This window comes from Larus michahellis, chromosome 2 (genome assembly GCF_964199755.1).
Source record: "Larus michahellis chromosome 2, bLarMic1.1, whole genome shotgun sequence".
NCBI lineage: Eukaryota > Metazoa > Chordata > Aves > Charadriiformes > Laridae > Larus > Larus michahellis.
This window is the reverse complement of record NC_133897.1, coordinates 138,413,765-138,475,373: the sequence shown is the minus strand read 5'-3', so window position 1 is coordinate 138,475,373 and position 61,609 is coordinate 138,413,765. Positions and strand designations below refer to the sequence as shown.

At 41.3% G+C, this 61,609-nt stretch overlaps 3 protein-coding genes across 5 annotated transcripts; 2 read left to right on the top strand and 1 right to left on the bottom strand.

Annotated features, from left to right (window-relative positions):
* Positions 1-7,030: 7,030 nt before the first annotated feature.
* CHMP4C (charged multivesicular body protein 4C) lies at positions 7,031-26,322 on the bottom strand. Its single transcript, XM_074577348.1, has 5 exons — positions 25,888-26,322; positions 18,496-18,673; positions 17,417-17,531; positions 12,470-12,578; positions 7,031-10,363 (listed from the first exon to the last, which is right to left on the bottom strand). Exons 1-5 carry the CDS (start codon positions 26,081-26,083, stop codon positions 10,299-10,301), a joined length of 663 nt encoding a protein of 220 aa, XP_074433449.1. The 5' UTR covers positions 26,084-26,322; the 3' UTR covers positions 7,031-10,298.
* A 731-nt stretch (positions 26,323-27,053) lies between these two features.
* On the top strand, positions 27,054-46,483 carry ZFAND1 (zinc finger AN1-type containing 1). 3 transcript variants are annotated; one of them, XM_074577346.1, is made up of 10 exons: positions 27,054-27,199; positions 28,349-28,391; positions 30,346-30,385; positions 30,708-30,835; positions 30,921-31,012; positions 31,833-31,957; positions 40,404-40,559; positions 40,711-40,807; positions 41,648-41,727; positions 45,665-46,483. In XM_074577346.1, exons 1-9 carry the CDS (start codon positions 27,145-27,147, stop codon positions 41,704-41,706), a joined length of 795 nt encoding a protein of 264 aa, XP_074433447.1. In that variant the 5' UTR covers positions 27,054-27,144; the 3' UTR covers positions 41,707-41,727; positions 45,665-46,483. The 3 variants fall into 3 exon arrangements, with proteins under 3 accessions (XP_074433447.1, XP_074433446.1, XP_074433448.1); XM_074577347.1 differs by lacking the exons at positions 41,648-41,727; positions 45,665-46,483 and adding an exon at positions 28,149-28,258 and having other exon boundaries at positions 27,148-27,199; positions 40,711-41,202; XM_074577345.1 differs by lacking the exons at positions 41,648-41,727; positions 45,665-46,483 and having other exon boundaries at positions 40,711-41,202.
* Positions 46,484-47,299: 816 nt separating this feature from the next.
* On the top strand, positions 47,300-58,499 carry IMPA1 (inositol monophosphatase 1). The gene is made up of 9 exons (XM_074577344.1): positions 47,300-47,408; positions 49,151-49,232; positions 50,398-50,531; positions 52,145-52,249; positions 53,535-53,580; positions 53,721-53,829; positions 54,546-54,654; positions 55,908-56,059; positions 56,488-58,499. Exons 2-9 carry the CDS (start codon positions 49,170-49,172, stop codon positions 56,604-56,606), a joined length of 837 nt encoding a protein of 278 aa, XP_074433445.1. The 5' UTR covers positions 47,300-47,408; positions 49,151-49,169; the 3' UTR covers positions 56,607-58,499.
* The last annotated feature ends 3,110 nt before the right edge of the window (positions 58,500-61,609 follow it).

Here is a 61,609-nt window from a genome sequence, read left to right as displayed (position 1 = left end):
TTCAGAGGTAAGAGGAAGGCTGAAGGAACTATGCAATTGGCCAAAGTTACCGAGTCCTCAAATGTAGGACTGTAGCTGGATAGCTGGACTGTGTAGCTGGATAAATCAGAAAGCCGGATATATATGCGCCATTCTTACATAATAGATAATGAGAAATTTTAGCATTAATTCCTTCTGCAGTGGAGCAGCACCTGACGCTGAAATTACAGTTCAGGAAAAGCTAATGATGTTCTAGCTGAACTGGCAAAGCTTCTCTTTTTATACCTTTAAACCTCACCTTGACAGGCAGAAAAGTGGTCTGCAACTCATTTGTCTCACGCGCAACCCAGATCCTTACCCTCTGCCTGTCCCTGTCGGCGTGACTTGTGCCTTTTGTGTCTCACCGACGATGTGGCAGGGGACCAGCCCAGGCTGAAGTTCTGGTATGGCCTGTAAAGATCCCAAACTGCAAGCAGGGCAGCCTGGCTCTGGAGAAAAAGGGGACTTGGAAGTGGGAGTGGTAAACTTGAGTAGCAATTTCAGTCCTCAGAGGGGCCATCACTGCTAGCCAGAGCTGAGCCCTTCAGGAGACAGGAACATGTCTCATCAGAGAAGAGATCCACCCACAGTGCGGAAACCACCAGCGCGGGTCTCGCCTGCCGGTGGGTGTTGTGGCTCAGCTCATTAAAGCACTGACCTAATAAAGGGGGTTCCGGGCTCAACTCCCAGCGCTGGCTGAGTCTCATCTGTCTTAAGGGAAGTTGGCAAGTCCTGCACAAGCCTTTGTTAAGCCTTCAGGAGCAGTACTCTGGCCTGTTCTCATGGGTTTCAACACAATCTTCATAGAATCATAGAATCAATCATAGAATCTTCATAGTTGGAAGGGACCTTTGAGATCATCGAGTCCAACCATACACACACACACACACAAAACAGAAACAAAACCAACCAAACAAAAAACAGATCCCTACAATCTCTGCCACTAGAGCATGCCCTGAAGTGCCACATCTAGACGTTTCTTAAACACCTCTAGGGATGGTGACTCAGCCACCTCCCTGGGCAGGCTGTTCCAGTGCCTGACCACTCCTTCAGTAAAGTAATTCTTCCTAATATCTAATCTAAACCTCCCCTGCTGCCCCTTTTTACTGCTTTTAAGATCTTCATGGAGATCTTAAATACTTGCCATTCCCTACTCAGCACGCCCGTGACTCGAGGATCATCAAGATGGTCTCCAAATAATGAATTTGTCCCCACTTTGTACCTGAGAGACAGGAATTGTATTTCCCTCTGCTTTGCAAATAGGGAAAAGGAGGAAGAAAGCAATTACGTGATTCACCCTAATTGCACAGTAAGTCAGCTGGTGTAGTCCTAGGGTTACTGCTGATCCCATAGACTTGTCAGCAGGTTAAAATTAGATAATTTGCTGATACGGAGAGCCTCCTGTCTGTATAATATAGGGACTGTGTCTTGGGATATCTCGACTGGGTTTCAAGTAGGTCTAAACATCCTTGCTCAAAAATGATTAGCTGCTTCTAGATTTCATAATATTCCTTTCTGTTACCTGTTCAAACTGAAAGTGCCAAGATGCTTGCATTACTGTGGTGGAGAAACAAGCCTCTGCTCTCTGAACCCCCTGTGGATGAATGCTTTTCATCCAGGAGAAACCACAGCTGTTTTATGGAAATGTTGAGGATGACTATGAAGTGCTGCTCGTAAGTTTGTTTGGCAATTAATGTGGGTTCGTCAGGCATTGCTCATCTGGCAAATGCCTATGGGAGAAGGCTGTGCATTGGCCTTTCGAGATCTCATTGCTGCTTTGCGTGTTCGAAAAATAGATAGATAGATAGATAGATAGACAGACAGACAGACAGACAGATAAGATGGATGGATGGACGGACGGATGGACGTAGTTTAGGAAGCAGTTGCAACACGTGACAAACCTCCTACAGGATCTCTCCTCCCAAATTTCCTGTGGGTCTTTCCTAGGTGTCCTCAGCATCTCCAATAACTGGGTGACAGGGTGGATAGCTTGTGATGTGATGGGGCCTCTGTTTCCCCCTCATTCTGTAGTATAAATGTGCCTGTTACAGGGATAAGCAGAGGCATTGGGTGAGAGACCTACCCTACTACGGCAGCTGCTTTGTACATTTAGGAAAAGTCTTGTCCTGAGAAATTTATTTCTTTCTATGTTGATGTACAGTGTCTTAATTTAGAAAACTTAGTAGGATGATGTAAACCTAATACGCGATTCCTCTTAGATTTGAGTTGGGCAAGGGGATAATGACTTACATGGGAAGAGGCAGACGGGAAAACTGTCTCGTTCTATGGGATCTTTTGAAAACCTTTAAAATCCACCATACAGCAAGATGGTGACGTGCCCATCGAGGTGGTGTTTCTGCTGACGTGTGCAAGAAGAGCCCCGATAAGCCGGCTTCTTGTACAGATCACTGCTCTTTCATCTCACAAACCAGTCAGAGCTGACTCAGTCGTCTCTACTTAAACAGGCAATTAAAAACTAGGTTGAGAGCGTTGCAAAATGAATGTGCAAACTAATGTGTTATGAAGGAGTATCAAACAATGAAAAATTAAGCTCAACCTGGCTGTGAGTTAACCTGAGAAACAGAACATGTGCAAATAATTACTTTTATCTATCTTTGCCATCAGCATGCTGTAGGCAACTGCTGGTGTCCTCTGCCGGGTACGCGTTTCAGTTCTGATGCCAGAAAACCACAGAAAGGCCAACATCTTTCACTTCTCAAATGACGTGAGTTGCACAAGCTCGTGATCGTCCAAAGGTCAGAGCACGAGGTGTCTTCTCTCCACAAAGGGGATGCTCTGTTCCGCCCCGGTGAAGCAGCTGTTGGCTCGGCTTTCAGTTTATTCAGACACAGTATGCGCTCTAGACAGATTCTCAGCCTGCATAAATTAATGTCTCGACTACTTACCATTTTCCTGCATCATTTTTTTTTTCTCCTATTGTCTTCTTTGTGAAATAAAACCCTTTGTGTTCAACCACAAGTGTCTGATACAATACACAGATAAGATTTGTCATCGGGTTAATGCTATTACAAACCTTTTCCAGAATTTCTTGGTCCATGCAGGAGGATTATTTTTTCCCTAGCTCAGGAAACTAAATTAATTAGACGCATTTTGCTGACAGAGCTTGCAAAGCATCGGGAGCTGAAGGTTTTAAGCTGAAAAGCATGAGGTGGTCTCTGCTGTCCCTGTTCAGCTAGTAACTTCTGACACCTTGCATTACAGCCGTAGGAAGGTCAGTAGTAACATAATCCATTTTATTTGTGCGTCCATACACGGTTTCACTGTGTTTGCTTTTGGTTTAGCAGAAATTACCTGAGCGAAAGGCAGCTTTTTTTTTTCTTTTTCCCCCAGAGCACTCTAACTCTTCGTCCTGGTGATACCGCTGAAGAAAGCTGACTGTGGGGCTAAAGCAAGCGGGGGGGCGGTTCAGAGGAGCCCCGGGCTACCTGCTCGTGCCGCCAAATTCAGTATATTTGCCACTGCCACCATTTCTAGCTTAGCCAAGACACTCTTACCAGCCTCTCGGTGCAGATCTGAAGGGCTTTTTCCTCATGCTCTTGTTTGTGCAGCGTAAAAAGTATGTTTGCAAGGCACGGTGAAAGAATCAAAGCATTATCTATATAATATATTCTCCTGTTAGGTTTTCTCCTTCCAGCCTATTATCATCCTTCAGGAGGAATATTTTGTAGTGCCTCACTGCAGACACTCTTACAGTACCTGAAGAGGGACACGTGAGGTGCTGCTCCAGGGTATAGCGATACTTCAAGTGTGGCAAAGCTTTTTCTGGAGAGTTCAGTAAACGACCCCGCTGACACATAGACACTGCACTGCAGCAGCTAACGGGGCTGCAGAGTTTGTTCCTTCGTGGTCAAAGGGCCCAAAACCCAGTTCAGCTCTACTGCGTAGCCACTCCTGAAAATGGGGCCAATATCTGCTGAATGTGTCAGTTCAGAACTGGATTTCCTTTGACAAATAAGACCCCTACTTCTTGGTAAAATTACCTGCAAGATCCAAGTCTTCAATAAATCAAAGGGATTAATGCTACACTTGAACATCCTCAACAGCCTCAAAACCAACACCTGCCATTCCTATAGGCATCTCCCACGTGTTCCCACCTAACCCAATGTAGCACTGACACTACCACGCAACTACAGAAGTGCTCTGAACCCTAGCAGGGGCTGAGGCACGGACTTGACCGAGAAATGCCTCTTGGCAGTTCAGTGTCCTCAATGTGTTGCAATGACATCCAGCTGAACCAGTGTTAAAGAGGTTAAGTCCCCTCATCAGGCTGGGCTGAACTTCTCTTCGAAAATGGCTGCTTTTAACGGATTTAATCTTTATCTTCGCTCGTTTCTCATGGTGTGGGGACTGGTAAACTTCTGCATGAAGGTCTGCTTCTGAGGTCCTGCTGTCCCACAAGTTTGCAAATCCAGAGCAGGGAACCGGGCTGGTGCCAAGGTGGCCATGGGCGAGGAAAGGTAAGAGAAGACACAAAGGCCAAAAAAGCAGGCAAGAAGGTGGGTTAGTATTTAAAGGCTTTGAAAAAGTGGGAATTTGGGGGGAAGGGTTCCCCACCACTTTTTGAGCAGCACTTCCAAGCAGGCCCTTTTCCTTCCAGTATGAGCAATAAGACAGACTGAACCTGGGTCCTGTGTGAAAATCGCAGCCTCCCAAGCGGGTCGGTGTTTGTTGCTGTACACTGAATCCAGAGCTCCTCCTGCAGGTCTGCAGAGTCCTGCTGCTGATGGAGCTCATCGCTGCTGCTTGACACCAACAGCGAGTGCACCAGGCACTTCAACAACCCTATATACATATAGGGTATATACAATAGGTACTTATAAGGTAAGTTGAATCCAATCACAAAAGTAAATATAATACATCTGAATCACAGAATTGTTCGGCTTGGAAGGGACCTTAAAGATCATGTAGTTCCCACCCCCCTGCCATGGGCAGGGACACCTCCCACTAGACCAGGCTGCTCAAAGCCCCATCCAGCCTGGCCTTGGACACTTCCAGGGATGGGGCATCCGTAACCTCCCTGGGCAACCTGTTCCAGTGCCTCACCACCCTCACAGTAAAGAATTTCTTCCTAATACCCGATCTAAATCTACCCTCCTTCAGTTTGAAACTGTTACCCCTTGTCCTATCATTACACTCCCTGATAGAGTCCCTCCCCATCTTTCCCATAGGCCCCCTTTAGGTACTGGAAGGCTGCTATAAGGTCTCCCCGGAGCCTTCTCCAGGCTGAACAGCCCCAACTCTCTCAGCCTGTCATATATTTACATATTATCTATATTTACATATTAATATAAATATATATTTACATACTAAATATATCCAAAGACTTTCAGATAAAAGTGCACCTTTTATTTTTTTGAGGAAAGGGTGCTATGGCTGGGGTGGAAGGAGGTCCATGTAAACCCTGATTGAACCCACAAAACACTCCTTAAACTAAGCTAGTACATCTTTGAAAGCTGATGTCATACCAACGAGAGATATCGAGACTCAGCACGGGATAACACCGCTAGCTCAGACCAATTAGCCTCCCATCTATTTGATTAAATTTAGCTCACTTACGAACTGCAGGATCCTCAATTTAGACACATCCTGCCGTTTAAGTCTGGGAGAACCAGCTGCCTGCTCTTGGAGAAAGCCAGCCGAGTGGGCACCGACACAGCCCTGCTGCCTTAAAAACAGCCCGGGTAACAGCGGAGGGTGAGACAGCACAGGGAGGGTACTGGGGCGCCCAAACTGCCTGAGCGGGTGTTTGCCCAAAGCTCACCTTGGCAAAGACAACAATGATCAACTGTATTGAACAGCAACCGGGGAGTTACCACGAGACTTTTAGTTGAGGGGTGGGTGGGGGTAGGAGTCAGCTAAGCAGACATACAAGCAAAACGTGAAAACGTGAGGCTGTGCAGTGCGCAGGAGAGGAGGGGAGCAGGGCAGCAGAGGGGCCGGCGTGACCCTGCCTGACACAGCCATCCCAGTTATACAAGGATACAAGACATTTCTAGGCACATATTAACATCTCACTTTATCTGCTGCACTGCAGATATTGATCCCAAGTGTATAGTTCAGCGATGGCCAGTTAATTATGTGTTGATAACAAAACAATAAACCACTTAAACCGTGATAGCGTGATCAGTCACATGAACGGAGCAGGTTTTCCTTACAGTACACATCTGACCCACCTGTGCTCTGCTGGTGGGTCTTGCAGGTGTCTCTGCAATGGGGACAGATGTGAGAAAACACGGCAGCTACGTAAGATTAGACTGATGATAGCTGGCATTTCTTAAGATGGTCAAGCTCGTCCCTGCTGTTAAGTAATTTTTGAGAGTAAAGCTTCTGCCTTATGTTTCTAAAAAATGACGTCATTAAAATAATGCAGGGTCTACATCATGTAAAACTGTGATATTTCCTCATTGGAAAACCGATACCAATCCTCTACTTCCACCCACCTTCCCCAACAGCTGTATACACAGCAGGCGTGTCTGTACCCAAACAGTTCCTTGACGCTTTGTGATGAAGCCTTTAGGCTTTACAAAGAGGCAAAGACGAGCTGCCCAAGCAACTGGACCCTTTCCAGACCAGGTAACGAATGATGGTCTTAAATCACTGCTCCAACACTTTAAATATATGTTTAAATATACGCGTGTATGTACATAAAGTGTGAGCTACTGTACACACACTTAACTTTAAGGGGTTTCTAATAAGATACATGAAAAAATGCATTATTTTATTTGTTTTAATTCATCCTTTCCTATAGTAATTTTTCTTTACCATGTTTAAAAGACCTGACCATTCCTCCTTTCAACTAAGGCCTGGAAAGTGAAATACACACATTTCTGAAACAATGAAGAAATCTTCGGGAGGTGGGGTGGGGTCAAAAAGTAGGTATTTTTGACACATTAAAATAAAAGAATCTCTTGCAACACAACTGTTAAGTGCAAAGAAACGCAGCCCAAACACCACAGCATACACTGCTTTTATCTTTTTTTTTTTTAAACCAATGTAACATTGAAGAATTCTTGATGTTGAAAGACTAATATATCAAAAAATGTTTCAAAATATCCTCATATCCTCTAAATAGCACTGTATCCTAATGACAGTGTAAGGAGAGTACTTACAGTTTTGCCTGGCAGGAAAATAAATTTAATACAATCATATAGCACAAATATGACACCAAAATATTTATTTACAGTACATACATACATATTCATTCTTTTCACTTTATATTAATAGCTTTTCCCCCCTTTTAAAGCTATTCAGATTGAAAACGTCCAAGTCTGTCAAGAGAAGAGAACATTCTCAAAATAAATAAGAAACAAAAAAGGAAGTCAGCTGTAGTACACCATCTGCTTCCACAGCCCTCTTGTAAAATATGTTCCAGTTAGAGAGTACATTTACAATAACACGTTGACACTACTCACTCTTGTCTGCTTACATACTAAACAAATACCATCTTGGCATGAAGAGAGACATATGTTCAAAAAAAGGAAGAAACATTTGTCCCAGTGACATCTGAATTTACACAGGAAAAAGCCACCTCCTCAGGTCCCTAGAACACCTTTGCTTTTGAAGAAAACCTGTCATCTACTGTCTTCCAAACAACTATGGCAACAAGCATTCCAGTTCTGGAGGTCCATACTGTATTTTAGCCTATAGTACTTCTGCATATAGCTTCACCAACCACACACGTCCTACCCTGTGAGCTGCTACGTGACTGTCCTCCAGAATCACCAGCCACTACACACAAGCTTTTAGAGAAGCTCACCCAAACGACTACAGCTTTTCTTCACCCTTCAGAAATTTAGTTCCTAAAGTACCTGGCCTGAAATCAATAAGCTGAAGACACCTGAAGATTCCCAGGATCAACACTTGGACAAAATATTGCTGGAGGTCAGCAGTCAGGCACCAGCTTGCAAAGGAGAAGGCCTTCCCTAGGATTTCTTCCCTGCAGAGTGTTCACATGGAAAGTTCTTGCACAAAAACAGACTGAAAATCACTATAGTTTCAAACTGGAGGCTGAGAGACCTATTTCGGTTTGGTTGTAGACCACTTTTTAAATTTGCTAAGTGCTACATAAGTGCCAAGTATTGGAAAACTACTAATTCGACCAAGAACAGATGCTAGAAGGCAGCTGTTCCAAGCTAAGCATGGGACTATGTTGGCACAGCCTTGCATTTAGAAACACCAGATGTGTCCACAAGCACATGGCCAGCCTCACACAGTGATGCAATCAGCGCACACCAGTACTTTTTCTACCCAGTTCAGAGACTTGCATAGACTGCACACGTTGAAAACAGGATTCCAGCCAAAAGGATTAGCAAATGGATTCTAAATAACTCAGAGTATTTGTTATTTTATTAAATATGCCTGCTTTCAGCTGGCATCTCATCCTGAATTTCAGCAGGCATTAAAACTGAGTAACATATTTTTAGTGTTTGTTTTTCCTACTGAGAGTTCAAAATGTATTTTCAAATTGTAAGGCAGTTCTTTTTTATTGTTTGTTTTTAAGATGCAAATTGAATAGTTCTATGTTTTCTCTACTTTCAACAGAAAGGGACAATTTTCCTGGTACCTCCAAACTTTGGGACAGAATTAACAAACTTAATTTTTTCCAGTAGGAAATTTATCCCAAGTAAAGTGGCAAGGCTTGATTCTCCTTTCATATGGATGCAAACCAAAAGCAATTCCACAACAGAGAATGAAAAAGTCCTGAAAAACTGAATCTCTCCACAGGGTTTGTAAATTTTGGGTTTCATCCATGGAACTCATCTTGAAATGTTTTGAGCACACCACCACGCCATGTCCAAAAAACACACATTAGCTTATGCTTAATCTAAAATCCAATAAGCCGAAGCCTGTTGTAACCTGTTGAAGCGAAACACCCAGCACATCACAGACTAAAGCCCACAGGAGAAGGGATCAGTCTTCTGTTGCTATAGATCTTCAGAAACGAAGTCTCCCACTATTCCCCAAGTGGTTCAATCACCAGTAAATTTAAACTAATTTGAAAACAAGAAACCTTTATTGATGTGACTCTGCTTCCCACATCCCTAGGAACTCCACAGTGTTTTACTGTTTCTTTGTGATTGACAGTGGGCTACTAGCACAGAGCTTAAATCTTATTAATAACATTTCTTAGTACAAAGCAGCCTATTTAATTTTTGTTTTGTACTTGAACAGTGATTTCTCTATATGTGTAGTAGTTTAGCACTCAGAGTGGCATTTGTTCCTTAAGCTAAAAAGCTGTCAGTAGGAAAATAACATGTCAGACTTTACAAGCAATTCAGGATCAGCTTTTAACCAGGCTTAGCAAGGCATTTCAAATGCAACATGCTCATATTTTTTCCATTCAGAAACCAAATAAGAGAAAAGAACCAAATGCTCAGAAATTAAAATTATTTTGAAATGGTATAATTAAAACATTGTGTTACCAATTCCTTTGAGGATGGGTATTATCATACAAAGTAAAGACTCACCCTAGAAAGACACAATGGAGGAGAAGAACACAGGAAAGTCAACTCTCTTCTGGGTTTTTGACAGGGTTAGCGGAAATCAGTTTTGTTTGGCAGGGATCTATAACATCTTGGACATTTCATTTCCCCAGTCATTGTAAAACTGTTCTCTAAGTGAGTAGGAAATAGTTCAAAATACAATTCAAGTCGACCTATAGATGTGCAAGGGTATTCTGGCCAAAGTTTAAAGCCAACCAAAAAACCTATCCCACTTCAAAAAATCTACAGAAGAGTCTCCTCTTAATATCTAGGACACCAGAAGTTGCTCCAGACAGACTGTCTAAATCTCCATGCCCAAATGAATGGCTGTTAGCTCTTAGACTCAAAGGAATTTGCAAATCAGGACATGGAAAAAGCTGTTTTGCTAATATTCAAATAGTCTGAACCAAATAACCCCCTAGGACAGAGCTTTGATAACTTATTGAACTTTTTCCAGCTGTGTGCATAAGTGAGGCACAAGGGTTTTATCAACCAGCAAGACATAGTAAGACATTACCTAATAAAAACTGATACTAATAGCAACAATCTCTAGCCTACGCTGAAAAAACAACTTTGATGCCTGGAGGTTTTGGCAACTATTGTATTTTTTTGTTTGTTTTTAAACTAGTTTTGTAATATGGCAGTAACAGTACTCTTACCAAGATTGGCCATAAAAATAAAAAAAATAGCCTGTATGAGATGCAACCACACTAAATCAGTACAGTTATAAAACAGCATTACAGCTCTAAAGTTCAGTGTTATAAAAAGATCACGTTCTTATGAAGCCCAGGCAGCCAGCTGCTTCATTTCGTCTTCATCCTCCACTCTCTTCCTGGTCGATGCTGCAGAGAAAGAGAGATTAACAATAACCATCAACTAATGTAACAGTCAGAACCATTTTGTTTGTTAGCAGGAGGACTTGCACAGTGCTTTTCAGTCTGAAGATCTCAGATCAATTTACTGAGTAGCAAGCTAAACATAGGTAATGCAGTAATGAAGCTGATGAGGGATGCAACTATTGTGCCCCACCACAATGTGCTGTGAGAGAGAGCAGGCGTGCACCAGAATGCTGCAAGTTCTCTCACTGCTACTTGAGCAGGCACAAATGACCTACCCCTGGCCGGCTGTGCATCCTGCTGCCTTTCCAAATGGTGCTGAAGGGTTCTGCGTGTGCAGGAGTCTCCAAACGCACTCACTCCATTTTAACGAGAGGTGTCATTTATTAAAAGGGAGAAAGAAACTCCTGAACTTATCTTTCCTCAGGTGACATCAATTAACTGCTGTGGTCACAGCAACAGCAATTCCCAGCTCTGTATGAAGTCCCACACACACTTTCCTTCTTTTACCCAGATCTCCTCTTGCACATTTTTCACATTCCCTGAGCTAAAAACTCACCTGAATAGTCTTCCTTCACCGTCCTACAATCTGCATGCCCTACAGTCCAGGTTCAACTCCGGCCCATAGGCTGTGCGTGCCAGGATTTGTCCTCCAAACCCCAGTGGAATGCTGTTACTGGGTGCAATACCCTCGTGTATGTTTACAACAGCCAGTTGGCTCCCACCTGTGGCAGCCACACTGCTGGGAGCCACCACCTTGAGAGGGGCTGCAGCTACCACCTCCGGGGACATGGGAGACCAGAGGTCCAGTCCCTACTCTAGAGGCCACTGCCACTGGCTAAGTGCGCGACTGGGGAAGGTCACTATGCCTTGCTCCATCTCAGTTTCCTCATCTCTAAACTCAAGAGGCGTAACATGCATCTCCAATTAGAAGCATTATAGAACCATTTTGCTCTTATTTTGCTATTTCTGTGTAACAGTAAGCATGGAGTTTCACGAAGGATAAGCCAGTTTTGCAGGCCTTAAACTGTATTAAAGTAACCAGCTACTTTTGCCTGAAGCAGTCATACAGACCGATGGAGTAGCAAATTAAGATAGTGAGAAGCACATGGAGATGGCCTGGGTTTAATAAAAACGTGAACTGGCACCGCTGAATCTGGAAGATGATGTACAAACAAGCCATAAATGCCTAGACTGCAATCTGCACTGGGTTTTCCTAAATCCATTTTTTTTACTAGCTGTTCTGCAATTAACTTAAGTAGATGAGGCCACAATCACAGTTTGAACATTTTAAACTGCTTCTCAGGGTTTTAAGTGCCAACTGCCAAAACACACATTAAGAGTCTCTGAGCTGAGATGGTGTAACTAACCTGTTCTGCAGCAGAATGCACCATAAACAACCTGTAGCAAGTGTGCATGCTCTTGCCACCAAATATGTATACTCTTTTGCTAGCATTAGTACACAACGAGTCTTTCAGCTGACAGAGGACAACAGGGACATGGTAAAAGGTACAGGTAAAAGTTGACTGTCTCTGGCTTAGCTCAAAATTAACAGCATAGAACTACGGAAAAATAAGACCACTGCTTAATGCCAGGAATAAGTCTGTTCTGTAGAAAGAAAGCAAAGGAATGACAGTATTTCTTTAAACGTGTACTTCCTGCTGCCTCCTTCATTTCTAATTAAAATACCAGTGGCAAATATCAAACCACTACCTTACAAAGCTAGATCTTTGTGACGCAAATATTTTGAATCTAGGTCAGACTCTAATTAAAAAAGACTAAGGATCTAATTGCCAAAAAGAGAAAAAAGGTCTTCCCATTCCTCAGTGATCTCACTACACTTCAGTAGGAGATGCATTCTTATACGTGGAAGGTCAAATTCCCCGAGTTTGCCTCCCCAAATCTACACAGAATTTGATCCTAAATGCTTTCATACAGAAAACCAGGATTCCACCCTGCTTTTTCTGATAAATAGATACTAAAATAGAAGAGGAACCTATAACACTTTAAAAGTTAAAACACAGTTAAATACATGTCTGGAGCTCTCTCTTCCTTTCCTCCTACTCACAGCATGCCTTAATCATGAGAAGCGTAAAATGGCAAGCAGTTTACCAGGGCGAGAAGGCAGCGATGTGGACGGAACACTGGGCAGCCTGACATCTCTCATTTTCTTGTTCAATTCTTCTTGCTCCAGTTCTTCTAATTCTGCCATCAACTCATCCTAAATTCAAGCAAAACACCATTTACAAATTCATTGTCCTGACAGTGATCTTGGGCAAGGGCACATTTAACAACCATGAAGCAAAGCACTACTGAAAAAACAGTTTAGACCTGGAAACAAATATATTAAAAAAAAAAAGCATATCACAAGTATAATTTTTACTAAGTGTGGGCAATAACAACAAACCTTAATTGAAAGTTGAGAGGACAATGGAAGTTAGAAACAGACAAGGTATAAAATTAGAAAGAAAATAGTCAAAACTCGTCAAAAAGGCAAAGAGAAAAGTAGGCAAAAAAAAGGTCCCTCTGCTTTCCTCAGGTTTGTTCCAAGTCTAGAACCTGTACCCTTTAACAGTCTCTAATTTTAATGTGCAATTTCTAGCATTTTAAAAAGAAAACAGGTTATAAGGTAACCTGTCATTAAAACATTATGCTTCAACCCTATCGCACAAGTCCAGGATTATATATGATTTCAAAGCAGCACTGGAATCAGAGATGTTCTCCTGGGTCCTGTTATTCACTTTTGAAGCACATAACACTCTTGGGCTTTTAGCTGCAGAATTTGATTTGGACAGATGATCTAACCCACTTGTATAATACTAAAAATAAAGAGGCTACAACATTTTTTAAAGAGACAAAGACTTATTCCTTGGCTGGAGCTTCCCAAAGAAAGGAAGCTAAATATTAGCTTAAATATTATTCTCTCTTTGTAGAGAAATGGACTTTTGCCATGTTGATAAAACGGTTTAAAAAGAAACAATGGGAAAAAGTGGGTGGGGAAGAAGTGGCTGTAGCAAACTGAGATCTACTAGTATTCAAAGTATTGAAATGGGCTTTGCCTACCCACTTATACCTTATCCCCAATGTGAAAATTAAAATGATAATTACATAGAATCATAGAATCATAGAATTGTTGAGGTTGGAAGGGACCTTTAAGATCATCGAGTCCAACCTTTTAGCCTACCCTGACAAGAGCCACTTCTAAACCATGTCCCTCAGTGCCCCATCTACCCTTTTTTTAAACACCTCTAGAGATGGTGAATCCACCACCTCCCTGGGCAGCCTATTCCAATGTTTAATAACCCTTTCAGTGAAAAAATGTCTCCTAATATCTAATCTAAACCTCCCCTGACGTAACTTGAACCCGTTTCCCCTCGTCCTATCACTTGTCACCAGGGAGAAGAGGTCAGCCCCCATCTCTCTACAACCTCCTTTCAGGTAGTTGTAGAGGGTGATGAGGTCTCCCCTCAGCCTCCTCTTCTCCAGGCTAAACAACCCCAGCTCCCTCAGTCGTTCCTCATAAGGTTTGTCCTCCAGGCCCCTCACCAGCTTTGTAGCCCTTCTCTGGACACGCTCCAACACCTCAATGTCCCTCTTGTAGCGAGGGGCCCAAAACTGAACGCAGTACTCGAGGTGGGGCCTCACCAGTGCCGAGTACAGGGGGATGATCACTTCCCTAGTCCGGCTCACCACACTATTCCTGATACAGGCCAGGATGCTGTTGGCCTTCTTGGCCACCTGGGCACACTGCTGGCTCATATTCAGCCGGCTGTCAACCAACACTCCCAAGTCCTTTTCTGTCGAGCTGCTTTCAAGCCATTCTGCCCCAATCCTGTAGCACTGCATGGGGTTGTTGTGACCCAAGTGCAGGACCCGGCACTTGGCCTTGTTGAACCTCATACCATTGGTCACAGCCCATCGGTCCAGCCTGTCCAGATCCCTCTGCAGAGCCAACCTACCCTCAAGCAGATCAACACGCCCGCCCAGTTTAGTGTCATCTGCGAACTTACTGAGGGTGCATTCAATCCCTTCATCCAGATCATTGATAAAGATATTAAAGAGAACCGGCCCCAGCACCGAGCCCTGGGGGACACCACTTGTGACTGGACACCAACTGGATTTAACTCCATTTACCACCACTCTCTGGGCACGGCCATCCAGCCAGTTTTTTACCCAGCGAAGAGTACACCTGTCCAGGCCATGAGCAGCCAGTTTCTCCAGGAGAATGCTGTGGGAAACGGTGTCAAAAGCTTTGCAAAAATCCAAGTAGATAACATCCACAGCTTTTCCCTCATCCACTAAGTGGGTCACCTTATCATAGAAGGATATTAGGTTTGATAGGCATGACCTGCCCTTCACAAACCCATGCTGACTGGGCCTGATCACCCTGTTCTCCTGCATGTGCCGTGTAATGGCACTGAGGAGGATCTGTTCCATGACCTTCCCAGGCACCGAGGTCAGACTGACTGGCCTGTAGTTCCCCGGATCCTCCTTCCGGCCCTTCTTGTGGATGGGTGTCACATTTGCTAACCTCCACATAGCCACCACAGGCCTTCCTAGACTTACTTTCTCAGGTTTTTATATTTTTAAGGCCAAAAAAGGCTACAGTTTGTCTGTCTGACCTAGTTCACAGTGCAAATACTAGGATATCATCTAAAAATTTCAACATCAGGTCTACAGCTGATGATGTTCAATTGACACCTCAAATAAATGTGCAGGTTGGGGCCCCATGTCTAACTTCAGCATTTAGCCGAGGCGCAAACGTATCTGTACTTTCAAGTGCCTCAGACAGTGGTGTGAATACAAGCTTCTTACTAAGCTAGTATCCAAGTCGTTGTAAAGTCAATAGAAACGGGCATTTCTGAAGATCTCTACATGGTCATCTAACACTCTCCCCCACCAAATTAGTCCTTATCAACCTCTGCTGAACAAGTAAACAATTAAGAGGCATGTCAGCCACGACAGGCTCAGGAAAAAAATAAAAAAAGAAAATAAAAAAGAGGTGAAGGAAACAATGATCATGACCCCTACACTTTTAACATAATGATGTGATGGCTAGAACATCTGCTCTCAGAGAGGGAGACCCAAGTTCTAAGTTCTAAACTTCAGGCATGGATTTAACTTCTGTTTCCCACAATTCAGGCATTGCTCTACAACAGCAATAACAAATCCACTTTCTCTTCTTGAACCTGGGCCAAAAAGAGAGCAGAGGGAATATACCATGTGAACTCTCAGGTTCCAGGCTTTGTCCACTTGAATGTGCATATTTTGCATTTGATTATCAGAAACAGGCCTCAAGGCAAGAGTCACGCCTCCCAGCGAGCATCCTACTCAGTAGGACCGAGCTTTTTTGCATTCTTCATGACATGCACTGTGTCAACCCAGGGAGAAAGAACCCTTATTTTTTGTGTCTATCTGGATCAGTAGAAATTAAATGCTTTCATTATCTCCTTATGTCCATGGCACATGTGTGAAGAGGAAATCCAACTTTGTGGTCAAAATGTCCTTCAAAAAAATAAAACAAAATTAAATATCATGCTCCAACACAAATCATCTCATAACCCAGCAACTAAGTAATTGATTCTAGCACTTCTAAGCTGAAGCGGCCTGCAAACCAGGTTTCCGAATTACTGGACAAGTGCTAAAACTATTATGCTCCTGTGCATAGGCATCACGGTACAATGATGCTCCATGCGACATTTTCCCAGAACAGAAAACAATAGAAAGAGAAAACAATCAACTTAGACTAGTATCTCTTATGAACTTCCAGGTCAACCTACAGCTTGCTTAGGAAGTCTAGACTCCTAAAAGTTAAGCACTGATGAGAGGTAAGCAACACTGTATAGCCGTTTGGGATGGCAGTGTTTTTCAGCTATTTGAAGCCCAGTTTACACAGGCCAAATCCCATTCCTTGTGCCAGTATTGATTAAATGTTTCTTGAAAGTCTATTTACCTTCAAAGTCAAAAAATAGGAAAGCAGATAATGGGAACAAAATACAAAGAATCATTATTATTTTCAACAAATTATAACTGTTGAATGAAATTTCCTCTCCCCCCCAAATCAAGCAAATATGATATAGCATATGTATTTTCCTCTGATATCCATTTGGGCACGTAGGAACAAATGAGCTGGGGAAGGAGCGAATTGTTTGATTCTTTAGAACATTCTTAAAATGATCCCTAGTGCTTGGTCATTTTAAAACTCAGTTAAAAACCAAAACCAAACTGGTTGTGATATTGAGCCTGATCCATAGCTCTGCATTCCACTGACTGCAGGAATTTTGTGTATGCTTGACCCCTGAGTCCTCAGACATGGTTGGATCAGAAGGTAAGTAATGTCCTAGTTAGACATCCAAAAATCAAGTCCAGGAACACTGGATGAAGGCTACTGCAACAAATTTTCAGGTCTTAAGTGCCTTGTGGGGGTTTCAGAAGAAAAATGCTCACGGAAGAAACCTTATTGCCTCCAAGAGGAATTAATGTTAATGTTAGTTCATTACCTAATGTATCTACGTCTGTAGAAAATCTGGAAAACAGGGAAAGCACCTGCACCTCCAAGCACCAAAAAAGACCTTAAAAAACTGGTCCAAATATTCAGATTTGTGAACAGCAGCAGCCTGTTCATGGCATAGGAACATGCACTTAGTCAAACAGATGTCTATTTGGAGCACAAAAAATTAGATGTTTCAAGCATCCAGTTGGAGAAGTACAAATTACACGTTTTAGTGGCCACCTCCTTCCATGGTACAAATGAGAATAACAACTACAGGAGCGCAGTTAAAATTGGCTTTTTAAAATTTATATATAAATAAAAAATATTTCTGTTTTTACATATATATACACATTTTCTTTATTAAATTGTGTATATTATTTTTTTTTTATATATATATATATAAAAAAAAAAATATATAAAAATGTCCTAGTTAGGGTAAGCTAGAATCAAGGAATTCCACATCCACACCTTTTGAGAAACAAACCACTGTAACAAGCCACTGCACAACTAAATAACTATGGAGTCATTTAACAGCTAAAACTCACAGGCTTTACTGAAGTACTAACCTCATCAAACTCATCACCAAAGCCGGCTCGGTTTGAAATAGCGTCTGAAATTTCCTGGGCAACATCTTGCTGTTCAGTGATATCTTGCATCAAATCATCAATTTTGTTCAAGTCCCTGGCAAGATAACATGGAAACATTTTTTAAAGATATATCATTCAAATCCTATGGGAGAGACTCAGAAAAACTTGAACAGACTATTTTCTTTTTACGCCCATGGCTGTATAAACAGCAGAACTCACTGGGAATAATTTCCCTCACCTACACCTTAATGTTTCTTGGCAAGATTCTGTGTGTGTTTTAGCCAGTCCAATTTCTTCCACTTTAGGATTATACCAAAAATCAAACTGCAGCAGTCTGTGTCTCTCTCCCTCTCTGGGCTTCCCATACCTCTGCCAGCCAACAGTCACATTCCCTGGGAAGATGCCATCTTCTTCCCAAGGTTAGCATCTTTATAGATGGAACCTTTTTGATGTTCAGCTTTCACCAGAACTGAAAGGAACTTAACAGGACTATACCCATTTAAAAGTTTCCCCTTATTGTTAACTTCATTATTGTTTCAGTTCCTGTTTACTTCTCCCAGAACAACCTTTCTGATTTAACTTTGTTTATTCAGGCAGGAAAACGCCTCATCAAACAATATAGGACATATAAAAATACTACACAAACACACAAAAAAAATTACACTCTTTTTTATTCAGGTCTGATTAGTACTTTGAACCACAAAATATATCTTATGGACTTTGAAGAAACGAGTCCACTTAATTTCTTCAACTAAGTTTTCTTCTGGAAAAACTGAGGGCAGAGGCCACTCTCTACTGCCAAGGCAGACTTAAAAAAAAAAAACCAGGTACCACACAGATCTCTCTAGTTACTTGTACTTCCTTCTACTACACTTGCTGTTAAGAAAAGATACCTTTCTGCCAAATACAACATTAGAGCACCAATAGCATTCCTGACATTAAATGCCTGAACCAGAAATTAAGTCAAGACTGGCTGACTTGATACAATAGACTGTAGCGATTAAATAGTTTGAAAGTGGTTGGTAAACTCAACTTGAAAGCTATTAGCGAGCACTTACATATTTTCATGCACTTTTTTCATAGCTTGTGCGGCATAACCCATATTCTTGAGCACTTCTGTGTTGGTATGGGAGTTTTCCAATGCCTCCCTCTGGAACTCAATGGTTGAAAGCGTCCCATCAATTTGACTCAACTGTTTCTCATATCTCTTTTTTCTCTTCAGTGCTTGTAAGGCAGCTGGAATGGGAAGAGGCAAAGTGCACTGTGTATTTTCATAGCAAAATGCAAGGACAAGTAGTTCAGCACTGAGCCGACCTGCAGAATTTATAATTCTCACCCTCCTACCTTACCAGTAGGGAGACAAACTTTGCCCACACCAGATCAGCAGCCTGTTTATCACCAACATGCTGTTGCATGAACATGCTGGGAAGCCTCTTTTAGCTTAACTCCTTTTAGCACCACAGGGAAGAGCAGCTTCTTCCTCCACTGCGGGAGATCTTGAACTCCATCCTGTGCACACAGGCAAAGCAGGGAAGATGGGGAGGAAAAAGAAAAATGTCAGAGAGAAGCAGAAAGGACGAAACAGGGGAAAGAAACAAAGAAAAGAAGAGTTTGCAAAATATAAGTAAAAACTAAGGAAGACAGAGTAAGAAGATCTGTCATGATACCCACACCTCCACCAACGCTGCCTTCTAAACTTTGTCTCAGCAGCGGAAATTATCCGGTGCAACGGAGAGCCCACATGGCATAACCGAGCAGGTGGGTTAGAAGAGAGGAGGACTCACACTTGTCTGGCTTTCAGCTGCATCTGTTTCTTACAATCACTTAGAAGCATGATCTTTAAACCTTAAAACTTGAAAACATACAGAACTTTGTAGACACAGCCACAGCCAAATCCAGCTACTCCCCATTATCACTGTAAATTGGTTGAGATTTTAATTTTTTCTTTTTAAATATATATATATCTTTTATATTTGCTAAGTTATGAGCACCATACTTTGCCCAGAGTAAATCATTACCAGAATAAATGCACGTGACAAGCAGGAGGAGAAAAGGGCTTTCTCTCAGCCTCTGGGTGTGGAACACACACAATCTTGCCGCAAGCATTTCCTGACCGCTGTCCTTTCCAAACTACACGTGCCAGGCAAAAAAACCAACCAACCAAAAAAAAAACCAAACACACAGACCACCAAAAAAACCCCAAAACCAAGCAAAACCAAAAGGGACTGAATTAACTCATTGCTCTTTCAGTGCTATTAATACCCATGTCCTTTCCCTTGTCTCTTACATTTAATTTTTATATCAGGTTCAGAGTCAGCAAGCAACTGCAGCCCCCCAAACTGAGGAAAACGATAGCAGTGATTACTGTCGCTGTCCTATTCACATAATTGCCCACATGCAATAACACTGAACCTTGACATTGGGGTACACATGAAGTTAGGATCCCTCCAAGGAGGGGGCACAGCTTTATGGTGTGTAACAACACACTAAAAAATTTAGTGCTTTGTTGACAAATGCTTGAATCAATATAGTCAAAGCTGTTCATCATTAGCTGTGCAAGGACAAGCATTCATACAAGCTGAGATACACAATGACTTCTAGCACCTGCGGTAAAATGTTTCAGGACAGCAAACCACAATCACAACAGATTAATCCCAGTATTCAAATTCAAGATTTTCCCAGGTTTTGGGGCATGGTCCGAATATTCTGAAAAGGATGCATGAACCCCAGATGATGTCATGCAAGTGACAAAGGTAAGAACTGTAAAATTCTCACTGGCAATTCCAAAGTACATCAGTTTGACTTAACGCCAATTTATCTTTTTATCTACTCATTATTTCCCTACTTATTTATGCTTATTATTGGTAGCATTAGGACACCAGTCACCCCCTTCCTTAGCTCTAGTTGAATCAAAATTTTATCCTGGATTCTTAGTTTAGGAAACCAGAGATTCCAGGTAAATTTAATGGTCTGAAACTAAGCATAACACCAGCTGTGCCAGAGAAGACTTTAAAGCCCTGCAGACTGCGGAGCACTAACTGGCTGATGCAGAAAGGCTTCAGCTGGAATAAGTAGCTATTACAGGGAAATACTTCCAGTCAGTGTTTTTTCACAAATGAGGCTCTGTAATGGTACTGCTATTATTGGCTGCTCAGAGAGAAAATGGATTTCCTCAGTTACACACAAAGGAGTTGTTTTCAAAATCCTGAAGGTTCCTGTATTAAGATTTAATTAAACCGCACCCAAATTAAGAAACCACAGAAGAAGCTAGACTCTGTGTGACTTCACCTATTCATAAAGAGCTTTTCCTAATTATTGTAGTGCAACATATCATCTTTATTAATTCTCTTTAGTTTTACCAGTGACTTATAGAACAAAGCACTTCTTAGGAAATAAATTCATACTGCTTCCTTATCACCAAGACATAATTCCCACACTACACTATATGCTTTTTCTCATTTATATTAAATGAATGCCCTTCATTGCACAGTGCTTTGTAATAGTAGGTCCTATAGCTAAGATATGAGAATTTCCTTGTTATTTGAAATCTGTTTTTCTGTTTTACAGATTACCATGAACTTTAAGTGCTTTTCTACTGCGCATACAAGCATTTTAAATTTTGTGTGCAACTCTTATAAGATTGAAATACTTCACAAAAATGCTACTGCATTATAATAACCAAACTGAAGAATAACATATCTATCAAAAAAATAAATAAATTGAGCAAAGAACATAAACTTACTTCACTGAAGGTCTAGGAATGGCACTGAAAAAGGGTGTTGGCCATCGGCCCAGGGAGAAGAGTCAAAGCAGGAGTAGAGTCTGAGGAACCAAGTCTAATTAATACCAATTCAACCAGGAAGAGGTGGAGGACTTCTCCCGGAAAAAAGCAATCTCACACACTGTCTCTGTCATGCTCCAAAGAAGCCGACTCAACTCCTGCATTTCATAATGAAGTGGTTAGCAGTTGGCTGGGCTTTAGCGTGTTTCCTGTGCTCTACTTCTGAGTCCAGCAAGCAGGATACAGCTCATAGATTAGGAACCACTGCTTTTAATCTGAATTTTTATTTTATTTTCAAGATAAGTGGTTGGAACAACAGCAGGCTATTATGTCAGTTTAAATAAGCATATTAAAGAACTACTGTTATTAACAGAAGGACCCTTTTCCAATACCACTGCTATGCCGATACTTTTTTATTAAGCAAGTAGAAATAGCCAGTTGGGCAATAGTAATCCTGGTCACACTGAATATCCAGATTTCTAAAGGAAAGAACAAAAGTAGTGACATAGAAAGACTTGTGGCAGGCTCCTCACGGTTTCACGACAGATCAGAATGAAAAGAGACAATACAGCGATAACAGCACCTTTACCTGTCAAGCCCACCACCACCACCCATCAGTACAGGAATTACTGAAGATCTCATCTTCTGAAGTAGAAATAAAAGCATTGTCTAGTAATCCTTAAAATTTCCAGGGGGAAACTGGTGAAGAAGGAAAAGAGTGTTTCTTCAGAAGATATAACACCACAGTGAAAATACTGGATCTCATTCTTGGATACAGTTCACAAACCTCTACTTCAGTCCTGCAAGGAATTGATGGATTACAATCTCTCTTACACCAGGGACAACCAAAAGAAATGCTGATGAGGCCATAAAAATCATACCACCCTAAGCAAACTCATTATCAGCATTAATAATCCTTAAAACCTTGTGGGAGAAGCCACATACAGTTACAACTGAGGTGCTAATTCAAGAACAATAATGCACTTGACTCATTATAACCATTCCAGTTCATGGCAAGACACCTGAAACGTGATCATGAAGATCAGAGAACAACAGGTGTAACTCACAGAACAAGGATGCACTAAGGGCTTACTCATATCTCCCCGCCACAAACCCTCAGTCCCAACCTGTCATACACCCTGCCATACGCATGACGGCCCTGTCCATGTCAACACACAGCTACTACATCGTTGTTTGGTTTCAACAGCCTTCTGGTAACAACTAACTCATGGAAAAGGAATGCCACATGGCTACATAAGCCCTGCCCAAATGTACCACACAACATGGTTAGCAGCATCTACTTGTAAAACCCTATGTGTTATTCCAGCTTTCTATGTAGGTTTTGTCCTCAGTAGCACTATGTGTCTCTTTATGGTTAAGATTTAATCCTATTCTGGATGGCTTCTTTTAACTTAATTCTTTTCATTTAGCCATTTTTTAGGATCTGTGAAAGATTCGAGGCTCAAACAACACTCATTCACGTGTATGTTATTTTCACAGGCACAGGTACACTTCAGAAGACACATTTCCTTTTGAACTTTTAAAGTTCTAAAACATTCAGTATCAATTTCTGTCCTTTAAGTTTTCCTGTATGACCGTCAAAATATCGAGGATGAAAGGCCAATTTGCAGAAGGAGTTGGTAGCTGTGCACTGGCTGAAACTGAGATACCCAAAAAAGGATAGCAAAAGATATAAAAAAAAAAAAAAAAAGAGTTTGTTATCTGGAATGGGGAGAAATTAAAAGGTGGTGCTAACTGTGAAAAGAAATACTGCTTATAATGACATAAACTCTGCAGGAGGAATTCCAGCACACATCGCTGTTTTGAAAACCCTCAAGTGGTCTAGCTGCAGTAAGATATTAATGGGGAACACTAGAAATGTATCACCCCAAAGGCATAACTAATTTCAGATTAGGTACAGGAACTGCAGAGATACTCACTTCATAAAGGAGAAGGCAAAAATATTTAAGTGATGCTTCACATCTATTTGCACAGCTAATGTGTTATGGCCTTTAAGTCAAGTTAAGCCTACTAATGTCACATGAACCCGTTCAAGAATCATCTGAACCCGTGAAAAATTGCTGGTGCTTGAATCTGCTCTCTCTTGCGTCAGCATAACTGACTCAGACTCACACGTCTAAAAATCAAATGAGATCATGCTAATTTGGTGCGTTATTCTAGACTTAGATACATCTTGCTCCAGTCTCCAACACTTGCTTTTTAGTTTCCACAGGCTTCTCCACAGATGCAATTAAGAAAATGCAACATTAAAAATTACCTACAAGGTCCCTTTGAAACATTTACTTTAACAAGGCAGTGAAGATTAAAACTTTTATTCTCTCATTTTTGTGTATGTTTACATAATGCTACAATAGCTGCTGGTTAGAACAGATTTCCTCTGAACTATATAGTACAGTATACCAGCTAATATGCTGCTATATGTAAATCAACAGCAATTAAACCACAAAGCAGTTGACATATGAAATGAAGGGGTATTCTTGGGGATTTCGGTTCACTCACTAGCCTGCTAAATTCAAGCACTTCGGCACAGCAAGGTTAGTTTCTCCTCTGACTGTAGTTAGACTGCCCTATTTTGCCTTTAGAGCCATTTTTGGCATGAAAAATTCCCACTCTATACTTCTTGCCCTACTCCTGTCTCTTTACTGTCCTTAACTGCAGGTTCCTGAGCAAATGACAGGATAAAAAGGAGTTATTTTTAACAACGATCTGCTCAACAGTCCAGTTTGCAGCATGACTCCACAAACAATCGCATTGATAAAAGCAGTGGAATGGCACACTGAGCACAGCCATGGAAACAAACACCTGGTAGAAAAGCTTCATATGTCAAACACTGCATGCCTGACGCACAAGGCCATCGTTTGACAAGCACCTGGAAACAGCATCAACCGGCCAAATTAAGGGAGAAGCAGATCCACCTTCTCCCAACAGCAAGTACTCATTACTGCCTGTGCACCACCCTCTCCTTCACAGGTGCCCGAGCACTTGTGCAGCTGTGGACTCAACTGGGTAAGTGGAATTTAACCTACCTACCCTGGGTAAAAAAATAACCCAGACAAAAAAACCCACGACATCTTACAGCTACATCCAGCTTTCTGAAACACACCCTTGAGAGAGCTCTGCAAAGGAGGGAAGGGAGAAGCACGGGGGCAGGAGCGAGGCAGGAAGCATTGCTTCTTCCTGCAACAATGCCAGCTTAAAGTCCAGCCTTGGGATGAAGTTCCACAGCAGTGGGTCCGGATCTAAACAGGAATTGCCACAGTCACAGGAGCAGGCCTGTTTTCTTGAGTCAGCCCCATTGCACGGGCAATTGCACAGGGCACCAGACCCAGAAGCTGTCTCGTTGCTCTGTCCCACAGCAAGTTAGTTTTCAGCTGGGTCACCTTCCTGAACTAGCTCACTGTGCCAGCACACAGGTTCCAGTACCTGCACAAGGGGACAAGACAGACGCTACAGTTAAAGCCAGGGCAGCAGAAAGTTTGGGACTGGGACAACCCCAACAGCTCCCATGCAGTTTGGGACTGGGACAACCCCAACAGCTCCCATGCCGCAGAGTGGCACCAGCTTTACTCCCTCCGAGTTCAATCTGTCCCATCTCAGCCAATGCCTTTAAATCCTTTCTAAATAAATGCTTTTTGCTAATGATTATTAAATGCTAAAGTGTTACAAATATAGATTAAAGGGCTAACCAAAACACCTTCAAACCACAACTCCTCACAATTTCTAAGTTACATGGCATTAACTTTTTAAGTTATCCAGAAATATAAAGAGCAGATGAAGGACCTACTTTCTTGTTATGCCACAAATCTTTAATTTGAAATGTTTTGCGTCTGTTTTGAAGTTTTTAAAGAAAAATAAAGCCTGTAATAGACAAACAGGTGACTCAAGGAAGTAATTAACTTGTTCCTCAAAGGCCTGTACATCCCCAAGACATTAGCTACCGTCACTTGCTTCCCAGAGATGACATCAGTATAAGCAGGATCCAGATCTTATTATCCCTTAGTACCCTCCCCTTTGCAGCCAACAGCAGCCCAGACCCGTAGTCACTAATGCTCTGAATTATGATCTGTTTTTTTAGTGATAGCACATACTTCCTATGTGATTTGAGGCAAATTACTGAATCACTTTGCTCCTCAGTTGCGAGCAGTATATTCTCCAACCTTACAGCTGGGATAATGTGAATTCTTCCATGAATATACAGGAGATCCTCACGTTCGTCAGCTCCTCTGCTATCTGCACAACCAACAAGCAACACGCAGGCTGCGATCCCCAACGCACAATGAACAGTACTTTGCAGCACCATTTATCCAACTTCAACTGTAGTGCACGGCACGAACAAAAGTATCGCGCAGGGAACCACTGACATTAAATCAGTTAAGAATAAAGCACCTTGTTATCAGCCCATCATAATGAAACCATGAGGCATTAAACACTAACAGATGCCAAAGACGCAAAGCCGCCGTCGTGTCCCAGCGTGCAAACACCGTGGTGACGCTTGCTGGGAGTCCACAGCCGAACCCCGAAACACACCGCATACCCCAAGTCCCCCCTATCCTTATTAGCGCCCAGACCACCAGGAAAGGTTTGAACCCCGGTATTTAAAGCCTCGCAAGCCCCCAAGCCGCCGGGGCCGGGCCTGGCGAGGGCTCACCTCGCTTGTTCTTGGTGCCATGCTGCCGGGCTGCCGCCAGCTCCCGCTCGATCCTGGTCTCCAGGTATTCCTGCTTCTTGCTCAGCATCTCCTCCGTCTCCCGCAGTCGGGCCAGCGCCTCCTGCGGCGAGGGTCCCCCGCGGCCCTTGGAGGCGGCCGAGCCGCCCCCCTTGAAGAACTTGGAAATCTTGCTCATGGCGGCGGCCTCGGCTCGGCACCCGCCGACAGAAGGGTCTGGCCGGCCCGGCCCGGCCCGCAGGAGCCACCCCACCCGGCACAGGCTGCGACGGCTCTGCCTAGGCCCGCGGGCGGCGGCCCCGCACCTGGCGGCGGGGTGGGGCGGGCCTGGCACCGGGCTGCCCGCCCAGGGGCGGCCCCGGGGAGGCCGAACCGCCGGTGCCCTCGGCGGGCCTCAGGCGTGCCCGCCCGCCCTGCTTCCGCAGGCGCCGGGAGGTGGAAGCGGGTTCGGGGGGCGGCCGAGGCGGGGCCGGCTGGCCAGTCTGCGCTTCCCCCCGTTTTCTGTCAGCCCCGCGCCGCAGGGAGGTGCGCTGCGGGAGGTCACAGCGCTGGCCGGGGCACAACAGGTGACACGGGCGGAACGGCTCCCGCTGACCACGGTGTGCGGGGACAGGGGACAAGACGCGGAGCCAGCCGTTCATCAGGGCCCTTAACGCCCGGGCACAGGAGCGCGCGCGGGCCAGGACTGAAAAAGTAAACATGAAATTCTTAAGAAACGTGGCTTTTAAAAGCGCGGGTGCACGGCGAAGGAAGGCGCAGCGGCACTAATACATTACAAGAAGCATCTCGGAGAGCTGCGCTCCCTCTCGGAACGGGCCCTTGTTGGGAGGGCTGACACGGCTAACGACAAAAATAAGCCACAAAAAATACTTTTTGCCCTCCAAGACAGCTGCCTGACCCACGCACAGCCCCAGCCTGAAGCCGGACGCGCCGCTCACGCCGACGCGGGCTCGTCAGCGCAGGTTCCCCAGAGCCCGCCGAGGCAGCCGGCCCTGTCGGCGACCCAGCAGCTCCGAGCCGACGGTCCCAGACCACCCCTACGGGCAGCGGGGCGCCACCGGCCCCGCCTCAGCGCCCAACCGCCACCGCCCCCAGCCGCTCCCCGGGGCGGGGACAGCCGGCACGGCCGCAGAGCAGGCCCCGCCCCGCGGCCTCCTCCAGTGTCCCGACAGCCCTTGCGCGCCGTGCGCCTTCTGCTTCTCTGCTCCCTTCCCCCCAGCCCTTTGGGACGCGCGGGAAATGGCGGAGCTGGAGCTGGGGCAGCACTGCGGGGTGGCGGATTGCCGCCAGCTCGGTAAGGGAGAGCGCGGCGGGTCCCCACGAGAGTCGCGGAGGCAGGGTCCGGCCTCCCGCGGGGTGGACGCTGGGCCGGGGGCGGTGCTGAGGGGGCCGGGGGCGGTGCTGAGGAGGCCGTGAGATGGTGTCGCCCCCTCGGGGCGGTCCCCGTGCTGCCGCAGCCCTGCCCGTCCGCTGCCGGGGCCGGTTGTTTCGGTTGTGTCAGCGGGTGGTGAATCCCCTGCTTTGCCGACTGTTGTTACCCTGTTTCTCCATTCTTCACCCTTGCTTGCCGTCACTGATCTCAGGAATCGTGTTCGTGAAAATGTAAACCTTTCGGAAAGAGGCAGCAAAACAGCTTGTACTGCAAGCTTTCTGATGGGAGCATTTGGTCTTATAAATGAAGCAATTGAGATCTTCGTGACCTGAGCTGTGTAGTCCAGTTGCGTGGTGGTCCATTAAGACCAAATCTGAAGGATGGAGAAATGGAGTAATGGCCTGGAGGTGGGCATTTGCTGTCATTGGTGGCGTGGCTGAGTTCAGCAGATAGTGAAGTGATTTTATCTGTAGGAATTGATGCAGTAGGTGGGGGATGTGTGCAAAGACTTAAGAAGTATGTGCAGTTTAAATACACAAGGGCGGTACGTATGACATGAAGGATAGAGAGGAAGGAGCAGGATCGTGAGGACTGTCAAATGGAGGGGACGCTGGATTTTTGGAAGGGATAGCATCTTCTCCAGTTGGCAAGCCATATAATAAAAATGTAAAATGTCCAGTGCTCCAGCAGTCAGTGAATAGTATTCTGAGTGGTCTCACAATAAATGCAATTTTTAGCATAACCGGTAAGTTTGATGACTAGCCAACTGTTCTAGTTTCAAAGTTTGTTACTGAAAAAGAATTAATTTAAAGCATAATTCCAACTTTTGGAATGTATCTAAACATAATTTACCTCCTTGTATGTTTTTCAGTAATACTAACTAGAGGAGTCAACAGTGTAACTGTGTTATAAAAGCCACTTCTGGGTAGTGGGTAGATGCAATTTCTAAGTGTCCTTGTAAAGTTACCTAACCCATGATAGGTAAGCAAAAGTTAATTGTGTAAAAATTAAGCTAGAAACTGTTAGCAAAACAAAAATAATGTTGTCTAACTGAAAACAAATCTGTTTCAGATTTTCTCCCCTTTGTATGTGATGGCTGTTCAGGTGTCTTTTGGTAAGTTCATAGAGTCATAGAATATCTCAAGTTGTAAGGGACCCATAAGGATCAGTGAGTCCAACTCCCTGCTCCTTGCAGGACTACCTAAAACTAAACCATATGACTAAGAGCATCATCCCCACACTCCTTGAACTCTGACAGGCTCGGTGCTGTGACCACTTCCCTGGGGAGCCTGTTCCAGTGACCCACCAGCCCTTTTTTTAATGTCCAGTCTGGTCTTCCCCCGACAGCTTCATTACATTTCCCTGTGTCCTGTTGCTGGTGACCTCACCTGAGAGAGGAGATCAGCACCTCCTCCTCTGCTGCTTCACTTGAGGAAGTGACGAGGTCACCCGTCAGCCTTCATTTCAAGCTGAACAAACCAAGTGACCTCAGCCGCTCCTTGTAAGTCTTGCCCTGGAGACCTTTCACCATCTTGTTTGCCCTCCTTTGGACACACTCTAATAGTTTGTTGTCCTTCTTATATTGAGGCACACAAAACTGCACATGGGACTTAAGGTGGGGCCGTACCAGTGCAGCGTAGAGTGTGACAGTCACCTCCCTCGACCAGCTAGCTATGCTGTGCTTGATGCACTCCAGGACTTGGTTGGACCTTTTGGCTGCCAGGGCACACTGTTGACTCATATTCAACTTGCCATCAACCCAAACCCCCAGATTTCTTTTTGTAGGGCTGCTCTTCAGCCTCTCGTCCCCCAGTTTGTATGTATAACCAGGATTACCCCATCCCAGGTGGAGAATCTGTCACTTGCTCTTGTTAAATTTCATACGGTTGGTGATTGCCCAGCTCTCTTGCCTATCCAGATCTCTCTGTAAGGCCTCTCTACCCTCAAGGGAATCCACAGCTCCTCCTAGTTTAGTATCGTCAGCAAAGCTACTTAATGTACATTCAGTTCCTGCGTCCAGATCATCTATAAAAACTTCAAAGAGTGCTGGCCCTAAAATCGAGCCCTGGGGAACCCTACTGGTGACTGACTGCCAGTCTGATGTAACCCCATTTACTATAAACCTTTGAGCCTGACCTGTCAGCCAATTGCTCACCCAACGTATTATGGACTTGTCTAGCTGTGTGCTGGACATTTTATCCAGAAGGGTGCTGTGAGAGATAAAAAGCTTTGCTAAAACCCCCAAAACACCACATCTGCCGGCTTCCCTAGGTCAACTAGATGGGTGACCTTATAAAAGGAAATTAAGTTGATTTTCCTCTAAGATCTCAGTATGGCAGCTGTGTAGACCTAAATGTTGTATAAAACATTCTGTGATTCAATTCAGGTATGTTTAGTTAAAAAATAGTTGTTTCATTGAACTTGCCACATTTTTTCATGAGCAGTTGTGGAGCTTTGAAATCAGTGGGAGTATTTCTAGAGTACAGGTAGATTATTTTGGAAGGCATCTGTCTTAGACCCTGTTTTGTACTGGGTTTTTTTTGGGGGGAGGTGGTGGTATCTTTTCTTGGAGGAAAAAAAAAAAAAAGTTTCTTCCAAGGTTCAAATCAGGGCTTGCACTTTGATTTGCACTTCAGATTAACAGAGGGCAGTTGAGATAAGCTCAGATAAACTGAGGGCAGATTTCACTTTAACATGTTAGAAGCCTTCAAGGAATTTCTGCTGTTGTAGAAGGTGATTCAAAATCCATTCAAACAGACAAACTGCAGTTGCTTTGAGCTAAATTATTAAGCATGCTAATGTTTTTATTCTCTTGAAAAGGTTTGTTATCTTGGGGCATAAGTTCCAAGAGCTAAATGTTTTACATACTCAGAAAGAATATGATCAATCCATTCAAGACGTGAAATGCATAGATTAGAACGGATTTTGGAGAAGATTCATTATTTCATTGAAGTGTTCTCATGATAAAACTTGTCAGATCACTCTTTAAACACTTAAGTGTTTTCACATGCAATTTTCTGTTCCTGAAATATTGATAACAATGTGGTATTTTCTTCTCTTGCACAAAGCCTTCAGCACAGGAGCCGGGATGCTCATGGGTGTTCTGAGGTAATCTGATAATATATGACTAATTAAAATTAAAATTCTGTGCAACTTAACTGTTTATTTTCAGATTAGATATGTACACACAGTATATAAGTATGAATTATTTAACCGAGAATGTGACAAGCTTAAAAAAATGAATCTACTCTTTTTCTGCCTGTCCAAAGTAAATTGAGTTTGAGTAGGATGATGGTTCTTTTTATAACGCTGAGCAAAACTTAACCAGGACAAAAGTAGGAGAGTTTCCAGTTCTTCTGGAAAGCTGGGGTGGTGACTTCTATCTGTAATATCTGTTTATTTACACAAAATATTTTGTACTAATGTCTAGGTGAATATAAGAAACAATTCTGTGAAACCAGATCAGCACAGGTCTTACCCATGCTCATACAAGGACTGCAACGGAAAGGAGCTTTTGCCAGTTTTATGTCCCTATTGTGAAAAACATTTTTGTCTAAGGTGAGTGAAACAGAATGTTTAAACATCAATATTCATTCATTAGTGTATGGAAAAGGTAATAAAAGTTTTACACTGTTGTTTACAGACACCGGCATCAGTCAGATCATGAATGTGAGAAACTGGACACACCAAAACCTCGAATGGCTGCCACCCAACAACTAGTTAAACATATTGTAGGCAAGTACAGTGGGATATATATTCTACAGTTTTCTTCAGAAAGCTGTTTGAGCTTGTGACCTTTTCTGAGGGTTCAGGTTTGACCAAATGAGAAGAAAGAATGGGAGTCCTTTGTCTAAACAGCCCTGAACTCACATGTCAGCACATAGTATCGTTCATCTAGACTGAGACAACAGTGGCATATGTCTCTAAAGAGAAGCTTTAAAGATTAAATAGGGCTCAGATGTATTTCAGAATTATTGTCCTGTTCTCATTCTACAAGTACTATAATGTAATGAATTGTACCTAGGCATCATTATTTGCATATTAATTCATGTGCACATAATGCAGTTGTATGTTATTGGGTGCACATGCCTGTCTGTTGGGATTATACCTACACAACCAAGACGGAAAAAAAATGTGAGTCTACAATGTCATGTTTTGCAGCTTTTAAACAAGCTCTAGGTCAGGAAAGAGAATGAACAGCACTGCCTAATCGGACAGTAGAACGTACACATAGAAAGGAAGAGCTGAAACTGTTACTATATGAATGCTGTGATGGCCACAGGTGTAGAAACTTAGGAATTTGTATCTATTTGGCTTTTGCAAACTGTGTTTACCTCGTGATAGTATTTTCATCTACTTTTCAGTGTAAAGGAGTTCAGTTAGAACTGTAACAATTCCAGATATTCTTGAATAGGGGTACCTGATATTGTGGCCTCAGGAGGACATGAAAGGGATGGAAACCTTGGAGATATAATGAGGCCAAATAGATTAATTCAAAGATGTGTTCAGGAGACAGTCTGATTCATAACACTAACAGGAATAATATTGTTCACAGATTCTAAAAAGAATGAGGAAGCAAAAAGCAAAAAACGTAAAGGAGCGAAAAACAGTGAGACAGCTGCAAAAGTGGCATTAATGAAACTGAAAATGCACGCGTGTGGGGACAAGTCCTTGCCTCAGGTCAGTCATGTTTGTTTTCAATAATTGAATTCTCAAAGGAAATGGAAAGCTTTCTAAATTTCTTGTTCTTCATTTAGTGTCCTCAGTTTGATTTTGGATTTAATTCTCAAGCCCACAATCATTTATAGGTATAGTTCAGCCTGGTACCGAAAAGCAATCTCATTAGTCTTATGTCTGTTATAAGGTCTCTGTGTGGAGTTAGGAGCAGTGTGGTCAAATTCCTGTATTTTATAGAAGTGTATTTGCCTGCCATATGACTGTCACCCAACACTGCAGGGACAGACAGTTTCTTTTGGGGATCTTTGGCAGAATAATGACAGCACTAAGTTGTAGTTAAAGCTTTATTATTTTAACAGACCTTGAGGCTGATAGGGAGGGGGAGCAGAAGTCTGCTTGTGCGCATAATGTTCAGGGCAATGAGGAGGAGGGGAGAGGGGACTGATACGTGACCAGCTCAGTCACAGAGAATGGCTGTCTGCTTTGTCAAATGGCTTTAGTTGTGCTAACCATATTGGCAGGGGTCAGGAGCAGGGGGTATAAGTTACACCCCACCTCTTGACACCACCATGAACAGGGAAGGATGCCAATGGGGGTGGTACTGTCACCTCTTGCTCACAGCCTACAGCTTAGTAACTGGTTCATAAAAAGGACTCCACGGCAGCAACGGGACGTGTTATCCAAGGGCCGTTCATGTGAAGGGAGGAAAGGGAGTATAAAACGTTGATATTAGCAATTGATGTGCGTAGAGATCTATAGTAAGATACAGCACAAAATAACATAATTCCAACAGCTATAATAAGAGTTAATATTAACAAAATGTGACAGGCCTATGTTCCAAAGTCAGGTAGCCAGGACTGTAGCAAAAAACAGTCAGCAGGTAGACCTTCTGACAAGAGTTGCTCTTGAGCTACTTGGTCAAAAGTAGGAACTTGTCATTGAATTATGTTTATATCATATTCAGTTTATTTAGATTCATTGGCATAAAAACAGCAAGTGGTATTTAACAGTATACATATACCTCCTTGTGATGGTAAAAGATAATCTAAGGCCCAATGATTTTGAATTGCTAATTGTGAAAACGAACTAATTTCTGATTGCAAACATTTTTGAAAGCATCTGCAGTAGCGTTTTGGACAATTTCAAGCATAGCAGAAATATTTACAATAGCTCTCTCCAAATCATCAATACTTAAACTTGGAAACAATGCACACATAAAATGATGGAATTTCATCATTCTTTGCACCAAGGGATTGATCACAAACACACTTCTTGTGTACAGGGTAACGGTTGTGTAAAAAGGTAGAACTAAAAAATATTTTTTATTGAAATGGATAGGGGACAAGACACGATCTAGTACAAATACCCATCTATTGTTGTGCCAGACTTTTATAGGCATTTGTGCCACAGAGCCAAAACCATACAGATGCTGGAATGGTGGGCCACTGATTTGGAACCAAAAAATTTCTAGGGAAACATTCTTCACACCATTGATGAGCCTGTTTTTCATTGTCAGGATGATCAAATGTAAGCAGGCAAGGGTGGCTTATTCAAATTGTGTGAAAACGGTTGGTGTATATACAGCCAGATGTGTAATTTCAATTACAGATGGTCCAATTGTTTTTAGTTCTTAACCAACCATTACTCTGTAGAATGTAGAATTAGGACGAGTGAGATTATAGTATCTTTGACAAAATGTCCAATTGACAGTCCATATGAGATTCCAGGGTAGCAAAATATTAAAAACATCCGTAATCACTGATTTGTTTTTACAGATCCATGTGGTGCTTAACTTAGATTCACTACAAATTCTGGTTTGATTATAGCATATCAGCTGAAACCAAGTTTGTGTTCTATTGTAGAGCAGACTATAATCACAATTGCTTGTTTTCCCCACCCAGGACAAATTTCTGTGTTGGGCATGGCAGTGCACCATAGGGTCTTATCATAAGAATGTGCCTTAAAAGGTTGAGTTTGATAATCTGGAGTGTTGGGGAGTGAGTATGCCAACTTAAGTTGGTACCAAGATGTTTCAGGAGCAGGTTCAGCTACCCGCCCGGAATTAGCAGCTGTAGATTGAGGGTGGTGTAAACAATACCAGCAGTTTGATTCATTACCCATGTGAGAAATTATGTTCGTGAACTGAATGACACGATTATCATCCCAGTCTTGAAATATAGAGGGAGAGGGTACAATACAGTGGGTGCTGTGATCATCTCTTTACAGCTGAGGTTTCCATGAAGGTAAAGTGATGATTCCTTGGGCACGCTCCAGGTTTGTTCAGGCCAAAGAATCCGTTCAAGTATAGTTTGTTAACTGAAGCAGTAAAAAGTTCCTCAGTCTTGAGAATTATCCAAGCCTCAGTGAAAGTTAAAGGGAGTCCCCTTTTAGGAACAGTTTCCTGTATGCCCTTTTCTCAGGAAGTTACGAAAGTGACAGATATTTTAACCATCAGAAGGTAGTTAATAAGAACAGTATCACCCTGAGAAAAATGACAGGCTGACAATGGGGATTTTAGATGTTTTATGGGTTGGAGAGCAGGAGAATGAGCTTGTTCTACCGGGCATCCAGGGGGTGTCTGCCAGTTATTTAAGCATCAGGCAGCTTAAGGTAAGGCTTTATCCCATTTTCCTACATATAAACTTTACCCTAGAGCTCATTTTAGTAGGCCATTCCACATCTTGACCGTGCCATTACTTTGGGGTCTGTAGGACAGGTGGAACACCCAGGTAACTCCATGATGTTCACACCATTCCTGGAAAATATTTTTTTTTCAAGTGAGTGACATTGTCAGACTGCACAGCAGAGGGCATAGGAGTGTCAGCAAACCGTTGATTAAATCCTGCTGCAGTGGTAACACCATCCGCGTTCCGGCAAGCAAAAACTTTCCCTTAGCTCGATATTATTTCAGCTCCAGTAAGGATATAACGCCACCTCTCGGGTGTTCAAGGGAGAGGTCCAACACAATCAATTTGCCAAGTGAACCAGGGGATTTATTTCCTACCCCCTGTCCATTTGGTCCCCCAAAAGGTGACCTCCTGGCTGAGGCCCTGGCATTGTTTCTTCATCAATTGTTTCAGTAACCCAGTTAGTGTTGCCCTGTATCCAGTTCATGGAATATCCATAGCGAATATATTTAGGATTCCTAGTTGCATTCACTGTTTTTGGGAGGTGGAGGGATGCAAAAGAGAAGTTCCAAATTTACCTTAACAATTTAATAAAGAACTATTTACTCCAGTTACTAATATTTTCTGATGTTTCAGTCTTTAATTTATCATTTGCTATGGCCCAAAGGGTGGGACTCAGTCCTCGAGTGGCAGAGGGAAGGGCCACTTGTACCTCTGCCAGTCCAAGCCCCTTTTCTAGTTTCCCTGATACTGCTCTCTGATGGGAGATAAGTCAGGATATTTTTGTGATTTAAAGGAGTTTCCATTTATGGGAGGGGCACTAGGTAGAGATGTGGATAGCTGTTCCTCCTTTTCCCCTTCCTTTGCTAGTAATCATACTTTTTGGTAGGCAAACCGTGGAGCCAGTCACCAGTGTACCCCTGATTTATGCAGGCGTGCCACCACTTGCTTCGCCCTGATTGTGCACTTTCGGTTTGATTAGGAAGCCTCCTGATGGCATTATATTGTTTATTTAAATTGGCCTGATGGCAGCGTAGGGCACTTGTTCAACCTCCAGATGGGACTGAGGGAGTTAAGACCTGGCGGTTCTCCGTTCATATGGGAGGGTCAGGGTCAGTACTTGCATTTGTGGAGCACTTGTGAAAAGGGGATTTCTGCAGGTCAGCCCCGGCACGTTTGCATAGAGATTGATGTCTCTCACCCTGCAGTTCCTTTCCTATCAGACCTCAAATCAGAGGACACAGCAGGAAAGTCACAAAGACTAGGTTTGTCACCTGGGGCTTCGGATCAATGTAATAAGGTTATAATAGCCGTTTATAATTACGCTTCCTGCAATTCATCTGGACCCTGCCAAGGAATTGTAGGCTTCTCGCTCCGATCTTGATAGTGGACCCTCTTGCCCACTGAATAGCAAAGGTCCATAAGGTTCAAGCGACACTCTCTCCGAGAGTGAGAAAAATTGTAGGACCTAAATCTAAGTCCTTTGCGTCTTCTGCAAACAGATTTTCTCTTGCTGCTTTATCATGCCAGAGGCGGCACAACCATTTAACTGTTGACTGCCCAGGCCGTTTTTGGTGTGTTGCTTGAATTTTTCACAAATAATCCATATTAAAATCTTAAATGTTAGTAGTATCCCTTCTCTGCAGATTGTTCCTCTGTGGGTCATCAGTAGTGATTTCTTGTTTAGTCAGGGGTTGTATTGGTACAGAATCAATTCCTTCCTCACCAGATTCACCCAGGCTGTCCCAAATGTCTCCAGCCCAGTCTCTATCCTACATAGCTACACAGACCTTTATGGGGTCTATATTTCCACCTTTTAACAGTTTTTCACAATGTTTTCTTATTTTTTCTGTAACTTGTGGCAGTCATTGTTTTTCACGAGACACTCTTTTTCCAGACTTGCTATCAGCCTTTAATGTGGTGATACTAATTCTAAATCCTTTGCTGACGGTTCACCTTTCAACTTCATAATTTCCTTTTCTAACCTTTCAGCTTGTTCATTCTCAATTTTCCGTACTGCAGCTAATAGCCAGCACATTCCTACCTTCTGTCTGTCCTTCTTCACTTTACACATATCCTTCCATTTATTAAACTCATTCCATACAGCTTTTGGATCATGGCTTATTGCCTCTAGCCATTTCTTGTCCTACTTGGGATCTTGCCATTTTCTGTAAACCCCTTTCTCCAGGAGTCTCATTTATCAGGGAAATCAGTCATCACTCTGACCCAAGGATTCTGCCAACTACACCAAGTTATTCTGTTACCTGACACTATGAGGACAGACAGGTTCTTTTGGGGATCCTTGGCAGAGTAATGACAGCACTAAGTTGTAGTTAAAACTAAAGCTTTATTATTTTAACAGAATTTGAGGATCAGCATAGCATAGAATTTTATGGTCACAGTAGCACAGGAGTTTTATAATCAGAATCAGTGTAGCACTGTTTTGTAAGTAGCATAGCACAGAATTCCTGATGGCTGGGCCCTCTGCAGATTGTGTCAAATCTTAATGCTTGGCTTGCAGTATCAATATCACAGTCATCATCAAGACTCAAAACATGTAAAAGCATACAACTCACTCAGTCCTTGGAGGAAGGAGACAACAGTAGAGGCGTCCCTGGCCACTGGGGGATCATGGGTTCTGCAGTCCAGCAGCAGTTCTGGTCCAAGTCCCACTTGGGGCTTGTAACTGCTTGATTTTATGGACAGTGCTCTGTGTGCTGCTGGGCTTCCCTGTTGTGTGACGGGGTCATCACCACTGGGTTGGCCGTGTGCCTGGGATCTTCAAGGCCAGTAAGGAGGGGAGTAGTTGTCCTATCATCTTGAGGCTGATAGGGAGGGGGAGCAGAAGTCTGCTTGGTGCACAGGACCTTCAGGGCCATGAGGAGGAGGGGAGAGGGGACTGATACGTGACCAGCTCAGTCACAGACAATGGCCATTTGCCTTATCAAATGGCTTTAGTTATGCTAAACATATTAGCAGGGATCAGGAGTAGGGGGTACCAGTCACACACGGCAAACCCATCTCAAAGGGATGCTTTTCATGCTGGGAACTGAAAGGCCTCTGAAAGAGACAGGACACAGCTTGCACAACTCTCTACCAATCAGATTGAACCCATCTCATTTGAATCTGAGCTTTGTGTTCTGCAAAGCTCCATTCTTATTTCTGCTGCTCAGATTTGATAGACATTTATTACATTTCTGGATGAGGTATGAAGGGCCTGGGGTCAGTTGTTCCTGCCTTTGGGTTGTAAAATGGTTTTGAGAGTTGCTTTATGTTTCTTTCAGCCTTTAATTTCTTTGGTTCTTGAAGTATTTCACAGATTCCTTATGTTTTACCATGGCCAGTCAAACCTGTTGTTCAAGTCTTTTCCACATATCAGGATTATGTAGGGTTTAGAAACACCTTGATTCTTTCATCTAGGGTTTCAATTTAGATCTGTATTTACACATCCTCTTAAAAGAATGGTATTTAAATTTCTTTTCACCACATTGTTCTGTTGGAGCATGCCAAGTTTAGGCCTGTTATATTGATTTTATAGTACTGAAAACATTCTGTGTGATAGTCTTATTGTTAGGTCTTATCTTAGTAGAGTACATTTAATTATTGTTTTTAAAATAACTACAGCTATTCCATTACTGAGTCCTCATATGAACTACTTCATGCTTAGAAATTAGATAACTCTGCTTAAGCAGAAGTCATAATAGAAAGACCTGCTTGTAGCATTCTTCACAGATAGTACCACTTTAATAAATATGTGCTGGAGGGAAAGTGATTAATTTCAAATATTGTGGAACATAATTAAAAAAGTCAACCCTCAACATATATAAAAGTTGCTTTCTAATTCCAAAGCCAGTAATCTCTGAAAAGTGTAGCACAAATTACTGTATGCTAATTTCTCTTACTGTTCATTTCCTCATTTGGATATTAATTGTTTAATCATCTAGCATAGCAATAATTCTAACAGTGATAAATGAAGCCTGTTAACCTTCAGAACCTCTCTATTTAAATTGCTTCCCAGACTCCTTTTAGCTGCCTTCTGCCCAGCTCGTTCCAGTTCGATGACAGAGTTTTTGAATATGAAGTTTCTGGGATGCCTCTGAGGCACATTGGTTCTCTCATCACTATATACTCTCATCACTATATAGAGAAGATTGACACATTTTTCTTGGAGGTGCACAGCAAAAGGACAGGGGGCAATGGGCGCAATATGCAACATGTGAAATTCCAATTAGATAATAGGAAGAAAAATCACAGCAATGGTGGTCAGACTTTGGAACAAACTGCTCTGAAAATTTGTGGAATTTACATCTTTGGGATGTTTAAAAGTTGATTGAATCTGACTTGGAGCAACCTGATCTACCTTTTTAGTTAGGTCCAACTTTAAAGTTCCCTCTGCTTTGAGCATGGTTTTAGACCACATGACACCAGAGGTCCTTCCTGACCTTTCTGGTTCTATGATCAGGAAAATCAGGCTATCTTAGAAATATCGTTTCTCTGGCCTCTTTGTTCAGATTAGCTTTCTGTAGATGATTGCTTCTTTGGATGTCAGACCTCATAAGAGTTGCCCCTTTTTGAGACTGACCAGCTCAAAACAGGAGGGCCATGCTGCAAAATAGGGTGTTATTGTGTACCTGACTGACTGCTATTTCCTTGGGTATGGCACAGAAATTCCAAGAGGCATACCCCATAGTTAGGAGTGCAACAGCAGAATGAGCTGCTTTGTGAATTAAGTTCCAGTGAACCGTGGGAGACTGTCTCATCGTCCTTAGAACTGGAGGAGCAACTGTAGGAAGGTGCCGGGGGACTGATAACAGTTAAGTGATTTAGCATGTCTCCATAATAGGGTGGCCATTTTGTTAGCTGTTTTGCAAGTTGTGGTCATTTACATTTTAGCAAGATTCAGGTCCTGCTTCCCTTGCCCCTGTGTAATATTTCTGCATGATAAAGATTTTCTTGTGTGTGGAGAGCACTCAAGTTTTGAGGAAGATGCACACGTTGAAATTCAGACTCGGTTTTATTAACATAGCTGGGGGAAGGGTAGTCCCATATTTTTCTAGGGAAGGCATAAATAAATCCTTTAAAAAGAATACTTCTGTCTTGTTTGATAGTGTCTGGCTTGCACTTAGCAAGGGTGGTCTTAACTGATGGACCAGCCACGCTTGCTCTGTGTCTTCTGTTGCATGTCAAGAAGAAATAAAACTGAAGAAGGGATTGTCCCATTCCTGCTCAAAATCTGTCCCTTGTAGATTACTCTTGAAATTTCTTAAACAAATGTTTCAGTCTAGTAGATACTGAAAGAACATTTAGTACATAAAAGGAGGAAAAACAGGATAAAGGATTAGCTGGCCATGACCAGAATGTTGGTTTGTGAAGCAGGCGTTTCTAGTACGGTGAATTGTTCTGTTTTAACCGCCTTTGCATTCCAATTTGAGACGTTTCACTGCTGCCAAAAGCCAGCACTGCTTATTTAAACTCACCTTTTTCTCCCCAGAGCAGTCATTATTGTCTCGTAAACCCAGGGTAGACACTATTTCATGTCTGTCTATATTTAACAGTCTAGCTGTGGGACTCTGGCAAAAGATGTTCCCTCCACCTTTCTGAACTTACTGTCTTACATATGTGTGCCTGCAGCTGGAGGGGATTGGACTCAGTTATTTATATTCTGCAGTAAAATGGGGCCTTGGTTCTGAGAGAATAGAACAAGTTTCAATTGGTAATTTTTGGTTTGACATTTTTTTACTGAGAAACTATTAGATATGTATGACTTGAATGATGTGTTTCTTCTGTGAATAATTTTTTGTTTATTTTTCATGTTTTTCTAGACAGAAAGAATTTACTTCCAAGTATTTTTACCAAAGGGGAACAAAGAGAAAAGCAAGCCCATGTTCTTTTGCAGTAAGTGGAGTATTGGCAAAGTAGTAGATTTTGCAGCTTCATTAGCAAGCCTTAAAAATGACAACAACAAATCAACATCCCAGGTAAATCAGTAATAATAACAAACATTTTCCAGGTTGTTGAGTTTTTCGTTTTGGTTTTTTTTTTTTAACTCTTTTGTCCCTACCCCACCCCACTTCTTGCATCTCAGATAGGCAAATCTTGATGTTAATTTCTGTGCTGTTTGTTTTACAGAAATTGAGATTATGCCATACTGCCTCTGGAGAAGCCTTGCCATTTGAGCACACATTGGAAACGTGGCTATCTGATAAAGACTATCCATTGTACAATGGTGGAAATATAATTTTGGAGTATCTTGATAATGATGTTCTATTTATAGAAGATACAGAGTCATACTTTAGTTAATCAGTAAATTATGACAAACAAAAAAAATCAAAGATTTTTTTTAGAATCATGGTATATTCAAACCAAGTCCAGTTTTCTTTTAAAATCACTGGTATGCCAGAATCTGTGCTCAGCTGTAAAGACACAGTTCCCATCAATTTCTCAATTGGTTGACTGACAGAAGAACTATGTCCTGAAAGGAAAATTAGTTACCATAACAACTAATATTACAGATATTCACTTTCTAGAATAAATTCTTGCCTTATTTAGCAGTATAATGTCAATAATGTTTTCTTAAATTTTATATTTATTTTTGTGTAAATGATGGGAAAAGCATGTATTAAAAACAATAAATAATGAAAATGTAAGCTTGCAGTGTTATCAGTCCTTTGAAGGGAAGAAATACATTACACTATTGCAGAATCTTTTCTACATCTACAGGAACAGATTTCATTGAGTTTGGAATCAAGCAGTGTCCATGCCCAAGGTTCACATTTGCTTGTCTCCTCGTAATAGCGTAACAACATTTTAGAAGGAAAGCTTTCTGAAGCAAAAGTAAATTCACACAGATTTCTTTATAGTGTTTGTAAATCTCAGCATCATTGTGTGATTAGATGGGGGATAAAGAGAGAACTTGAAATTGTCCTTTTCTAATTCTGTGAAAAAGAGGAAGAAATATGGTAAGAGAGGAAGAAATGCAGTTCAACTAGAAACATAGAATTCGACAGCGTGCAGTTTCATCTTGGCATTTCCGACCTTAGGTAAATCTCTATTGTTTCCTCTTCAGCAGTCTCCAAGATGGACTTACTATGTTTCAAAGCAGTTGTTTACAGTGATTGTACGTAAAGAAGTTACACCTCTGGGCATGTAAGTATAACCTATGGAATTAATGGCTTTCGGCATTGTCAGTGTCTTGAAATTGTTTGGTGCTCATTAAGAAGATTGTTCAGAATATCGGTAGTTGTTGTACTCCAGGTTTTGGATCTCTCTTGGTGGATTTCAAAGCTGGATTGTAAATTCAAAGTGAAGATAGCAAAAAAGAACCAAAAGATTATTTTTATCACAGTTGTTTTGAATTACTGAAACATAAAAACATGTAATGTTGTACACAAATATTAGGATCAGCACTTCCCTAATGTGATAAGTTCTGATGTGTAACCAAGGAGCCTCACTTCATCTTTCTTGAAAGAGCCTGTTACAACCCAGATTCATTCTACAGTGGCCTTGAGCCTGCCTCTATTTAAGCTGGAGTAGAACTCTCGCAAGACTAATTCCTCCGATTTGCTTTCATCTGTTTACAGCTATTCAGCGAGTGTTCTCCAATGGGGAGGAGCTGGAAAGGCAATCCTATGATGACAGAAAGGACAGAGTATGAACAGCTGTAAACAGAGCAGTGGAAAGCACAAGCCTGGGCTCCATTTGCAAAGCTGTAGTGTGTTTCTGCAGCTCCGTGGTGCCCTGCAGCATGAGTGAACTACTGAGGCAAACCTATTCATCAGGTACTATGTAGGCTGGCAAGATTTTCAGCTGCAGTATGTAAGGTGTGATCCATTGCTACTGAAATGACCTAGTGGCTTGTGATTGGGGCGCAGTATTCACATAGAGGGGGAGAAATCACTGCCTCCCACAGCGTGACTCACTGCTGGATCAGTGTGACTCACTACCTTTCGTTTTCAGACACAGGGCACTTTCTTTCAGGTAGCTATCAAGCATTGGAACACGCTGCCCAGGGAAATGGTTGAGGCACCATCCCTGGAGGTATTTAAAAGACAGGTGGACATAGTGCTTAGCCATATGGTTTAGTGGTGGTGGGTTTTGTCAGAGTTAGGTTGATGGTTGGATTAGATGATCTGAAAGGTCCCTTCCAACCTAGGTGATTCTATGATTCTATGTTCCAGATCATACATGCAACATGACTGAACGTACGCAGTAATGCCCAGAGGTGTAACTGGGCCACAGTGAGATTGAATGTCTACATTGTTCAAAAATGTCAATATGATGCATTTCAGGAACATTGTCCTGACGTTGCAGGACATACATATAGAAATGGGGATAAACTCTATGGGGAGGGCAGGGGACATAAGGCTAAGGAATGTTGCTAGTCCTGTGAGAAATGGAGTTTTGGTTCGGAGAGCTGATGTGAGGCAGAGAGCTGTACTCAGACCTGTGACTGGAGGTGGACACCACACCATGGTCACCTGGGCATTCACAAATCTGGATTTGGTGTTTTGGCTCATTCAGTTACTGTATTCACTAACTGAGAAAAACCGTCCAGGTTATTCTCAAGTACATGCTTGCTTAAAGGAAACCATTGTCCACTGGCTAGATTCTGGTTAATTTGTACCAGTTTGAAAATAGATAGCCATGCATGACATACCCATTCTAGCTGCAGCTGCAAAAAAAATAATATCACAATGTAAGAGGAGTCTGCCTAGCATCTTTTTCAAAGGTACTCTCCCTTGGCAGAACAGCAATGTGGCCTTGTTCAAATGGCTGTAAAGTATGATGGTTTTTGGTACTACCAAGTAGTATACTTTATAACAATTTAGGAATAACTGTAGGATTATTACATATTAATTGGACTTGCATAAAAACCAAAAACATCTCAGTGAGTGTGTCAGTGTTAATTGTTCTTATTTTGCTTTACAGTACTCTTTACTGTAGTTTTAATATGACTTGGGTACTGATAAATTATTTTACTGGATGAAGTGTGGATGTCACCAAAAGGAGGGTGCTTCAGGTTTCCATGAAGGAAACAGTCTTCAGTGGCTGAATATTTTGGAAATCTTTGTTTCCTGGCAGCGGAAAGTATACCTGCATTTCTCCACTTTCCCCCTCCTGTCTCTGCAGCTGTTTGTAATCTCCCTTTCCAGCGCAAGAGGAACAGTTCCTATTCCCTTGCTATTTCTTTTCCTGCCTTTCCTCCGCAATTCTCTATTCACCTTTCTTTGCATCTTAGGCTGCTGTGGTAAGGAACATGCAGAAAGAGGTTAACCATTGTTCTGGGGCAAGTGAGTCAAGGAAAAGCCCCAATCTGAACTCGCTCCCTCTGCTGTTGTTACTGAAGCAAGTGGAAAGTGCTGCTACAGAACAGGGTCATCCTTTTTTTTTTTTTTAGCAGAAAATCCTCATTCTCTACTTAGCCCCTTCCTTCTGCCCCCAATTCTTCTGCCTAGCAGTTGCAGGCAAAATAATTAAAATAACACTTGTTGTGGATAGAGAGAAGATAAAACTTGGGATGCAGGAAGTAAATCTTTGGGGAGATCTCAAAGGTTTTACCAGGCAGGTTGCTTTCATCAATCGCCAGTTAGTGCTAAGGGCCAGCAGCCTGTAAATGACAGTACAAATACGGCAAGTCACAGTTGATTAAGACTCCAAAAAGTTTTCACATTCACTTTCATCTTAGTCCAGGAATGTGTCTGTGATTGTACGTAGAAGCTCATTCCACTCAGTTTTCAGAAACTAAGAAGCAAAACCGAATTAAGCTAATCTGACAGATAAATAAGTGAAGAAAGGTGAAAACTCTGCCCTAATCATCAACTCTAGGAACAACAGCAGAAACTTTCCCAGAGCTTCAGTATCTTGCTGAGGCTAGAACTGCCAACATTTTAGCTTTTTAAGACTCTAGCATATCTTTACTTAGCATATACAGTTTTTTGTTTTTCTAAAGCTTATTATCTTAGCACATTTTCATAGGGAAAGTTAAGCAACTGATTTGAAAATAACCCCAAAACACTTCAGAGGAGACATTTAACATTTGAAACCATTGTTAAATTTACAGGCTTGTGTTTAAAGTTGCTGAACTGTTTCATTTTGAAGTCAATAAATAAAATGTTAAACCCACTTTTAGTAAAGAAAATATATGCAAAGTTACTTAACTGAGAAGAGGAATTTGTCAATGAATGATTTTATAATAAACAGTACTTTCAGTTGAACTATTAAAATAAGTGAATATCAAGCCTTTTGGTTGTTATATCTGCAGAATAACTTTAGAGAACGCACAAGGTCAAGGCTTTGCAAACATTTTACCACTGAGAATGCTCTTGGTAGCAGCTCCTGGCCTTGTTCCAGTTTAAATACTGCTACAAAATTGCCCGGCATATATTTGTGGTATATGTAACACAGTTTGGAAAGGGTTACATTAATATCAAGAGCTCAGTTTTGCTTGGATGTGTGACCTGTTAGATCCGCTGAGCAGTGCTGTAAGCAAACAAGAAATAATACATCACACTAAGAAAGCAGGCAGTAATCTCTCATACTTTTGCTTTCATTAGTTTCCTTTTTGTGTGCGTGTTTTAGAAAAACAGCAAAGTATGTGCCCTGGAGTGTCATCAGTCTGGTTTGGAAGACTCCTATCAATAGATCAGCTCTGTTCATATCGCTTATCAAATACACCTCCCTGCAGCTCAGTTCTCCTCATAGAAGCGTCTTGCATGTAATAGTAAATTTCAGCTGGAATGGAAGTTGTGGTTTGGATTAGGGAAATTACACACTTATGAGGACAGAATTTCAGGCATTTCTCTTTGTTTTACTTCTGCTGGTTTTAGGATCAATGCAGAATTTGAAATCCCCTTATAGAGCTTGTAAAACACTTAATGTATCGTTCAGTATACTATTAACGATGTCAAAAAAGCCATTTTCCATAATACTGGTGTGGTCCAATATGGTTTGTGCTGAGGCACGTTTGGCAGCTTGCCTCAACGAAACCACGTGCCTCTTTCAGCTGGCTGTATGCTTTTAGCTTAACCTTGTAAAGAATGACTTGCAAAATAATTAATAAAAACACACCTTACCATCTCTGCAGATCTTCAATGACTGTGAAGACTTTAAAAAACAGGCTTATTTGACTATTCCTGTTTATGAAATGGGAAGGAGGAAACATGAAAAGGCAAGCAGCTTGTCCCACACAACAGCACCGCTGGAATGGAAACTGTGTCTTCACTGATGTGGAAAGGACAAAACTGCCCCTGTTTGGCCTTGAACAGGTGCCTAATCGTGGGTGGGATCAGCATTGGGGAAATGGGGTAAGGCTGCTTCTTTTGGTGATGTAGACATTTTACGACCGTTTTAAATCATAAAGCAAACTACAACCCTTGTCCTCTTTACAGTAGATCATCGTTTCACATATGACAGTAAATTACATCAGTTGCAATTTGTGAACACAAGAGAACACTTCACTGTTTACCTTTACTTGGTGAAAGACAATAGGGTCAAAAGATCACAGAAAAACAATGAAGCTGGTATTTAGTCAGTCTTGGAAAGGAAAGTTTTTTGTCCTCTGTGTAACTTTAATTATACTGATCTTGAAAATGCATCATTTGAACTGCAAATTGTTTTCGGAAATCTTTGTTTGAAAGCTAGGGAGTTTTCTGAAAAATCTGTTTACTGTGTATTTTAAAAATACTATGTATTTCCAGGTACTGATTTGGTATTATTCCAGTTAGCAGAACTGTCAGCAGGAGGGGCTAGTGAGGGGGCAAACGCAGCAGTTTCAAGGGTATTGGTAGTTTTTGAGGAAAAAAAACCACAAGATGTAACGGAAAAGAACCACATCTTTCAGAAATTGATCAGTTTATTGTTTTTAAGCACTGTAACCTGAATTCATTAAATGCTGTTTTACTTCAAGGGCACTGTCACACATATTATAGAGTGGTTTCGGTTGGAAAGGACCGTAAAGATCATCTAGTTCCAACCCCCCTGCCATGGGCAGGGACACCTCCCACTAGGCCCGGTTGCTCAAAGCCCCATCCAACCTGGCCTTGAACACCTCCAAGGATGGGGCCTCCGCAGCTTCTCTGGGCAACCTGTTCCAGTGCCTCACCACCCTCAGAATGAAAAATTTCTTCCCGATATCTAACCTAAACCCACCCTCTTCCAGTCTGAAGCCATTACCCCTCCTCCTATTGCTGCATACCCTTGTACAAAGTCCCTCTCCAGCTTTCTTGTAGGCTCCCTTTCAGTACCGTAAGGCTGCTATAAGGTCTCCCCAGAGCCTTCTCTTCTCCAGGCTGAACAACCCCAACTCTCTCAGTCTGTCCTCATAGGAGAGGTGCTCCAGCCCTTGGGTCGTCTTTGCGGCCCTCCTCTGGACCCGCTCCAACACATCCACGTCCGTCCTTCTTGTGCCGAGTGACGTTCACGTTCTTTTTCACGGGCCTTTATACTTTTTTCCACACCCTGTATAACCCGGTCTCGTTGTCAACAGCGGCGTCCTCGCCAGCTACAAACCCGGGAAAACGCCAACCGCGTTCTCCGCATCTTCACCCTGCCACGCCCAATTAATAAAAAGAAGTCGACGTTAAAGGCTAATTTTAAGACCTTAACTGCAATTTTGAACGGTGCAGGCGCTGAGGCAACCCCGCCCGGCGACCGTTACCTCACGCGCCGCGGGCAGCGACCATGCCCCTTCTCGCCGCCCTCCGCGCAGGCGCAGCGGCGGGAGGGGGCGGAGTTAACGGCCTCTTTCCCCGGCGCCTGCGCACTGACGGGGCTGCGCGCCTCAGCGAGAGGGGAGGCAGCGGCGGCGGCGGTTACAGCGGTGGATCGCGGTGAGCCTCTTCCTCTTTCCTCAGCCGCCATTTCGGGGTATCATGAAGGGAATGCGCCGCTGCCCCGGGGGGCTGTGTGGCCGTGTCAGCGCTGACAGGGCCACACAGCCCCCCGGTGGCCGCGGGAGGTGCTGTCGCTCCGGCCGCGTTATGTGGGCCGCCCTTCAGCCCGGGTTCCAAACCTTTACTCTGAATGCATGGCCTGGGATTGCGGGACAAACTCGTCATGGGGCACCCAGAGACGACAAAACATAGCTGGGGCAAAAAAACCCCACTTTTCTCAGTCAGTGTAGGTGCTGGTATTTAATTAGAGTATTTGTTCTGGAGTTACTGTTTTAGTGAGGGTTTAGATGTAAATGATGTAAAATGACCTTTAAAGGTCCCTTCCAGCCCAACACATTCTGTGAGTCTAAAATGTACTTAAGGTTCCACCAGTCCTACCAGTCGTTTGTGGATAACAGAGTAACTTTTACCTAGTGCCAATTCTTTGTCTGTTTGTAGACGCATACCTGGATCTGTTCTGTCTGTACCCAGTTCTGTGTTCTGACAAAGTTATTTCTGTGTTTATTTAACAGAATCTGTACTTTGCCTGCTATGATAAGTAAAGAACGTTATCAACATAATTGAAGCTTCATACCTTTTGCGTTCTACCTAGCTTTTGTAGCCATCTCTACCTGTTAAGGACCAAGGCTGAAGAAGGCAAGGACAGTTAGATCAGGATGCTTGGAGTGGAGACTTCTGTATTGTGTTAATTGCACAGGGTTTGGGTTTTTTTTATACTGTCTCAGTGATGTTTTTTTTATAATTTACCTAATCTTTGTGAATCTGCAAGTGTTAGAAAACTGCTACCCACGTCATCACTTAAAAACTAGCTCACTTTAGTAGGAGATACCCAGAAGGCTTCTGAAAGGGATAGGTCTCAAAAATGAAACAGACTTCCAAAATTCAGAATACCATTACATCTTTGAATGAATTTGTGGTCTGTTAAGGGTGTATCAGAAATAACGTATAATATGCTGATTTGTATTTTGCATTCCTCGTGAAAGTAGAGATGCATGGAAGATGAGGTGGCTAGTATTGCTTCATAATACTTAAGAATGTAGAAAATGCTTTTAAATGACAGGGATCTTGTAACTGTCTCATGTAGAATCAAAACCATTTTATATTTCTGTTTGGAGTAAACCCCTAGAACAAAGCACAGAGGACTAAAATACAGAAAGGACAGATTTGGCGTTTAAGATTCTAGTCTTCTAATTTAAGATATTCAAAGTCATTTAAACCATACTTAAAAATAGACTAAGGTGTATGTCAACAGTTTCTGCAATAAATTACAGTGAAGATTCTAGTATTTTTAAGCAAAAAGGCCTTGAGCTGTACACTGTATTTGTGAATGTGCCTGTGTGTAACCACACGATTTGTTTTTCAAAGCCTTTATGTATATTGAGGTCAGTGTCTAAATGTAGAATTTTGTTTATCCATGTACCTTTCAAGACTGAGGCTCTGTACTTGTTAATGTTTTTACGTTATGCCTTTTTGGTAATCACAAAATGTGGGAAAAAGATCTGGTAACTTAGACTAATATTAATACTCTCTAAGTTATTTTTTTTCAGAGTAGAGGATAGGACAAACTTCCATATTCCATCAAGGAGAAAACAGTGCAGTCCAGAACAAGGGGGGCAGAAAATCAGAACTTGTAAAAAAATAGCCATAATAATGTTTGTGTTAATCTGTCCTTTTCATAGGCTGTATATCTAAGAAAAGATGGCAGACCCTTGGCAAGAATGTATGGATTATGCAGTTGCTTTAGCAAGGAAAGCTGGAGAGGTAAGTATAACCTATTTATAAATACTAACGTTATTTATTGAGTCTAGTATGTATAGAGCTTTTAAAGGAGCTTTGATATTGTATATTCTTCTAAGGAGTATTTTATCAAAAATATAAATTAGCAGAATCATTCAGTGATGTTCAGGTTCAAGATTGGACTGTCTTTCATGCTTACAGCTTGGTTAATTTAAGAAAACAACTTTGCACCTTTCTTTGTACCGGAGTCTGATTAAAGAACAAGGATTAACTTTTGTTTCTTAACTTTGATTAAAAAAAATAAATAAATTCTGAAGTGTGGTAAACAATGAGCACCTCTTAAACTGCACCCGTGTATCTTTTACCACCTGAAAGCTGTTGACAGTCTTTCTTACGAACTCCTCAGTCAACTTTGTACAGTGACTTGTTGGTACAAGATAATCATATCGTGTTCTCTTTATGAAGACTGCTTTACTTCTGTAAATAAGAAGCATCCCTTGCAGTATCGGTATTTTGCCCATTTGTGATCTAAGAAGGCTTAAAACATGACAGAGTTTGCACATCTTGGCAGAGCCTCAGCATAAGAGTGGTTATTAAATGTTCAGTTCTTGGTAGTTCTGCTTGGTACATTTGAAGGCTATTGCTGTGGCACATGTACAGATTCTGTCCCCTGGAGCTGCAGAACCTGCAGAACATCGTCCCTGCAGTGACCTCATTAAAGTCTTCCCTCAAAATCTCCTAAGTAATAGTAAAATAATTCTGTGGGCTGTGAGGCATGGATTCTTGCTTAAGCTGACTCTGATTGTTTTAAGATCATAAATGCAGGGTCTGGCTAAAAATAGCTGACTTAAGCTCAGTCTTAAGTGTTTTGTTCAATTCTGGCATTTAAATTTATAAATATAAAACTTGTCCTAGGAAAATAGAGCTTAGTTTTATGTACCAGTGGATCTTCTTGTAGTACTTAGATTTAAGGTCATGTAAAAGTTTGTATTGAGTAGGGACTGAAGATAGATGCAAGGGTAGGCCCCAGCTCCTGCAGTTAAATCCAGGTTTTGTCATTTTTTGTATTTGTGTTTTGTATGTACAGTATAGAAAATTTCAGTAAAAATGATGCTCAGGTTTCTGGGAAAACTACTATTTTCCATACTGTTAATGAAGAAAAAAAAATTTTCCCCCCTTTTGTTAACAGATAATCCGTGGAGCACTCAAAGAAGAAATATCTGTTATGACTAAAAGTTCGCCGGTAGATCTAGTGACAGAAACTGATCAAAAAGTAGAAAACTTCATTATTTCTTTGATAAAAGAAAAGTATCCTTCTCACAGGTATGGGTTCCTACCAATACACTTTTGATAGGGGAAGGCGAGAGGTGACTAGAAGAAGAAAACAGAAAGGTTGTGATTTTGCTTGGTAAAATTTCATTACAATTAGCATGCTGGAAAGTTACAGAATTCTCCCTTGCCCTCAGTATGTTAAGTATTTTAGAGTAGTAGTGGGCTGAAGTTTTGCCCAGGGCTGTACTAACAAAACAAGGTGTCTCCAGGGTCTACTGACATGAGTTTAGCCTTGCTCGGGACTTATGCTGAAAGGCACTTTGAGTTGAGCCAGCTGTAAATAACATCTTGGGTATTTGTGTTGGAGAATCAAAGGTGTCCCCAAGATACCTGGCATAATGGCTGAAACTTAATACAGTTTCCTTAAAGTGGGTTTGCTAATTTTTCTTGCATTTTCTTATTGTAGCTGTATATGTGAAACGCAATAAATGTGCATAGAATTGAAACAACTGCAGTGATACAAAATGTCAGTAACCTAACCAAATTAGTGCAAGCATACAGACTTACAGAATGACCTTGATAAACATCGTAGAATATTTTAGCTTCTTTTTATATTAGATAATTGATATCGCATTAGACATACTGGTGCTGAATTTGTCTTTCTAACGAATTACTCATCCGCCTAAATAACGATGCAGTCTCTCTCTTTTCTTTGTGAAGATCTGCTGCTTTTTGGAAACACGGTGTTTCTTTCTGAACAATCATCTTCACTTCCATAGTTAATCATAAAACTCCTAATCAATATTAAAGGGGCCTTATTTATTTACTCTCAGCAGTTCTCCTCATTTTACGTGTTTGTGGAGGAAAGCATGTGTTTGATGCATACTTTTCATAGGTTGAGTAATATGCGATTAAATTTAACATGCAAAAGGCATAGAAGATAATTCCACCCACTTAGAGTCATCCCAGTAATTTTGCAGTTCAAAACAAATACTTCCATTAGCAGCAAAAACTGAAATTTGGGTTCCTGTAGCACTGTGCCTTGTGTATTCCTTTGGGTTAGTATTATGGTTGAGCATGCAACTCTGCCATCTTCTTCAGGAGGAGCTCTGGTTTGGATTTCATCCCTTTACCATGTTACCATTTTTGTAATGCTTGTAAAACTAAACAGTTTTGAGACTAACAACTTTTTGTCACATTTGGATTGAAATCAGACTACAAATTTAACAGTTAATGCAGTGGTCTAACCAGAGGGATATGACCAGAAAGGCTTTCGTCAGTTAAAACACAAGCTAAAAAGTAGTGGTGTATAGTACAAATAAACTGAAAGGTGTAAATAGCTACAAGTATTCTGACTGAAATTTGATGATGCTGTTACTGGAAGAAATGATGAAAACTTCGATGTTAAAACATAAAGTTACTTACATAAAGTTCTTTCCCCACGTACTGTGATTATCTCTGACATCATAAATATTGTTGCAGACTTGGTCAGATGTGGTTAGTGCTTTCCAGATAAATTGTGTATTTCTCTACTTTTTCCATATGATCACTGATGGTGCAAAAACCTACATCTCACTTTAAGATTTTTTTAATTTCAAGGACACTTGTAATTCAGAACTTTTAAATGCTTTCTTTGTATCTTTTAAATGCGTTTGCTACTTCAGCTTCATCGGAGAAGAATCTGTTGCAGCTGGAGAGGGCAGCATTTTGACAGATAACCCCACGTGGATTATAGACCCTATTGACGGAACTACCAACTTCGTGCACAGGTCCACCTTTCTTTTTTTTTTTTTTTATGTTAGCAACTTCAACTGATTACCTTTTTTCTTTCTCCAGTTCCATGAAAGTAAGGTTTTGTCACTTTTTAAATTGCCTTAAAAGAGATACTGTGAACTTGTTAATAATTTCAAATTGTTATTTGCATTTATTGAGAGCTATTGGGCAGCTTTTGTAATCATTTTAGTATTTCTGTAAGTATTATAATAGTCTCAGTCTGTAACCAACAGCAGTTGTTCCATGAGAGGCCTGTACTGTATAGCAGGAGTCAGCAGCCTTTGGCAGAGGTGCCAAAGATAGGTGGACAGATTTTAACAGTAAAGCAACAGGATTTAGAATTAGGAGTTGTAGCATCTTCAGAGGTGTTGATTTCTAAGAAATTTCAAATTCATTAAGATTTAGGAGCTGCTACTGTGAAAATAAACAGAATATCACCAGTGATTGTTTAGTGGTATTTTGTACCAGGGTAAGGAGGGGAGTTTCAGTTTAGTGCCGACTGCCTATTCCTTCTGTCTTTGAAACATGACAGATTTTGGTCCTGATGAGCTTTTTATGAACGTACTTTATTCCAATTTTGAAATGGCTGCTGCTATTTGCACCACGGCTTTAAACAGCTGCTGAATCCTGCTAAATGACATGTTCAAAAAGCTGTAAAAAAAGAACCCATTCTGCTGGATTTACAGAATTAAAAGTCGTCTGTATTTTTTGCAGATCATAATTAAGGCAAATGTTTTGGAACTGCAAATTTTGAAAAGTAAAAAAACAATTATAAAAAAAATTAACTGGTTGATCATTAAAAACTTAGACTGAGATGCAGCCCACCATGTCCTATATACTCCCACTGTCTTCACTCTTCCCCCTACGTTCTTCCTTCTCACTTCAATATCTGTCTTTCTCGTTGCTTTGGTGGAGAAGGTGGAGGTGGGGGGAGAGGTGACTTGCTGCTTTTGATGAGACCGGCATGTTCCTCCTGAGAAAGGTTAGTAGTGTAGAGGCTTGCTTGTATTCTTTGGCTATAAAATGACAGTCACTAAGCTGTAACAGGCTTAGTTTCAGTGGGTGAAAAAGTTTGTATTTTAAATGCTAATTGGTGTTCTAGGGTCTATTTTCATAGTAAATTGTGCAAATTCCAGAAAATTATTATTTCCTATACAGTGCCAAGTTTCTTTTTGAAATATACATTACGTTTAACTGAATATTGTTTTTATTAAGAGTAAGCGTGGTAATGAAAGAAGCACAGTATCTCGCTATAAATTAGTGAAATGTTTTGTTTTGTAGGTTTCCATTTGTGGCAGTTTCAATTGGCTTTGTTGTAAACAAAAAGGTATACTTTTTATTACTTAATATCTAATCAATCAAAACCAAATTAATTCCTTGATGCTAGTTATAACTAAGATCTGTATTTTCACAGTAAATAGGAAGAAAGGGAAAAAAACCTCAAGGTATCTTTACTTTTTCTTGCAGATAGAGTTTGGAATTGTGTATAGTTGTATAGAAGACAAAATGTATACTGCCAGAAAAGGAAAAGGTGCATTTTGCAATGGTCAAAAACTTAAAGTATCAGGCCAAGAAGGTAAGTTGAACTGAGTATCTTATTTCCAGTAATTACATTTATTTTGAAAATGAGGCATCAACAGTTTTAGACCTGGATATATTTCTGTTTTTAGCTCATAGTTTTGTTTTGCAAAGACAGACTTTTTTTGGCCATGGGTTGTTCAGTTTTGGGAAACAACTTTTATGTTCTCTTTAATGCATTTAACATGCTTGTGATCTTTGCAAAAACAGGACTCAGCAATTGAAGATTTTATTCCCTGTGCGGTGTGTGTGTGTTTGTTTTTAATTCCCTGTATGTCTGTAATCCATCTGTGATTGTTCTTTAGAGTCTGTAATAAATCTACCAAACAATTCAGCTTCTTCCAGGTGTGAACTATTCGTTTAAATCAGTATCTCTCTTGTATACTTACTACCCTATGTGAAGTAAAATCCACACTTAAAGCGTCACCTTTAAAGATCTGAGAACTGTTCTAATTTTTGATAGCAATAGAATTTTATTTACTAATGACATCGATTAATGTATATGCACAATTGACTGTGCTTTGTTCGTTGTATTTTATTTTTTCCCTGCCATTTTCCATGTAAGAACAAATTTTTATACATTCAATATATGTAATATTTATATTAAAATACCTTTTAATCAGTCTAATAAGAAAGCAATGATGTAAACTCTGCTAATTATTATTATTGTATAAGTTGTACTGTTGGAAAAGTGAGGGTTTTTTTCTTTTCCAGACATTACAAAATCCCTTTTAGTAACAGAATTGGGATCAAATCGTGATCCAGAGACTATAAAAATAATTCTTTCTAACATGGAAAGACTTCTCAGTATTCCTATTCACGGGTAAGATATTTCCTACTTCTTATATTTACTGATATATGTTAATATGTACTGTAAATATGTAAATAAGATCATTTTCAGGAAGGATTGGTTGCATTACATTTGACACTTTAAATGTGAAACATGATTTAAATGTTTTTGTATAGTAGCTTCTGCAGAGAAACTCTTAAGTGTGTTTAACTTTTTCAAGCTGGGACATATATAAGAGACCCCTAACAATCAGTATTGAGAAGTAAAGCATGTTTGCTTTTGTAGGACTAAAATGTATTGTATTAGTTAAAAAAAAGAAATACAATTCTGTGCCTTTTTTTTTTTTCCCAGAAACACACTAGGGGTAAAACTGGATTAACAGAAGCTGTATTACAGTTCTTAGTTTCCTTTCCCTGTAGCAATGAAAATAATTGCTGGGTTTTTTATATATATCAGAAGACAAAAGTAGACCTCCCTTTTCTCTTTCAGCATCATAACTTTTTTTTTTAATTTGTCGAAGTAGTTGAAATTGTCCATAAACTGCTCTTATTTTGGTTACATTCCCTGCTTCCTCTCCTCTAGATAAGCCAAAGCCAACATTTCCGCAAACCATTTCATGTCTAAAGGTGGTTTCAGTAGACAGTTTCTTGTAACTCAACCCTACTCATGTTTCCAATCTCAAAGGGCTTTTAGTTTTATGCTGAAATTCTCAGAATTCTTGTTTTGACACTTCACATGTAGGTTTTTTTCTACTATCAATAAATCTGCTGTCATTAAAGAATATATGCTGAATTGTAGAGTAGAGAATACATTTTAGGTACATTGTCAGTTCAACTCTGGTATTTTATTTGTGAAGAATAAATGGAGATCGGAGTTGATATAAGTTGCTTCTTGCAGTAATTTAGCTGCCATCAGTTACAGTTTTATGTACTGATGATTAAAAAGCAAAGTAGAATAGCTGTTATTGTTTCACAGGTAGATATCTTCCATAATATGTTTTAGGTTAAGAAGCTGTTTAAGATTTATTTCCACTCTAAAACAAAATTGGTTAACAGAATTCATAAATGTAATTTCTGGTAATCTGCTATATTCAGAGAGCTCTTCAAGCTACTTAAGCAAAACTTTATTCCCAATTTTTCATTTGTTTCACTGCAGCTTCCATCTTATTTTCTCAGGCTCAGTTCACTTTGCGTATGACGCTTCTGTGTTCTCTGTACAGTGTACACAGACATTTTGACTTTCTTACGAACTGTTCTCAACTAAAAAAACAATTATGTCTCCTTTAGGATTAGAGCCGTTGGTACAGCAGCTGTGAACATGTGCCTTGTGGCAACGGGTGGAGCCGATGCCTATTATGAAATGGGGATTCACTGCTGGGATATGGCAGGGGCCGGAATCATTATTACCGAAGCAGGCGGTGTACTGCTAGACGTATCAGGTAAATACACGGGCATGCATGATACTCTTGTCCTTTTAAGTAGCTAATTGGGAGCAAAACATAGCTGAAATGAGAAGGCAAAGAGGTTTTTCAGTCCTCTTTCCAAGTTACCACTACTGAACAGAATTTCTATCCAGTTAATGGACAAAGAGAGAGTCAATTCTATGTTTTTAAGCTACAAGATAACCTTTACTCCCTTGGTTGAGCACCTGGAAGACTGAAAAAAAGACAGTAAACATACACTGAAGAGTGTAAAATGTAGCTCATATGAGATACCTGTTGTGTTAAATGCATTTTTATCTAGGGGCAAAACTTGGTCCTAAATAGCAATGTATCATTTACACTTGTTTTTTTCAACACTTATTTTCTTACCAACTTTCAGTTTTCTCTAGATATAATCTAGTTATTTTGCTTGCTTTGATTTCTAGGTGGACCATTTGATTTGATGTCTCGAAGAATAATTGCAGCAAGTAGTCGAGCTATAGGAGAGAGAATAGCCAAAGCACTTCAGATAATTCCTCTGAAAAGGGATGATGCAACTAACTGAATAACAAAACTACACCTTCAATGTAATTATACAATGTTGTCTCATACTCCCATGTGGTCATTGTTCTACACCTTGAACCTGATAAAAAGATAGATAAATAGATGGTAGTCTTTCAGCACTGGCGTGACTGTTAAGTAGTGTTTTGAGATTGGACCAACATTCTAAGTAAGCTTTTACTGTTAAGTATTTTATTCAACATCATGATTACATAAAGATCTATAAAAAGAAGCAAATATATACAGTTAGTATTTTCAAGTTTTATACTGCACTGGAAGGCATAGCAAAAAGACTCTGATGTATAGATAAGTAAAAATCTCTAGTTATGTAAGCGACAAAACAAAATTCACTGTCTTAACACCACATCATCACATCTGATCCTGAATCCAAAAAAGATGAAGACATTACTGTTTATCCAGTCTTTCTCTAGCCCATCTGTTGTCTTCTTCAGTGTTATCACTGTATCCATTTCCTTACCTGGTCACAGTTTTTTGTAGAGGTGTTCACATATTTCCAAACTTTTTTGTTGCTTGTAGTTTGGCTCTAATTTAAAGTTTTTATTACTTAGCTGTCATTGGTTTTGTACTCGTCATTCTGCCGTTCTTACGGTAGGTAAACGCATTCTCTTCTTTAGCCTTTTATGTGGTCAGTACACTTGCAGATTTATTACAGTTGCAAAAATAATACGTTTTGTGCCAGAAAATACGTGCATCTCCCAGAAATAAGTTCTGAGCACAACTTCTATCACTAAATGGACTTGCTCTAAATTGAGATGAAGTTATGATTTGCATTTGACTATTGGAATCAGCTGATCCTAGGTCCTCTATCTTATTCTTGGCAGTTACAATTCCTGTTAATTTTGCTTAGGTTTCTCCATGGATGAGTGTGTTTCAAAGTCTAAGGAATCATTAAAATCCAAGAGAGTTTTCAGTAACTCAGCTCACAAAAAAAATAAACCCATAGTCCAGATTTTTTTACTTCATTTTCTGTAAATTATAAAAGCACTGACCAACCAGGATCAGGTTTCCATTGTGTTATAGAGTGTAGAGGCACAAAAGAAGAGACATATCTAAACCTAAAGGGTTTATAAATCTAAGAAAGATTAGTAATTTTATTCTTGGTGTCAGTTGTTCTAAATTTCGAAAACTATACTGGTTCTTTGAATTTTTGTATTGAAGATTGTTAAAAGTATCAGTGTACTGTTCAAATAATTAATGCACTTTAAAAAAAAGATTTAACTTATCTAAGTTTTTAGAAGGGTTTTTCTGTGTCTGAAGCTTCCTAAAGAAAGCTGTCTTATTGGTGATCTGGTCAAGACACCGCAATGCTCTGGAAAACCTGACTCTTTTTACTGCTGTCCCGCTGTTTTTATTTTGGAAAACAGTGTTCTCTGTCTTGAAGTTTCAACAGATCTCTTATTATAAATTTCAGTCTTTTGTATCAGTTGATTTTTGCAGATTTTGCAGAAATATTTAATTTGAAGTTGTATCTAATGCCAGATGATTAATGTTAATGACATTTAAAAGTCTTGTCAAAAAGCCAGATGTACATTAATTTTTCTTTTTAAATTCCCGTTGACAAGGATAGAAACTTTTTAAGCATTTCACTGTAACTGATGTGGGATCATCATTATTTCTTGAGAAGTATGTCTGCTGTACCATTTGGGGCTTCAAGTAGCCTGGTCTAGCAGGAGGTGTCCCTGCCCATGGCAGGGCGGTTGGAACTAGATGATCTGTAAGGTCCCTTCCAACCCAAGCCATTCTATGATGATTTCTGTGGCTTTTGTATAACAAATTCTGCATAACTTCTTAAAACTGATTTATTGTGAAATGGAGACGTGTATAAAAAATACTTGAGATGGGAGAACACATTCGAAATAAATGTGCTTTAGCAGCAGTGGCTTCAGATGTGCTTCCTTTCTCAGTGTTCATCCGAGTACAATGCTGGGTCCCAACAAGCTGGATTTGTGGGCTTCAGACTTTCTCCAAGTTGAACACTTTCTCTTCTTGGCCTCTGATGTATGTAGATCAGAAACGGTTGTGCCCTTAGGTGAGATTATGTATACACCTGCAGTAGGCTTTTAGAGTGAATATTCCAACACCTTCCAATGAGATCATGGTGCATTAATCATCTCCAACCTCAGAGCTCAAACTATGGATTATCTTGCCTGTGATTTGTTTTGGAGGCCCATCAGTGGGTTGAAGCATGTGGCTTTCTCACTGTTAGCTTTCCTAATAATGCCCTTCCATGAAAAATTTATATGAATTTCCCATCTTGGCCCTCTCACTCTATTTGTGTTGGAGACCAGCCTAATTTTTTTTACTCTATAAATGTCAGCTTTTATCAATTGTCTGATTTCTTAATTTCAGTCTCCCTTTCAGGGGGATCAGAAATCCCCATTGTTTGCTACTTTGCTAAATATTACCTTCTCAGATAACACTTCATCTAGTATGTGTCCACTTTTTTTGGTATGTGAAAGGACAACAAAATGTAATTGTTAAGTATAAAGGCATTTTCTTTTTGGTTCTATGCTAGCTTGCAATTTTGCCAAATTTTTGTAGTGTTTTTTGTAGTGAAACAGAGAAGTTGATTGCTGTGTAATCAAAATGCTTTTGAGAGATTATATATGAGGGGTAGCCTCTCAGTGTTCAAAACAGTAAAATACCTGGGTTTGTTGCTTTGAAAGATGGAGTGACAGATAGATAATAATCTTAGATTTTGTTGTAATTTAAAATAAAGTTATATATTTACAAGATAGCTTTTGCTCGGCAATGAGACAATCAGAAAGGATTGCTCAATCCGTTCCTGTTACCACAGATTGCACAGATAGACTTTAATTAAGATCATAAGACTCAAATTAAGATCACGAATATCCCTCAAGAAGACATCAACAGTCCAGTATACAGGAAACTTTCTTACGTAGCTTTTCAGTGAACTCGTGACTTCAGCTGGCAAATTCTACTGTGGTTTGAATCTCAACTCTTGAGTAAAGGACACTCAAAACTTGCAAGTGCTAGAAGGAGGACAGCAGGCGGACGGACTCAGCAACTGGAGGAAGTGAAAAATTACAAGAAATGCTACTGGAAATTAAAGGACCACAGGGCCAAATTTAACCACTCCCTTCACCTTTACTTTAAGAGTTTGACTGAACGATCAACATCATCGCTATGTTGCTACAGAGCCGACTGCTGTTCTTAGCAAAGGTCTTCACAGTAGAGGTACCAATTTTTAGCCCAAGACTAAAATAATCAGTACTACAAAATAAGTAATACTGATTTTAGCACTGATATGTATAAAAAGGGGGAGGTAGCCTTAGCCTACCATGCTGGCTATCATCCCTGTTCACTAATCCTCTCCATTTATTGACTTGCTGATAGTTTGTGATTATTTTCTATGAAAACCTGCACAGCTTTGCTCCTTCAAAGGAGGGTGTTGCAGTAGATTCAATCCTTTAGAGCTTTTCCCAGCATGAAATTTTGCCAAAGACAAAGTCATAAAAGGCTTCAGGCTCTTGTCCAGCCCTGGTGAGCAGCCCTGCAGAAAATCCCCCCCCACCCCAAAGAAATAGGGACTATTCCTCTTAATAGCTGTGACCCAAAGCTATGGTTTTAATTCTGCATAGCCTCGTGCCTAGGTGTGAACTAGACATTCTGATTAGATATGAGATGAGAATCTGTCACCTCCGTATGAATAAGGCACATCTCTGTCTTTTCCTGAGCTGCTTCCCACCCTCTCAAAGCCAGCTGCTAATTCCGCTCTATTCATTACCTGTGAGTGAAGTAATTGCTTCTCAAGCCTGATCCTGTTGCTAAAGTGCCGACAGGCAACTTTCCAACAGCACATTGGTTTTGCATCTGCAGTAGTTGGCATGGCTTCCTTTGTTTGCACAAACTCCAGGCATCAGAAGGACGTTGTCAGTGATGTGACACCACAAGAGTCTCAGCCAGAGTCAGCCAGATCTCCTGGACAACATAATCCATTCGATCTCTGGATTACTGCTTGTCCTGCATCAAAAGTGGCAGTGAATGTGGTCTGTCACATCACTTTTCAGTTTGTACGACTTCACACAAAGATCCACAGCTTCTCAAAGATCAGCAAGAGCTTCTGCAACGTGCCCGCTCTCCGCTGGCTGCCTGCTGCAACAGCAGGGCAAACAAAACCTGCCACACTTCAAAGCCATGTGCAACACGCTCTTGCCTGTTTGAGGAGGCTGGATTAGATCTCCCACAGCAGAGAAGAAATTTCCTAGCACAATTCGAGCTAGTAAGATGCCAAAAATAATGGTGTATGTACATCCTGTTCCAAAAGCTTGTAGCCTATGTTGATGACTGCTGCATCAGCTTGAGTTTACACATTGTGTGTCACACTTGCTCTTGGTTTGCACAGTTGTGCTGATGATTTTTACACCGAGACGATTCTCCCTGCCCCAGTGTTGCTTTAGTTAGGAATCAGGCCTTCTATACGCCCTTTGAAGTGAAAGGAAAAGAAGCGAAAAATACAACAGCAACTACTGTACCGCAGCAGCAGTGACGAACAGAAGCCCACCCCCTTTTTATGCAGTGGAAGATCAAGGTTTATGTTTTGTTACTTCTGTCCTTGGCTCACTTAGAGACCGCACTTAAAACCACGTAAAGCAGTTACTTCAGAAGAAGTGATGCTACCTCCAAAGACTTGAGAACTAATTTCATAGGAGCTCTTCCTCGTCCGGCGGCGTTAAATCTTCCTCCTCTGCTGTCCCTTGGAGAGGTGTTTCTGTACTGTTTATCCTGCCTGTCTACACAGGTGGAGTTTCAGTCTCGGGAAAGATTCGCGCAGGCTCAAAATAAGCCGTGCGCCTCACCGAGCCCGACGGAACACTAGATGGCAGCCGGAGCCAAGAAAACACCAGAAGGTCCAGGTTCTTTTTTTTTTTATAGACAAGGTTCCCTTTTCCACTCCTCCCTCCCATCCTCCTTCTGCTCTCTGTAATTATTGTTGGATACAACTAAGAGCGTATCTGAGAATTA

Excerpts from the sequence above, each read along its gene's own strand:
- CHMP4C (XM_074577348.1), bottom strand. The coding sequence starts at position 26,083 with ATGAGCAAGATTTCCAAGTTCTTCAAGGGGGGCGGCTCGGCCGCCTCC. Across the intron at positions 12,579-17,416 it reads TTGGTGATGAGTTTGATGAG|GATGAGTTGATGGCAGAATT; the intron begins GTTAGTACTTCA and ends GCTTGAATTTAG. Across the intron at positions 10,364-12,469 it reads ATCGCTGCCTTCTCGCCCTG|CATCGACCAGGAAGAGAGTG; the intron begins GTAAACTGCTTG and ends CTTTCTCTGCAG.
- ZFAND1 (XM_074577345.1), top strand. The coding sequence starts at position 27,145 with ATGGCGGAGCTGGAGCTGGGGCAGCACTGCGGGGTGGCGGATTGCCGC. Across the intron at positions 30,836-30,920 it reads GAAAAACATTTTTGTCTAAG|ACACCGGCATCAGTCAGATC; the intron begins GTGAGTGAAACA and ends TGTTGTTTACAG. Across the intron at positions 31,013-31,832 it reads ACTAGTTAAACATATTGTAG|ATTCTAAAAAGAATGAGGAA; the intron begins GCAAGTACAGTG and ends TATTGTTCACAG.
- IMPA1 (XM_074577344.1), top strand. The coding sequence starts at position 49,170 with ATGGCAGACCCTTGGCAAGAATGTATGGATTATGCAGTTGCTTTAGCA. Across the intron at positions 52,250-53,534 it reads ACTACCAACTTCGTGCACAG|GTTTCCATTTGTGGCAGTTT; the intron begins GTCCACCTTTCT and ends TTTGTTTTGTAG. Across the intron at positions 56,060-56,487 it reads TGTACTGCTAGACGTATCAG|GTGGACCATTTGATTTGATG; the intron begins GTAAATACACGG and ends TTTGATTTCTAG.